The 71,323-nt window shown below is 33.3% G+C and overlaps 4 protein-coding genes, 1 long non-coding RNA gene and 4 pseudogenes across 13 annotated transcripts in view; 2 read left to right on the plus strand and 7 right to left on the minus strand.

Annotated features, from left to right (window-relative positions):
* The first annotated feature begins 8,626 nt into the window (after positions 1-8,626).
* Positions 8,627-12,098, plus strand: LOC114191089 (uncharacterized). Its single transcript, XM_028080257.2, has 2 exons — positions 8,627-11,418; positions 11,505-12,098. The coding sequence occupies exons 1-2, from the start codon at positions 8,775-8,777 to the stop codon at positions 11,909-11,911; spliced, it is 3,051 nt and encodes a 1,016-aa protein (XP_027936058.1). The 5' UTR covers positions 8,627-8,774; the 3' UTR covers positions 11,912-12,098.
* Positions 12,099-12,425: 327 nt separating this feature from the next.
* IAA11 (indole-3-acetic acid inducible 11) lies at positions 12,426-17,920 on the minus strand. Its single transcript, XM_028080258.2, has 5 exons — positions 17,417-17,920; positions 15,836-16,161; positions 14,978-15,113; positions 12,897-12,958; positions 12,426-12,821 (listed from the first exon to the last, which is right to left on the minus strand). Exons 1-5 carry the CDS (start codon positions 17,701-17,703, stop codon positions 12,775-12,777), a joined length of 858 nt encoding a protein of 285 aa, XP_027936059.2. The 5' UTR covers positions 17,704-17,920; the 3' UTR covers positions 12,426-12,774.
* An 11,012-nt stretch (positions 17,921-28,932) lies between these two features.
* On the minus strand, positions 28,933-38,109 carry LOC114191059 (ribonucleases P/MRP protein subunit POP1-like). Of its 2 annotated transcripts, XM_028080216.2 has the most exons (13): positions 37,953-38,109; positions 36,408-36,671; positions 34,925-35,118; positions 33,533-34,002; positions 33,236-33,332; positions 32,916-33,026; positions 32,555-32,839; positions 31,733-31,851; positions 31,179-31,649; positions 30,784-30,892; positions 30,110-30,693; positions 29,477-29,644; positions 28,933-29,359 (listed from the first exon to the last, which is right to left on the minus strand). In XM_028080216.2, exons 4-13 carry the CDS (start codon positions 33,991-33,993, stop codon positions 29,164-29,166), a joined length of 2,601 nt encoding a protein of 866 aa, XP_027936017.1. In that variant the 5' UTR covers positions 33,994-34,002; positions 34,925-35,118; positions 36,408-36,671; positions 37,953-38,109; the 3' UTR covers positions 28,933-29,163. The 2 variants fall into 2 exon arrangements, with proteins under 2 accessions (XP_027936017.1, XP_027936016.1); XM_028080215.2 differs by lacking the exon at positions 34,925-35,118.
* A 4,866-nt stretch (positions 38,110-42,975) lies between these two features.
* LOC114191191 (anaphase-promoting complex subunit 11 pseudogene) lies at positions 42,976-45,487 on the minus strand (annotated as a pseudogene). Its single transcript, XR_014996706.1, has 3 exons — positions 45,464-45,487; positions 44,540-44,693; positions 42,976-43,286 (listed from the first exon to the last, which is right to left on the minus strand). The product of XR_014996706.1 is annotated as an anaphase-promoting complex subunit 11 pseudogene (transcript).
* Positions 45,488-45,849: 362 nt separating this feature from the next.
* On the plus strand, positions 45,850-49,227 carry LOC114191064 (peptidyl-prolyl cis-trans isomerase CYP71-like; annotated as a pseudogene). The gene is made up of 9 exons (XR_014996793.1): positions 45,850-46,126; positions 46,258-46,343; positions 46,651-46,743; positions 46,972-47,211; positions 47,329-47,450; positions 48,078-48,153; positions 48,289-48,607; positions 48,743-48,850; positions 48,922-49,227. The product of XR_014996793.1 is annotated as a peptidyl-prolyl cis-trans isomerase CYP71-like (transcript).
* LOC114191070 (uncharacterized) lies at positions 49,148-52,195 on the minus strand. The gene is made up of 3 exons (XR_014996794.1): positions 51,810-52,195; positions 50,274-50,468; positions 49,148-49,277 (listed from the first exon to the last, which is right to left on the minus strand). It is a non-coding gene; the product is annotated as an uncharacterized LOC114191070 (long non-coding RNA).
* A 1,592-nt stretch (positions 52,196-53,787) lies between these two features.
* Positions 53,788-58,600, minus strand: LOC114191062 (SART-1 family protein DOT2-like; annotated as a pseudogene). The gene is made up of 11 exons (XR_014983917.1): positions 58,143-58,600; positions 57,157-57,284; positions 57,002-57,053; positions 56,731-56,844; positions 56,552-56,648; positions 56,381-56,447; positions 56,234-56,293; positions 55,491-56,102; positions 54,532-55,126; positions 54,194-54,278; positions 53,788-54,116 (listed from the first exon to the last, which is right to left on the minus strand). The product of XR_014983917.1 is annotated as an SART-1 family protein DOT2-like (transcript).
* Positions 58,601-61,437: 2,837 nt separating this feature from the next.
* LOC114191066 (anaphase-promoting complex subunit 11-like) lies at positions 61,438-64,320 on the minus strand. 4 transcript variants are annotated; one of them, XM_085665105.1, is made up of 5 exons: positions 64,133-64,320; positions 63,659-63,707; positions 63,478-63,499; positions 62,988-63,106; positions 61,438-61,734 (listed from the first exon to the last, which is right to left on the minus strand). In XM_085665105.1, exons 2-5 carry the CDS (start codon positions 63,675-63,677, stop codon positions 61,619-61,621), a joined length of 276 nt encoding a protein of 91 aa, XP_085521231.1. In that variant the 5' UTR covers positions 63,678-63,707; positions 64,133-64,320; the 3' UTR covers positions 61,438-61,618. The 4 variants fall into 4 exon arrangements, with proteins under 4 accessions (XP_085521231.1, XP_027936027.1, XP_085521229.1 ...); XM_028080226.2 differs by having other exon boundaries at positions 63,478-63,505; XM_085665103.1 differs by lacking the exons at positions 63,659-63,707; positions 64,133-64,320 and having other exon boundaries at positions 63,478-63,560.
* A 5,349-nt stretch (positions 64,321-69,669) lies between these two features.
* Positions 69,670-71,323, minus strand: part of LOC114189552 (SART-1 family protein DOT2-like) — a 3,521-nt pseudogene continuing 1,867 nt past the window's right edge. The window contains exons 8-10 of the transcript XR_014996752.1: positions 70,414-71,011; positions 70,076-70,160; positions 69,670-69,998 (exon numbers count right to left, since the gene is read on the minus strand). The product of XR_014996752.1 is annotated as an SART-1 family protein DOT2-like (transcript). The remainder of the gene's footprint in view (positions 69,999-70,075; positions 70,161-70,413; positions 71,012-71,323) is intronic.

Here is a 71,323-nt window from a genome sequence, read left to right on the forward strand (position 1 = left end):
GCCAAAAATTGACCGAATCCAGTCAAGTCGATCTCGATTAAATTTTTGTCGAGTTGACCCTAGCCCAAATTTGGTCACATCGTCCCCGACCAAAATTCGTTCGCATTTGGCCAAGTCAACCTAGCACAAAATTCGGCTGAGTCGACCCCAGCCAAAATTTGGCCGAATTCGACGAAGACGAGCTCCACCAAAATTCAATCGAACTCGACCAAAATTCGGCCGGCCCCGACTGAAAGTCAGTCGAGTCCATCCCATGCTGAAATTTGGCCTCGTTGGCCCCGACAAAAAATCTGCCAAATTCTATGGTGTCGGCCTATAGACACAAGTTTTAGAAAATTCAATTTAAATTTATTTTATGAAGAATGGATTTTGGATTTTGAACTTGATCCAAATATTTGAATATGAATTTAAACTTGATCCAAATATTTGTATCTGGATTTTAAAAAAATCCAATCTACTTTTTCTGAAAAAATGGATTTGGATCGAAAATCTAATTCAATTATTTGGATCACAAATATATGTGAATTAGATCATTAAAAATCCAATCCATGATCAGTTCTATTTCGGATACACCAAATGCAAAATATAAAAATGAAAGTGTTTGTTTGAACAAAATGAAATTGTTTTTGCATTGTTGCATCCCTAATGACTTTGTTGGGAGAGAATAGTCGTGGCATGTGGCATGAGGCATGTTGTTTGGGACTCATTCGTAACCTCATGCACATGTTGAAGGAGAGTTGTTGCAAAAAACATAATGAGGAAAAAGAAGAATGAAGTGTTAGGTATGATGGAAGTGCAACAATATTGGAGGGAAGAGGAGATTGGAGAAAGGGACGTAGGTGGACGGGGTGAGGGAGGAGCTGCGGCACAAGATTGGGGAGGAAAAATTAGGGTTTACTTTACTATTGACTCAAGGGTAGAATTGGTATTTTAATAAATTATGGGGTGCAGGAAGAAAAAATTGGAGTACATGAAGTAACAGCCGAATTGATGATACAAGTGTGCTACCTCACATGTCAAAGTTTCAATCAATAGTGCCCAAAAACATAAAGTAAAAGATAAACAATTTTGGATAATGATAATTTGTTCCAGCAAGAAGAGAGAACATGTGCAATTAGGAGCAACATGATCCCATTTTGGAATCTCTTTGCTGTGAGCAAATATGGGTTTTCTCTTTCTTTTCCTTTTAAAATGGTGAAAGGTTGGTTCTGGTTTTGGTTGGTACAGAGGACACACCTAAGCAATGTTTCAACATCCTCTTACCTTGGATTCCCATTTTCCACTATTAAAAAAGGTATAAGTTTCAGAAAGAACAGGCATCAAATAATTCAAAATATGACTAATTCAGTTTTATGAAATCCTCACACTCTCTCTCTCTCTCTCTCTCTCTCTCCAATAATAAGGAAAAAATGTACTTCACCAGGAAGCTGCTATTTCACGTGGCATCCATCTGTTCTAGGACATGAACAGGTGCCAAATGCGTTCCAATTTCCAAATAATAAAAAGGGCAGTGACATACATGATCCCTCTCTGAAATCCAGCACTCCACATGCATGCATGTGAATATTGAAAGAGATAAAAGTGCAAAAAAGAAAAAAAAAATGATCTGAAAGAAGTGGCAGTTGGTGGGCTCAGACATAATTGATTTAGTGCACCACTTTGCTCCCATTTTCTTCTGTTTTCTAACTTTTCTAATACTTTACTCTCTATTCTCTGTTACAGTTATGTTTGCTTCTTCTTTCTCTATGGACAAAGAAAATCCCCTTCAGAAATCAACTTAAACAATTCCCATATTCATTTCAGGAATACTGTAGAGCTAGGAAATTTTGTTACTTTGTTTGTCTGCAATTATTTCTAGTATGCCACAAGTGGTGAATTGAGTGCATGTTGTAACTGATGCTCTAGTTTTTAGAATATCCCATAATCATATTGGTGTCACTTTTCTGGAGAAAGTAGAATTTGTCTTATTTTCATCTTTCTTTCTTCATGTAACATGGAAAGATTCTCTCTTCTAATCATAAGGAATAATTAGCATTTAGGATGCTAAAACCATTAAATTAGGAAAGGATAATGGTTCTGATTTCCTTATTTATATTTTTCTTATTTCTCTTCCTTTTCTTTTCGTAATGAGATACAAAATAAGAGGGAAGGGGACACAGTTTCTTCACTCGTTTTCCTCAATATTCTCATAATCACATGGTTTTCAGGTTTTGGTTGGGATTTTGAAGAAAAAATAAATAATAATAATAAGTACACCAAGGTTCTGGTTAACTTTAGCCGTGCTAGTTGAGCCATTTATGCATCATTTCTGAATCTTTGTGATAGTTAGAAGAAGTTACTCTTCCAATTCTACACAAATTCAGCTTTAACAATCATGAAACAAACTTAAAGTAGATAGGCTAATTAGTTTTTTTATTAAATGTACAAGCATGACAAGATGCTTTCTGTTATGATATTTTTTATTAACAACCCCAAGGTCCTGAAAGCTGTTAATGTAAAAGATGAAACGAGGTTATAACGTTACCTTAACCATGTAATATTTAGGAAGTTCTACTTTAAACTGCCATACACTGCCAATGAGTAAATATGAAAACTCTACATGTTTGAAATGTAAATAAAATATGTTTATAAGCATATGAATAATTTTGTTAACTTCAAATTTTCCTTTTTTTTTTGTTTTTACAAGTATAAAATTGTTTTCTTAAATTTTAAAAAATGTGTGATAACAATGTTTATTGTTCGAACTTGTCAAAACTAATATTCTCTCATTTATAAAATTTCATTTAAAAAGTAAGATTAAACAAGTGATTTTTTTTATGTCCTATCCTAGGTTGAGTATTTTTTGTTCGGTGGCGCATTTTGACGAAAATGGTTGGGAAAGCCAAAATAATACATCAAAAGTTTATACACCAAAATAATACATCAAAAGTTAAAGTATCAAACCACGCTTAAAATCTAGCTATAAAAAATTAATATACAAGAGGCTGATTGAATAAATGATTAAACTAATATTTTACTATCAAGTGAGACAAGAGGAAATTACCTTCTTCTTTATTTCTTCGAGAATGGAAGAAAATCGCCGAGAGATGAGAGCAAAAATAATAGATCTTTTTATCTTCAGAAACAAAAGAAAATAGGTAAGAACAATTTGTGAGAAACTCAAGACATATAATAGAACCACAATTAAAATTTGATTATAAAAAAAACACACAGTTGGTTTGGACTCGATTAATTACCATCTTGGTCCCCTAATTTGTTGGTTTGGTTCATTTTGGTCCTCTTATTATTTTTTAGTTCAATTTGGTCATCTAATTCTTTAAAAATGTTCAATTTGGTTTCTGTCGTTAAGTTGACGTTAACATCGTCTCCATACATGTCACGTGTCATTTTGTGGAATTTTGTAATTTTTTAAATTTTTTTATTTTTATTAAAAAAATTAAACTGTCATGTGTCACTTTATGATTATGACACGTGTCAATTTGAGAATTTTTTTATTGTAAAAAAATATTGCCACGTGGCAGGTCACGATTGTGCCACGTGTCAAGCTAACATTAGTTGTTTTCAATTTAGTCTCTCTATTTGAATTTTCGATTCAATTTAGTCTCCCAACTTTTTAAAATGATTCAATTTTGTCTTCTCCAATTTGAGACCAAATTAATAATTAAGTATAATTACAATTTTTTATTATGTTTAATTTTATATTTTATTATTTACTAACATTAATTATTATTTTTATAAAAGAAATAAAATATTTGATTTAATATCTATAATAAAAAAATTAAAATATCTGATATCTATAATAAAAAAATTTAAAATACCTATTATAAAAGAAAATTCAAAATTTTTGGGGGCATGGCCCCACTGCCACCATTATCCTCCGTCACTGTTTTTGGTAATGACCTAGTTGGCCTTCAAAGCTTCATAAATGCCAAAATCTCGACAAAAAATCTAGAACAACACAAACGGGAAAGAAACTTTGACATGTAATGATATACTTCATCAAATACCATGAGTACTTGGATTTGTAATAAAGGAATGTTTATCTTCACATCCAATTTGAAAAAAAACTAAGTACCAAAATATTTATATAGAATTTTTTATAACACATTTGAAGCATTTTAAGAGTATATTTGATTGCTTATGCATGATTGATTGTTTTTACCTTTTTTTACATTATCATCCTTTTATACGTAACTTAGTCCATTTATTCATTTTAAGACATGACTATGCTTATAAATTAATGCTAGTTAGTTGCTTAAGTTTTACAATATTTTATATTATCATATCGAGTGCAGTTCATTTGAATTTTTTAAATGTAAATAATTACTTAAGAAGTAAAGACGTGTCAAATATGTTAAAGACAATCGAGTGGAGTTAAAATTGTTCAAAGTATGGAGTTAAACTAGAGATGTCATAGGTATAAAATTGGGTTAGATATACTCAAAACATGAAGTTCAATTAGAGATTTTAAAGGTTTAAAGTCAAGTTAAAGATGATCATGTGTGAATTCAATCTACAAATGCTCAAGGCTCGAAGTCAAGCCAAACATGCTTAGTGATTAATAAATAAAGATTAAACATCCAATAATAAAAAGGTCGACAATTAGTTAGACACAAGTCAATCTTAACAAAGTGATGTACCTATCCTACGGTATTCTCTTTTAAAGGTGTTGCATTGGAGATCTCCATTAGAGATTCACCAACAAAGGTGTGATCACATTCAAGTGGTAGTGGGAGTTGTTCTAACATAGAGAATTACATAAAAATCCATCCACAGGGACATTGTTGCACCCACATGAGTGTGGGATAGACACTTATAGAGAAAATTGCACTAAAGGTTCACTCAAAGAGGTGTGGTTATGTGTATAAAAAGTTAAGAGTGTTAAAAATATAAAATATAATAAAATTAAAAAAACATATATTTTTATTTATATACTAATTAATATATATGCACAAAAATAAATAAAAATAGGAGTCCAATGCCTCCCTCCAACATAAAGAAGCTCCACCACTAGTTACACCCACACAATTATGGATGTTATGCTAATGTAGAAAATCACATTATAAATTTTTTCATAGAGGTATGGTTGAGCTCACATGAGTGTGGGGAGATGCATTTGTAGAGAAAGTTGCACCAAGGTTTAACAACAAAGGGGTGGATGCACCCACAACGATGTGAGAAACACACTTAGAAGTTCGCCGGTAGAGGTGTGTTTGAGTCCAAGTATGCGAGATGCACTTGTATAGAACAATGCATTAAAGGTTTGACACAAGAGTGTGGTTGCATCCATATGTCCTGGGAGGCCCACTTGTAAATCTAATTACATCAAAGGTTCACTAACAAAAGTATGGTATCACTAAGGTGTGGAAGGCATACTCATTGAGAGAATGCATCAAAGGCTAATAAGAGAAGTGTGATTATGTTCATGTATATGAGAAAAATGATAGTGTAGAAAATTGTATTAAAGGTCCATGCATAGGGTTGTGGTTGTGATAAAGACCACATCGATGTGGATAGAGATGTCAATGTGAGCCAGAACCCGTGAGCCAACCCGGCTCACCACAGGTTCGAGCCGGGTCGGGTTGGGATTTTTTTTTTTTGCGATAATGGGTCAAAACGGGTTGAGCTCACTTAACCCACGGGCTATGCGGGTTCGAGCCGGGTTATGGTGAGCTGACCCACCAACCCACCTATATTTTAAAAAACCTAATTTAGTAAAATTAATTATTTAAAATTAATATTTTTCAGAATCTGAAAAAAATTTACGCAATCCCTAACTCAGTTTTCACGCAGTGACGCAACGCGCAGTTCCCTTTCTCTTTTCCTTTCCCTTTCCCTGTCGCGACGATGGTGCCATAGGTGGTGGTCGTCGGTGGTTCTTTGGCGGCGGTGGTCGACGTTGGGTGGCGGCCGTTTGGTGGTGGTCGAGCTGAGGAAAAACGGTGGTGTCCGTTTTTCAATTTCGACCCACACAACGTAGTTCCCTTCCCTCTCAGTCGTGTCCGTCACGGTGGTGCCCACAGGTGGTGGTCGTCGGTCGTTCTTTGGCAGCGGTGGTCGACGTTGGTGGCGGCCGTTCGGTGGTGGTCGCGTCGAGAGAAAACCCAATCCCTAACCTAATTCTGTTCTCATTTTCATTTTCGACCCACTCGCACTTCCCTTCCCTCTCACTCGTGTTCGTGGCGGTGGTGCCCAGAGGTGGTGGTCGTCGGTCGTTCTTTGGCGGCGGTGGTCGACGTTGGTACCAGCCGTTCGGTGGTGGTCGAGCCGACGCTTCTTTTGCTCGTGCTACTCCTGTGCCTAGCCACTTTCCCTTTCGTTCCCGATGATTTTTTTTTTAAAAAAAAAAATCTTTTTTTTAATTTTTATACGGGTTAGTGAGCCAACTCACTTAACCCACCAACCCGTGGTGGGTTGAGCCGGGTTGAAAAATTTCTGGCTCACCAGAAAGTGAGCCGGGTTAAGCTCAACAATTTCCAACCCGACCCGTGGTGAGCCAACCCGTGTGAGCCGGGTTGGCTCACTTTGACATGTCTAGATGTGGAGGACACACTTACATAGAAAACACACTTACATAGAAAATTAGACTGCATGTTCAATAAAAAAAATGTGGTTTTTACCTACATGAGTATAGGAGGCATGCTAATAGAAAATTACATCAAAGGTTATGTTGGATCAAACACTTACCACTAGGTCAAAAATTATAGTTAATAGTGAGGGTGCAATTTTTTCTACTTACAATCGTAATAGTCAATACACAATGATTCGATTATAACTTGACCCACATGACATTTGCCATGAGATAATTGATACACCTTACAACAATCTTTCCCTCAACAAATGTTCCAATAAGATTTGTACTCTTCGATCGTGACTCGACCTACCAAGTCCATGTCATAGGACAATTGTGCAACCTACAATAATCTTCCGTTCCGTTGAAACAATTATCCCATTCAGAATCAAACTTATAACTAGAATCTCATACCAATTGTTTGATCAAACATTTATAATTAGATCAAAAGTTATAACTAATAGATTGGACAAAATTTTTTCTTTTTAAAAACATAAAAATTCAAACACTATTATTTGACTGTGATTTGACCCAGAATTGGTAGAGCACAAAAATATAGTTGCTTCCACGTAAGTATGAGAGACAAGCTTGTAGTCAAAATTGTACTATAGGTATAACCACAAAGTTGTGACAATGTCTACATATACGTGGAGAGATGCATTTATATAGAAATTTGTACCAAAATTTTGATCACGATGATGTGGCTTCATCCACTTAGGTGCGCAATTATGGTTAATAAAAATTATGGTTGTCTTCATGGGTGTGTGAGGTGCGCATGTAGAGAAAATGATATTTTAGTTGATAAAAATTGAATCTTTACCTTGACAGATGATTTAGAAGAAAGGAAAGTTATCAATTTGCATGGTCATAAAATATTTAATCGGCACTCTAAAGTTCTAAAGTGTGAATTAAATGTTTTTACTGAAATTTGATTGTCTTTTCCAAATATTTAATGAGATGAAACTTTTGAACTTTGTGACTCAAGTTGTAGATTCAATTAAAGAAATAACTCTTTCAATGAGTTATAAAAGAACAATATAATGAAATTTGTCTTTACCACATATTTTAATGAGGTGAAACTTTTAAATTGTCTGGTCAAGTTGTAAATTCAATTAAAGAAATAACTTTTTTAATGAGTTATAAAAGAACAACATAATGAAATTTACTCTGAATGATACTGCAACGTACGTCCATAAGAGTATAAAGAACATAAATTAGTATTAATATAGAAAAAAACTAATATAACTTCAGATATTGTAATGGAGACATTAAGATCATGTAATGGAGACATTAATGTATAGGTATTACAAGACCTTTTAAGGATAAAAAATATGAACAATCATAAAATAGTTGTCTTGGAAGTGCTGTTATGATTGATATTATTGGAAATAAAGAAAGAAGGTAATCCAGTGAATAAATTTATCTCTTGTATATCTAACCATTTATTTATTAGTAAAACTGATTAATAAAATACCAATTTATATTATGAATATATTATATCGGAAAAGGTAGGTATTAGTTCAAAAATTACATACAGAGTGGATGATTTATGATGTATTCATTTATTTATTACCTAGCTAGATAAACGAGTCAAAAGGGTGAAACTAAACAAATAAATAACTCACCTCGATATTCCACTCAATGTAGAAGTTCAAAATTCTTTCATTCCATTATACTGAATTGTTTAATCAAGAATGTAACTGCCTTAAAAGGGATTCATGATAAAGAAATAAGAAAGAAAGAAGAGTTTTTTAATGTATAAAAAAATACAATAACTGCATCGTTAGTCCTCCATGAAGTTGACAATGATCAGATGATTACACATAAAGGAAGAATTAGAAAGAAAGTGAGTAAGAAGGGCCACATTCTATTCTCTCCCATGTTTGATGTCGGAGGAGCTTCCAATAATTCCAAAGCTTCACCGTCCTTACATGAACATTACTATCTGCCTTGGAATACCAATCCAGTAACCTCAAAAGCCCTTAAAAGAGATCACATCTAATCAATGTTTTATCATTAGCCTACACTGTGTTATATATCGAATCAACTCCTTAACCATCCTCTTTTGTCCTTTCCACACAAACTTGAGATGTCACTCTCTGTCAGTCTTTTGTCCAAACCCCACATGATCACCCTTCTCCTCCAGTAGAGTGCAAATTGTGCACAACTGAGACACTGATCAAACAAAAGAAGAAAACCAAAGATGCAGCTGAAAACTCAGTTTTTCTTCTACTTCTGTTGCATGTGCTGTTTCTCATATGGCTTTGCAGCTGCAGAAAATGATGAAGCTTCTGCTTTACTTTCTATAAAAGCAGGTCTGATTGATCCATTCAATAGCCTTCTTGATTGGAAATTGTTGGACAAAGCAAAAGGGAAGGGTGCAGCTCATTGTAACTGGACTGGTGTCCAGTGCAACTCAGGTGGAGAAGTAGAGAGCCTTGATCTCTCCCGCATGAATCTGAGTGGAATTGTGTCCAATCAGATACAAAGGCTAGAGAGTCTTACTTCTCTCAACTTGTGTTGCAACCAATTTTCCTCTTCATTATCATCCATACCCAATCTCACCACACTGAAGACTCTTGATGTGAGCCAGAATTTCTTCACTGGTCACTTTCCATTAGGCCTTGGAAAGGCATTGGGACTTATGACCTTAAATGCATCCAGCAACAATTTCTCTGGCTTTCTTCCTGAGGATCTGGGAAATGTCTCTTCCTTGGAGACTTTGGATTTCAGAGGCAGCTTCTTTGAAGGGTCAGTTCCAAAATCCTTCGGTAATTTGCACAGGCTGAAGTTCCTCGGTTTATCTGGGAATAATCTCACTGGAGAAATCCCCGGAGAGTTGGGCCAACTTTCATCACTGGAGTGCATGATCATTGGATACAATGAATTTGAAGGTGGTATTCCAGCCGAGTTTGGAAATCTGACCAAGTTAAAGTATCTTGATTTAGCAGAAGGCAATCTTGGTGGTGAAATTCCAGCCGAGTTGGGAAAGCTCAAGCTGTTGAATACAGTTTTCTTGTACAAAAACAAATTAGAAGGCAATATTCCACCGACAATTGGCACCATGACTTCATTGGTGCAGCTGGATCTCTCAGACAACATGTTATCAGGAAATATACCGGCCGAAATAAGTGAGCTGAAGAATTTACAGCTTCTGAACTTCATGCGTAACCGGCTATCTGGTCCTGTGCCTTCTGGCCTTGGAGACTTGCCTCAACTTGAGGTTCTTGAGCTATGGAACAATTCCTTGTCAGGGTCATTGCCTAGAAACCTTGGCAAGAATTCACCGTTGCAGTGGTTGGATGTATCATCTAATTTGCTCTCTGGTGAGATTCCGGAAACTCTTTGCACCAAAGGCTATCTCACCAAGCTCATACTTTTCAATAATGCCTTCGTGGGTCCAATTCCAGCAAGCCTATCAACATGTCCTTCGATTGTCCGTGTTCGAATTCAGAACAATTTTCTTTCTGGGACAATTCCTGTGGGCCTTGGTAAGCTTAGGAAGCTTCAGAGGTTAGAATTAGCAAACAATAGTCTCACCGGTGGAATTCCTAATGACATTGGTTCTTCTACATCCCTTTCTTTCATTGATTTTTCCACAAACAATCTCCACTCTTCTCTTCCTTCAACCATTATTTCCCTTCCAAATCTTCAAACTTTAATTGTCTCGAACAACAACTTGAGAGGTGAAATCCCAGACGAATTCCAGGATTGTCCCTCACTAGGTGTCCTTGATCTCTCATCGAATGGACTCTCTGGAGGCATTCCAGCAAGCCTTGCATCATGCCAGAAATTGGTAAACTTGAACCTACAGAACAACCAATTGACGGGTGAAATCCCAAAAGCATTAGCCAGCATGCCTACATTGGCCATTCTTGATCTTGCCAACAACTCTCTGAGTGGTCAAATACCTGGAAACTTTGGTAGTTCTCCAGCTCTGGAAACATTCAACGTCTCGCACAACAAGCTACAAGGTCCTGTCCCAGAAAACGGAGTGCTAAGAACAATAAACCCAAATGATCTTGCGGGGAATGCCGGGTTATGTGGTGCTGTCCTCCCCCCATGTGGCCAAATCTCTGCATATCCGTCAAGGCGTGGGAGCACATATGCAAAGCACATTATTGTAGGATGGATCATTGGAATATCATCAATACTAGCCATTGGGGTTACAACTGTGGTAGCAAGATGTTTATACATAAGGTGGTACACTGAGGGATTGTGCTTCCAGGAAAGATTTTATAAGGGTAGGAAGGGGTGGCCATGGAGATTGATGGCCTTTCAGAGGCTTGATTTTACAAGTAGTGACATTTTATCTTGCATCAAGGATACAAATATGATTGGTATGGGAGCGACTGGGATTGTCTACAAGGCTGAGATACCACAATCTAGTACAATCGTGGCTGTGAAGAAGTTGTGGAGATCAGGATCTGATATCGAAGTAGGAAGCAGTGATGAGCTTGTTGGTGAGGTGAATCTTTTAGGGAGGTTAAGGCATAGGAACATTGTAAGACTATTGGGATTTCTTTACAATGACGCTGATGTGATGATAGTTTATGAATTTATGCACAATGGAAACCTTGGAGATGCCCTGCATGGTAAACAAGCTGGGAGATTACTTGTAGACTGGGTTTCCCGATATAACATAGCTCTAGGAATTGCAGAAGGACTTGTTTATCTTCATCATGATTGTCATCCACCTGTTATCCATCGAGACATTAAGTCAAATAATATACTGCTTGATGCAAATCTTGAGGCAAGGATAGCAGATTTTGGGTTGGCCAAGATGATGCTCCGGAAGAATGAAACAGTCTCCATGATTGCTGGATCTTATGGATACATTGCCCCTGGTGAGTTACTAGTTCATTTATATTTTTTCAGGTCAAATTAAATTTACAAGGTTTATATTGCTAACATTTCCCTGATTTATTGGCAGAATATGGATACTCCTTGAAAGTGGATGAAAAGATTGACATTTACAGTTATGGAGTGGTTCTGTTGGAGCTTCTGACTGGAAAGCGGCCCTTAGATCCCGAGTTTGGTGAATCTATAGACATAGTAGGGTGGATTAGAAGGAAGATAGACAAAAAATCTCCCCATGAAGCATTAGACCCAAGTGTAGGAAACTGTAAGTATGTTCAAGAAGAGATGCTTTTAGTTCTCAAGATAGCACTTCTATGCACTGCCAAGTTCCCCAAGGACAGACCCTCCATGAGGGATGTTATAATGATGCTTGGAGAGGCAAAGCCTAGGAGAAAAAGTGGCAGAAGCAGTGAAACATTTTCGGCTAACAAGGAAATCCCAGCTACTATTAGGACACCACCTGTTAATGGCCTTCTTTAGGCTACCAGATTTTAATTGTACTTATAGCTGTAGTTTTGTTAATTTCTTGTAATTCTGTAGTCAATTCAGTGGTGTTAAAATATCTACATCAAGATGGATTAACTTTTGCAAGGAATTTTCCATGTTAAAAAGCAATTGTATCTACTGTCATTTGAATAGAACGCATATATTTTCCCTTTTTGTTTCATTTTCGTCATGCACATAAAGTACTTTTTCATTGGTTATAGTCAATGGAATTCTTATTACGAATCATTTGTGCCATGTCTAAATCAATCTCCATCTGCATCAAAATGAGTGCCAAAAATATCTAGAAATGATGACTTTAGATCAGAACTCCCGCAGTTATTCTTTGTAAACCCGAGAGATGGCTTGTGCTTCAAGTTATTGACAGTTGGGCGAGGCTTGCACTAAAAGCATTATTCTTCTCACAATTTTCAATGAGTGCCATATTAAAATTACAGTTTCTAGAACAGGTATTCATTCAACGGAAATTTGAATTACAGTAGCAAGGAAATTAAGTACAATCAAAACTTTATAGCTGAGAAAGTTAGAAAACATTCCACATTTACAACACTATGAAAAGCAGTCTGCTTTGTATGATTAGTAATGTTGCATGAAAATCTATGAAGCCAGCACCCTCCAAGTGATGATGAGGCAGAGAAAAAGACACCAAATTAAACAAACAAACAAACTGACAAACAAACTGAATTAATTAAACAAAAGTGCAAGATTTGATCATTCAAATCTCAAGAACTCCATATACTTGCAGTATCTCTTTACTTTTCACGTTCTGTTTTTCCTCTTCTATTTGTGTTACATTTAAAGTGACAGGATCCCCGTGTCCTTAACCATGGAAACAGTATCTATATGGGCTTGCATTTCTGTCTGATGTTTTCTTCCAATCTTGGGGCTGCAGACAAGTATACATTAGCAAAAAGAAAAGTATGGCGTAAGTTGAGTTTGGAATAATAATGCATTTGCTTACCAAGTCCATTAGCCTCAGATGTCCTCATTATTCTTAGCCTCCTCACCGAGCTAAGGAACATCCTGATTGCAAATTGACAAAACAAGATACATAAATATCAAACAACAGAAACACAGGATCCTTGTTTTCAGTGAGATAGAAAAAATACAAGCTAACATAAAACTAAAATTATGAAATATTTTTGCGTGTTAAAGAAAGAAAGACGGCATGAACCTATCTAATATATTAAGTTTATGACTTTATTCAAGACCTAATATGATACAGCATTGCACCAAATGGTAGGTTGAGTTTTTGAATATTTCGTTGAAGGCTGTGCAAACAGCAGTAAATTTTAAGAAACTAATGCCAGTAAATTTTGGTAATGGTCATATTCCAAAGAATCCTGGGCCTTCTAAAGGAACAAAATAGGGTAAATCGTGTGGTTACAGGATCTGTGGGATGGGTGTGCCTGCAGATTAAGAACAAGAACACATAAAACCCATCCCTATGAGTCATTAGTTCCAATTCACTAACCCAGCGATGGAGTTAAGATTATGATCAGCTAAGCAAATAGACAGAGCTTCCCTAAAAAGAAACCGCACACAAAGATGGCCTACTACAAGCCAAAATATGGTTTTAGTCCCTAAACTTTAACCCCAAATTGGATTTCTTTCCTGTTCGAAACTTTAATACAATTTGGTCCTCAAACTTTAAAAATGAATGATTTAAGCCAATTGCGTTAAATTTTTTTAACGTGTCAAGTGGTGTTTTGAGATGGCGTTTGAGTTGTTTGCTCCATTTAACACATTCTAGTTCAAATGTCAGTCTTGAAGGTCGTTTTACACGTACAAAAAAAAGTTAACACATTTGGTTAAGAGAACTATATCCATTCATTTTTAAAATTGGGGAACCAAAATGTATCAATGTTTCCAACCGTGACAAATTCCAATTTCGCATTAAATTTTATGTATTAAAAACATATTTAATCCTAAATATTATGAATAAGTGTTTTATGTTAATAATATTGAGAAGATTATTTTAAAAGTTATTAATATGGAAGCCAATTTGGTACATTGGTATGTATGTGTGTGATTATGTTATAGACATTCTATATTAAGGAAAGTTGGAGAATTACTTTAATTAAATGAAAAAACTATTTTTTCTATAGCTAACAAAATTTAATGTTAAAATTTAGTTATGGTTCAAAGTCTAATTGATCTTAACTCCGATCATTTATGTGTGCTTCGGACCATAATGAACTTCTTACTTTAGAGTAGCGGACACTTAGGATGAATAACTAATTTATAGTAGCAGACATTTAAGGAGAAAATCCTGAGATTGCTGTTAAGACATTTAAATTACTCTTAATATTATGTGAATAAAAATTTAGACAATAAATAGGAAATATTCATACGAGACTAATCCTCTGACATTAGGTTATGTCAGAGTAACAATGAAGAACAAGAGAGGACACTTAGAATACTCTAGCTTAGGGTCTACATACTTCTTGTCTACAACAAAAGGCTGATGCCGATTTTTTTCAGGAAAGCGGTTAATACTCACCTGGAAGACACATAGAGATCATCCAAAAACCTAGTTATACTAATAGTAGGTCTAAGGAAGCTTATCGGACTTTAAACAACTTTCTCTATTTATAAAGGGACAACCTCAGTAAAATATAACCATACTGTGTCTGGTTTGAGGAGAGTGGTGGCAGAGAGAAGGGAGTGGAGAAGGATTTTTTTTTTATCTTGAAGGGAAGGTGAAATTAGGAGGCAAAAATCCATCCTCTCCTATTTTTTGCTCCCATATAATATAAGTATATATGTTATGTTTACTGTTGAACTTGAATATATTTTCATGTTATATCACCAGTTTGACCTTAGTAGACCAATAAACCAGAAACATGAACAAGAACTTTCACCAGTTAAATAAACACTCCAATTATAAAACCATTGCTTCCTAGAACATGGATACAATCTGATAATTACCTGACCAAAACATTACATGTACTATTTGACAACACAATTATCTTTGTACAGCAGCATCAGTAATAACATCATGCTAAAAGAAAATTTGATATTGGTGGACCAAATACTTACCCCCAAGGAACATCTCCAACAAGCATCCAATCTCCTTCCTTGTCTTCATAAGTGAGCACAAACTTGGATGATCCATCCAACAATTTTGAATGCCTTTCTCCTCCAATAATAATTCCATGATCCTCACCATTTGCTCCTATTGAAAATTATGTCAATACCCTTAGGGGAAACAAGTAATATAAAACAATGAAAGCTTTAAATGGTATCATCTATCTCAAACAAAATATTTTATAGATGAAATCTTAGCATCAAGTTGTGGTATGTTTGTTTACACTGTCTAATGTCACTGTTTGGAAAAAGAAAAAAAAATAATTACTTCATATAAAAACTCCTAAAAATATCTTGAAACTGCAGTTGAGATAATCCTAAACAAGTTGTTGTTTGGTAGTTTCTTATCTTTTTCAAGTTTTGTATAATTTTATAGCTAATAAAGAGATATGCCCGAAGAAAAGGACTACAAAAAATAAATCTATCTTTAATACGAACAGGGGAAATGAGAAAGGAAGAATAGTATTTAAACCCTTATCATTACAATATATTCTGCAGAATGCATCCCACATAAGCTTCTCAGTTTTCTAATTTTTATTTTTCACCAAACCTCAGAATATGAAATTGAGTTATTCACAAGATATGCCTAGAACTTCGCTGAGAAAAGAGGAAGCCTCAAGTTACTAACTATTAAGCCATATGTAATGCAGACACAGAAAAGAAACAATACAAAGTCAATAAAATATTCATGATGCAGATAAAATCTCAGAGATCATAAAAACATGTCAAGATACCCTTAAAGCCTGAAGGAGACACATTCTCTTTATTATTATGAGTATGAGTATAATGACCAACAACTAGTAAACTCACCTTTGCAAGTGGTGACTGTAGTTGATTCGTTAAACATGTCCTCCAACGTTTGTGCTAAGGTTTCATAGGAACTATGAGAGCTCAAATCAACCTTCCTCCCAATAGGTATCCCATCCATATTTACCTTGACGAACAGGGAACTCCTGAGCTGTCTTTTTTCTTTGGCATTAATGTTGTTATCATTGCCATTGTCAGCACTTTTCCTTACCACAGTATTGTTGCCTTTAGTCTTCTCAGTCACTGAGTCGAATACTTCTGTTGATTTGGCATGGATGTTGTAGCTATTCACTCTATATGTCCGAAGTGGAGGCCATCCAACTACTTGACTGTTCGGTAAATTCAATCACAACAAAAATGATAACTCCATGAGTGAAAGAACTAGAAAAATATTGGTAAATATTTTATCTTTTTTTGTCGAGAAAGAGTAAATGCAAACCAGTTATTTTAGAAATAGTAAAAAGGGGTTACAATTTAAAAGCAAGCAAATCATTCTACCACTCATCTATGATGATGCTAATCAACAACTTTGTACAGTTTTACACACTAAATGGGTAAACTTCAACTTCATAAGATCCGCATCTGCTTTATTTTGATCCAACGAATAAGCTATTTAGATATCACCATGTTCCACAGATCAGACGAAACATACCATAGTTTTTTACACGAGCTGAACTAAGTACTGCAGTTATGGGCAGCACACAATCCAATTTTTCCAAATATTAAAAGTCACACATACAATTTTACCAAATACTAAAAATCACACATACAATTTTACCAAATACTCTAATAAAATATAACTTTAGCCCCCTTCATCTCCCCCTGCTGATCCTAATTCTGATCTAATTAAAACTTTCCTTGTTTTTTTTTACGTTGTTGGATCTATCTATAAGGAAACTCTTGAGCAAGCATTAGATTCAATTTATTAGATTTTATAATTGTCGATGGAATTGGGTTAAAGAAACAACCAGCATAGATGTCGATAACATTTAGTTTCACTTATGTTAAAGGAAAATCATAGCAATCTTGCTCTTCAGAGTTCACAAGAATGAAAGACACCAACGTTGAGAATTTATTGTATAAAATTTCCCACATCTGAGAATGAATCTAGATCATCATAAACCTACAAATACGCACTTCTAAAATACCACTACATTTATCATCACCTTACTATTTATCAAACCCTCCCGCGGATTGTGGCAATACAAAACGATATCTCAAACAGAAAAATTGGTCTAAAAGGAAACCTCGTACTAAGATATTAATATTAAAAAAAGTAAAATTAATGCAATCAAAAACACCAAGTACACTTCTAATCCATTAACTCCTTAAATCATCAAGTCTTCGAACTCAAACTCAGTCCAACAAATCAAATTCCGTTGGCTGAGTAACACCATGTGATCCATTAATTCACAAATTAAGGGGTGAATTTAGACTGCAGCATAAAACCCAGCATACATAGTTCCACAACAGAGAGAAATTCAACAAGATCGAACCAAAGACTTATTGAGGTAACCTATCCAATTTCAAAACAAGACAACATAGATAGGTAAAGTAACTTAAGAATAAGACATATATATTTACCTAGGACGATTATTTGCAACAAGAGATTCAGCAGCTCTCTTGGTGCCAGCAGTGATGTTGGGAGAGGAAGAGGAAGAAGAGGAAGGTGATGGTGATGGTGAAGAAGGAAAAGCCTTGGAACTGAAAATCCTAGCATAAGGAGAAGGAGCATGAGCATGGACATGGTGGTGAGACTTAGAAGGGCCTGAGATGCTCAACCCAAGACCCAATTCGATCTCAGACTCTTCTGGGCAAGAAGAGTCCTCCGAAGACAGCACCAAGTTGTCATCTCTGGACACAGTTGACATCGACCCAACACTAGCACAACCAGTCAGAACCCAAAAAATCTTCTTTTTTCTGAAATTGAGGAAGAAACGGCCAAAGGGTGGATGAATTTGAAAGGAAATTGAGTTTTTGGAGAAGATGAAGAAGAGTATAATAAACGGTTAGGTGGGAATGTTGATGGAAATGAGAGAGTGTGTCGGAAAGAGAGAGAGAAAGAGGAAAGAGCATTAGGCAGTGTGGGCCCACATGTCTGGTCTGGTTTGTGCGGTTCCTCAATCGATGTTCTGCTTTAACTTGATTGTACTTTTATTATTATTATTATATATATTTATATTTTCTCCATCTTCTTTCTAGATTCTCAATCAAGTTTTTTTCTTTGTCTACACTCTACACTCTGTCAAGAATCAAGCACATTTGCAGAATTGTAATTGGACGCAACACATTCATCACATCTCATTTTCTCACCCTTCCTTCTATCGTATCGTATCGTGACATGCACTAAACCACACACCATAGGATTCCGGAGCCACATTTTCTGGTTTGCTGAAAGTCGCAAACCACATGCTTCCTAGAACTCCATCTTTTCATTTATTAAAGTTGTGTTAAAAATAGCTTCTTCTTTTTTAGCCATATGTAATGTTTGTGCATGTTGAAGCAGTTTTTACTTTTGAGAATAAATTCAATTATTAAAGTTATACCTTTTAGTTTCCGTGATTGATTATAAGGAAATTCATCTAGTGTATAACATTAAATTACAATTATCTATTATTTCTAAAATTTCTATCTACACACGTTTTAAATAAGCCATTCTACATTAAAAGATATAATTTTTGGTTGTCACGTTTTAATATTTACTGAGTGTTTTTCAATTTATTTAGTATCAAATTAAATATATGATTACCCGATCTGGTATTAGTATACCAGACATGTTGGATTATTTGTTTGACCAAATAAATTGAAAAATAGTCACAAAATCAACCAATCTTACTTTATACGACAAAAAATCAGTCTAATAAATAAGCTTGATTCAAACACGCGAACACACATTTTTTCTCTCTGCGTTCCGTAGAATATGTTTCTTGCATTCATACAATTAAAATTTATTATAATCAAATATTCTGATTAAATAAATTATATTGTAATTAAATTCTACAGTCAATAAACACTATTGAATTTATAAATGATGTGAATACTTATGTAAAATAAGGTATACTAATATGTTATTATTTACAATTGTAAAATATTCACAATACTTGTTTCAAAATCGCAAGAAGGTGGAATTAATGTAAACTTAAGATCTAAAAATAGTTTAAGAGTAATAATAGTGATAATAAAGATCTAAAAATAGTTTAAGAGGAATAATAGTGATAATAATAATTTAAGTATAAATCAATTCGTCGTTAATCAATATTTATTTTATAAAAATTATCAATCTTTATGTAAATCTTTTTCTAAAACTTTTTCTGTTTTTCTCTAAATTTCTGAATCCGTCTTTTATTTGTTTGACAATCAAAGACAACTAGTGGTTTAATGGATTTACAAATGGAAAGTCTACACTTTTGATCAATCAAAATTTTAAATATAGTAAGTTCACTTTTTGTTCTATTTTAGAGTTAGGCACATGTCGTTCAAAGATCCATGCATGTGGCTCAAAATAATTCGAAGTGAATCTCTGTTTAGTTGTAATCGTAATGTTATATTTAGATATGTGATTTGATGTCTATGTAAGTAGTTAAAGCATCATGTGAGAACTAGATTTATAAGACTAATTTTGAGTATAGGATGTTTTCTACACCAGATAAGGAAAGCTAGTTTTAATTTATAATTGTACTAAACATATATGAATTCTAATGAATGATGATGTTTGATGAGGAAATTGGTTGTAGACTGTCATTAAGTTTGTATGATGAATAAAAAATGATTGAATGTAAAATATGGGTTGCATGTTAACTTGATCTATAGTGTGTTAAATTTGAATTGAAATTATAAAGTGGTATATTGGCCGCTAATGAGTCATTTTATATGAATTGGTATTATTTTTAACTTTTAAAGAGGATGATGACACTCATTAGAGCCAAAGATATCTTGCATTATGCAGTTTTGGTTGCTTGGGTTATGCAAACTCGTTGGACGTGTCAACCGCTTGCTGAGTGAGTGCCAAAATTAATTATATTAGAGAGGCAAAAAGGAGGTATTCTCGCTAGGTGAGCCAGATCTCATTGGATGAGTGTCAAATCTATGTTTGGCAAGGATGCATGAGAGGTTTTCATGATGGGCAAGCCAACCTCTCGTTGGGTTGAGTTTGTGTTTCCTGTTTGAGTCATCTCGAAAAATTTAAGATTCTCATTTCATTAACCATTAGATTGAGTTACAATTTTGATAATTGAACCTAGGCATATGAATCTTTACTTTGACCTTGGAATCTTTGATTAAAGGTCTATGGTTAGGGAAATGTTTTCCATTATTTTGATGTAATTATTGGAAGTATTGTATTTGAATATTATGCTAATGCAATATAAAATAAATGATGAATATTAACATGTAAATTAAAATAAATAATAGGTGATTGATGTTATGAGATGAATTTAGATTAAGGTAAAATACATATGTATGATATGGTGTGATGATTTAAGATTTATGAGAATATAATGAATGAGCTATTTGTGATAGTTTTGTATTTTCTTTGTGATTCTTCTTGTGATTATGTTTATTATCTTGGTAATGTTTATTTTAAATTTAGGTGTACATGAATGGAATGTTAAGGTAGGTATTCTGTAACATCCTTACATTTTAAATAACTATATATTTATTTGTTGGGACGTTACATATTCCTACCATGAGAATACTATAATTAGTTGGTTTTGTGTGGGAAGTATTGACACGAAGCACTAAAATGAAATCATCTTAACTCCACTAGTAATTGAATTCATAAGTATGAAAATAACTAGTTGTGAGACTTGAGGGAGGTTTATACCTAGAGTGTCGACAATAGTTGAACTCGAGAGATACTAAATTTACCCTATAATGCTCTATGGATTGTGGAGCGACACATACACGTTATAAGTATAGCTCTTGAGAGGCATGAGTGATTGAGTAATGGTTATAGCTCCTGGATCATTGGTGTATTCGTCTAGCTATAACTAATGAATTCTTTAAAAATGGTTAAGGAAAGGCCATCGGACGATCCCAATTTGAGGTGTATCATTGAGCTGCTAGATACGGATCAATCTAATGATTTCAAGTTGAGAAAAGATGGATTTTTCAGGTTCAAGAGGAGAATTTGTGTTTCGCAAGTGATAAGTTAAACAAAGATGTTGTTAAGGGATGGTTACAGGTTAGTGGGTTAGAAAGTGAAGGTGGAGTATAATAATCAATTTTCTTGTGGCAACGGTTGAAAGTTTTAGTTTGGAAATGGGATAGCATTGGTATGGACTATGTTATTCATCGGTTAAGGTCAATGAAGGGTCATGATGTTATATGGGTGATTGTGGATCAGTTGACCAAGAATGACACTCGATTATTTTATTCGTAAAAAGTTCAACTGTAAATAGATTTGACATTAATTGAGTTTCATTTTATAAAAACCACCATCTAAATATGTCTCTCATTTGTTTGATGATCATAGACCACCAAGGAGATGTACACTTCTGACTCGGCATAACCTTAAACAGAGTAAGTTCACTTTTTGCTCTATTTTTTACTTAGTTTAGTGTTTTAAGGCACACATGGTTCAAGGGTCCATGCATGTGGCTCGTAATAGCTCAAAGTGAATCTCTGTTTAGTTGTGACAATAATGATATGTTAATATATGAGATATAATCTATGTAGGTAGTTAGAGCATCCTATGAGAACTAGAGTTCTAAGAGAAACTTTAAGTATGTGATGTTTTCTATACTAGTTTAGGTTTGATATTTCTAATTTATAATTGTACTAAAAATATATGAATTCTAAGGAATGATGATGTTTGATGAGGAAATTGGTTGTGTGAAATTTGTTCACGTTATAATTGATTGAGTCTGTATGATGAATAAAAAGTGATTGAATGTGAAATATGGATTACATGTTAACTTGATATTTCATGTGAAAATTTTGAATTGAAATTGTAAAGTGGTATCTTTGGCTACTAATGAGCCATTTTATATGAATTGGTATTGTTTTTAACTTGTAAAGAGGATGAAGACACTCATTAGAGCCAAAGGTACCCTTTATTATGCATTTTTGGGTGTCTAGGTTATGTAGACTCACTAGGCGAGCTAACTTCTTAGTGAGTCCAAAAATTGATACTAGTAGAGGCAGGGGAGGTTATCTTCTCGTTGAGCGAGTGTTAAATTTGGGATTTAGCGAAGATGTAGGGGAGGTTTTCGCATTAGGCAAGCTGTTAGGTGAATTCGTGTTTCCTATTCTGAATCATCTTGGGAAAATTTGGATTTTCACTTCGTTGACTACTGGATCGAGTTGAAATTTTGACAAGTAGTCCTACACATGTGAATATTTTCTTTGACTGTTGGGATCTTTGATTAGAAATTTGTGGTTAGAGAAATAATTTTCACCGTTTTGATTTAATTATTGGAAATATAGTATTTAAATATTATGCTCATGCAATATAAAATAAATGATGAATTATTATCACATGAATTGAAATAAATAATAGGTGATTGATGTTATGATATGAGTTTGGATTGAGGTAAAATACATATGTATGATATTGTCTAATGATTTAAGATTTATTAGAATGTGATGAATGAGATATGTGTGATATTTTGTGTTTTCTTTTATTATCCTTCTTGTCATTATGTTTACTATCTTGGTAATGTTTATTTTAAATTAAGGTGTATATGAATGGAATGTTAGGGTAGTTATTCCTAGGGTGAGAATACTACAATGAGTTGGTTTTGTGTTTGGTGTATTAACGACATGCATTGAAATGAGATCATCTTTACCTACAATCTATTGTAATATATATATATATATATATATATATATATATATATATAATGATTTAAGATTTATTAGAATGTGATGAATGAGATATGTGTGATATTTTGTGTTTTCTTTTATTATCCTTCTTGTCATTATGTTTACTATCTTGGTAATGTTTATTTTAAATTAAGGTGTATATGAATGGAATGTTAGGGTAGTTATTCCTAGGGTGAGAATACTACAATGAGTTGGTTTTGTGTTTGGTGTATTAACGACATGCATTGAAATGAGATCATCTTTACCTACAATCTATTGTAATATATATATATATATATATATATATATATATATATATATATATATATATATATATATATATATATATATATATATATATATATATATTTCCTTGTTGTAACCATTTTCCACAGCATAATCGATCTGCAACCATTTACCAGTGCCCGCATCTTTTAACTGCACATGAAGTGGAAGTCGGTGTTACTATTCCGCTAGTAATGCAATACATGGCATTGGCAGTTCCAAAAATCATGGGGAACATTAGCGTGGGAGGTTAGGTTTTCTATACCATCTACACCTATAAATAGGTGTTCTCATGCTCTTTTAGAAATCATCCTTTCACACATCTCTCAGTCTCATGTTTTCTTTGTTTTCTCTTCTCTCTTTTCTTCTACTATTATATCTTGGGTTATTACTCTTAAATAGAGTTTCTTGTTAGTTCTGAGATCATTGGAGATACTTGAGAAGTTTATGTTGTATCCTATAAGACTTTCGCAACACATTGCAGATAAGTTCTAAAAGGCATTGAATATACATGTCTCAGAAAATCTATCTAGTTCGTGTTTTTGTCAGGTTTTACAATGCAATCAACCATTTAACACTTGAAAAAAAGTAGTGTTATTAGGTTACAATAATTATATCAATTCATTTTTAAATTTCGAGACTAAAATGTATTATACATGGACAAATTTCTATTTCGCATCTAAATTTTAAAAATAAAAATATATTTAACCATAGTTTAAAACGTCAAATTATATTTTTAGCCCATAAAACACTTAATATATTAATTTGCAAAATAAATTATTATATATATCCCAACAATCATATCATTTATAAATTTCCCGTCATTATTTTTATACCCTTTTCATTTATTTTTGTTTTGCTAACATAAACTTTTATTTCCATTCCATTTTGTGAGAAAAATATGAAGTATTTGGGTGGGTTGTCACAGAATTTGGAAGGTTACATTACATTTGATGAAGTTAACTCATGATAATTGAAAATATAGGTGTGTGAAAAAGGTGAAATAAATAGTTTTAGACGCAACGCGAGTGAAGAGACGAGAGGGGAGAGGATGAGAGAAGATAAGATAGAGAAGAAGAGGAAAGGCGAGAAAGAAGGGGGAGTGTGGTAGGACCCAGAAATGCCTTCCAAACGACAAGGCGACAAAGGTGGGACCAGACATCACAGGGCTCGGGAAAACGAAAATAAGTTGTCGTTTAATGGAGAGATGTGGTGGGGAATGGCGACACTTCACCACACACAACTCTCACCAACTCACCCATCCTTATTCCTATTCCTTACAAAATCAACTTTTTTTTTTTTTTGTTCAGTGGATCCATCTAGTTTTTGTTATCCAAACCCAGATTTATTGGTTCTGTTAGGAGTGTGAGTGCAACCTTACCTTCCGGTGTTCTCACTGTACACGCACTAAATCAATGTTGCAAATTCATTCTGCTCCTTTCTTTCATAACACCACCACCTTTTGCTTTTCCCTTTCAAACAATTTTCTCCTTTTTCACACTTTCTCTCCCACCTGTCACCCCCTTTAACTTTTATTATTCATAAATCTCTATTTTATATCATAATTTTATTTTTAACTTTTCTTTCCAAAAAGAAAGAAGGTGCTCTCAAATTCCTAGTTTTACAAATTTTTATTTGCCTTTTATTTTTTATTATTTAAAAATCATGTAATCACTATATTACGTTAACAAAATCTTAATAATCAAAATAAATTAGCAAACACGTTGTGTTTTTCTTCCATTTCTCCACACGTGTTTAGAAACTATGTTAAAAGTGACTACAGATTGAAGTAGTCCTATCCGATTGATATAGACTTGCTGGATATAATTTTCATTTTTAAAAAGTAGATGAGTATGTTAATAAAATAATACATATATTTTACTAAAGTGGACTTCATTTTCCAAACTAGTACAAAACAACTCTACGAGGTCCGAATTTGGTTTTTGAAAGTTGAATTCTCATCTCTGATTTGCTAGACCTCGTGAGTGAGTTTATAAAGGGCGAGAGATAATTCTATCTCTTATGCTGTATTTGGACTCAGAGTATGAATTTGAGATAGTGAATTTATAATGATTTGAGTTAACTTGAATGTAAATATCAGATTATTTGAATTAAGAGAAAAATTATATGATTCGAGTGAAAATGAGTGAAAAATTTATGAAAATTTATGTATGATGTGATTGATAAAATTTAATAAATTTCAATTTTTAATAAAGTAAGTTGTATGATTGTCATTTTATCCTTCGATGTAAATAGAAAAAATGATATTAAAATAAAATTAAAAATATTATTTAAAATTAGAAAAATATAATTTATCATTAATAACTTAAAATAATTTATAATATAAACTATTTAATTTATATCTTCATATTTATTTAAATATTTTATTTTATATAATTAATTCATTTACAAAATATATTTATTTGAATAATAATATTATATAATACTAATAATTATAATTATAATTATCATTAATATTTAAAAATAATAATTAAATATATATATATATATATATATATAATTATTATAATATATATATATATATATATATAATATGATTATTATGTATATTATCGTTATAATATACGGTATTATCATAATATACATAAAATTAATATATAATTATTATATATATTTTATTATATAATAATAGTAATTATTATAATAATTATAGTTATAGTTATCATTAATAATACGTATAATAATTAATATATATATATATATATATATATATATATATATATAAAAGAAAGTAATAAATATAAATAAATTAAATTATTAAATACATGAACAATGAAATAATTTTAATATGATGAGTTTTTCTTTTGCATTTTTCTTTATTTTAGAGAATGCTAAAATCTATAATACATGTACAAATTCGCTCTTTCAAATCAACATAAATAAGTGTAACCAAATTTGTCTGTAACTCATTTTCCATCCGCATGAACAGTACTCATGCATATCCAAGCACAACATCAATATCATAGTCACATTCATTATTTTTTAAGGTTTTTTTTTGAAGAATCATATTTGTGTTGTTAGAAATTTATGTTATTAGTAATTAAGAATGGTGTAAGAATGATGTAATTATTTCGTGGAAGATAAAGGTGATGCATCAAGAGAAATTTGTCAATTAAATAATGAATTCTAGTAGTTTTTTATCAAGCTTAAAAATTAAAATTATACTTAATTTGAGTATATTATTTTGGATTTTAAAAAATTATTAGTCATCTTTCATTTGTTAGATCAATCTCAAGCAAGCACAAAAAACCATATAAGGTGGGAAATTAGTTTTTGGGGAGTGGAATTCTCACCTTTGTTTTGTCGAACCGGTCCCAAACTAGCACAAAATACTATACAAGGTGAAAATTCGATCTTCGAGGAGTCGAATTCCAACCTTCATTTGGGTCGGCAACAAAACTCCCATAAGAATTTAGTTTTCAGGACAAATTAGTTTAAAAATAGAAACATTATACATTCACATGGAGTATGAGATTGTGTCACTCACCAATGAAGTTGGCCCGTCTCGGTTGGAACCCATTGGCCCTTTGTGACTCTTTGCCTCATTACAAAGAAGTCCTTCTTGGTTTAAAGGGGTTGACTATTAAAAAATAGCTTAATTAAGTTTCATGTCCATGATAAATTTTGGTAATTTTAATTGGATTCCTATTAAATTTTTCTGACCTATTGAGTACTAAAAAATTTTGTGTTTCAATTGAGTCCCTACCGTTTAAATTTTTTATTAATTGGATGATGTGGTTAGGGGTGGGCAAAAAATTTAATTTTCTTGATCCAATCCACTTTTGCTCCAATCCACTCCATTTATAATCCATTTTATTAAAAATCTAATCCATTTAAAATCCATTTAATGGATATGGATTCCAATCTAATTTACATTTTATATATCTTATGGATTGGATATCCATTTTATAAATCAAGATTTTTAAATATGGATAATCCAAAAAATCCAATCCAAATTTTCAATTTAAATTTTTAGTTGGGTTAGACTAAAGGTTGAGAGGAACTATACTAAATTCAGACTTGGATGGGCCTTGCTCGACGACCTATACGGATCGAACAGGCCCGACAAACCGAACGAGTCGATCAGGCCCAATGACCTGATGAGTCACGCGGACCCGAAAACCCGAACGGACCAGGCAGAACCAATGACGAAAACAGGTCAGGCAGCCCAAAGACTCGAACGAGTCAGGCAGGCCCAAAAACCTGAACAGGCCTGACAACCTGAACGGGCCCGAAGACCCGGATGGGCCGGACATCCTGGCGACCCAGACGGGCACGACGACCCGGATAGGCCTGACGACCCAAACGGCCCGATGACCCGGACGGGCCCGAAGACTCGTACGGGCCCGACGACCCGGATGGGCCTGACGACCCATATGGCCCGATGACCCGGACGGGCCCGAAGACCCGTACGGGCCCGATGACCCGGATGGGCCTGACGACCCAGACGGCCCGATGACCCGGACGAGCCCGAAGACCCGTACGGGCCCGACGACCAGGATGGGTCTAACAACCTACACGGGCCTTACGACCCGGATGGGCACGACGACATGAACGGGCCGGACGACCCGAATGGGCCCGACGATCCAGACGGACATGACAACTTGGACGACTTTGACGGGCCTGGCGACCCGGATGAGCCTGACGACCTACACGGGCCTTACGACCCGGATGACACGATGACACGAACGAGCGCTACGACCCGGACGGGTCCTACGACCTAGACGGGCTCGACGTCCCGGACGGGCCCTACGACCCGGATGGGCCCGACGACTCAGACGGGCCTGATGACCTTGACGTACCTGACGACCCAGACGGCCCTACGATTCGAACGTGCCCGACTACCCGATTGGGCCCGACTATTTGGACCTGTCCGTTCGGGTCGTCTGGCCCGTCTGGGTCGTTGGTCCCATTCGGGTCGTTCGGCCCGTTCGTGTCGTCGAGCCTGTTTGTGTTTTCGGGCCCGTTCGGATTGTCCGGCCCGTTCGGGTTGTCGAGCCCGTTCGGGTCATCGGGCCGGTCTTGATCGTCCGGGCTGTCGGGTCCGTCCGGATCGTCGATCTCATCCGAGTCATTCGGGCCTTAATGACACAAGTTTTAAGAAATTCAATTTAAATTTCTTTTATTAAAAATGGATTCTGGATTTTAAACTTGATCCAAATATTTGGATTGGATTTAAATCTTGATCCAAATATTTGGATTGGATTTAAATCTTGATCCAAATATTTGGATCTGGATTCTAAAAAAATCCAAACTACTTTTGCTAAAAAAATGGATTTGGGTCAAAAATCTAATCCAATTATTTGGATATAAAATGGATGTGGATTGGATCATTAAATATCCAATCCATGCCCACCCCTACAATTAACTTGTGGACTTCTTTTAGTATCTTGAATAAAAGAAATAAAATTAACCACACCTCAACAAGCACACACTGTTTACTGGACATGAACATTCTTCATCTTTTATCTCTTTAACAATGACGCTGGATTCAAAACGCACCTTCCGAAGCACCCAGCTGAATCAATTGATCAAAGCAAGAGTGAGAGTTTTTAATGTATACAATACCTCCAATTAATGGTTCACAGAAATTTTACTTTTACATCTATTATGTTCACATAACACATCCTTCAAGTAAATAGTAATCTTAAATAACACATTAACAATAAAAAGTGCACTTAACTGGGACTAAAATAGCAAGTATTGCAAAAAATAATAGTAACCCCGTTGAAACTATATTTCAATTTATTAGTTATCTAGAACTAGACTATGACAGTTGCAGAATCATTATCTAACAATTAATCTCTTAGATTATATAAGTATATTCCTCCTTTTACCAAAATTAAAAATATAAACATTTATCTTTATCTTCTCTATAGTTTAATAGTAGACTTTAAGTTACTTTTCAGTACAGCTATTGGTTTTCTAACAAAGCAGTCAATTCTCAATAATTATAACAATTTTTAGCATGAAACAAACCCCCGTTGATATAGGATCACAACAACATAACATTAGTATAGCATTTACTAAAATTAATGAACTAGTTCCTGGACTAAAGTGCAATAGTTACAGGAGTGGATAATTTCAAATATCTAGATGATGGAGAAGATACATAAAAGTTCAAGATATCTTCTCCGCTTTCCTCTTTTCTTGTATGGAAAATTTTGACTATTTGATTCTAGAAATGTAAGTTGCACCGTTCAATCCAGCAAAAAAACATTTTACAAAAACCCAATGTCATTTTCCTTGTATTCAAGAACGATAGAGGCAAGAGCAAGTCTATATGCTGTAGATCTCAAATTCCTGACGAGTACATATATTTCCCTCCTCTTTTTCATAGGCGTCTCCTTCCACTGTTCCTCTCTTAAATGAGATAGTAAAACAGCCTCGCAAAAGCCCTCAGCTACAAGACTCTTACTGCAATGACATTGCACTCGGTAAGATCCTCTACAATGAGACATTTAAATGTTCTTGTGGACATTTTGCACAGACTACTAAATGATTAAAGTTAAAAAGTGGATAAGATTTTACAACCTTCCTTGAACAGAACCTGTTGTGACAAAGCCAATAGGCCACCGGTGAGACTTGCTAGCAATTGAATCATCTGGTATCTGCATTTCCCATCTACCAGAGGAATGTTCTTTGAAGTATAATCGCATAGCAGACTGAGACATTTGAAGTCCCTCTTCACTTCTCTCTGAACTGCAACAATATACACGACACATATACTTATATTTAAAATATTTATATTAGTCTGCACTGAAGTTTTAGTTTTAATATCTTTTCCAAGCAACAGGAGAAGAATGAATCATTTCATCTTTATCTTGTACTTCAAGAAATCGGCAAAACCACAGAATTATACAATGATAGCAACATTTGTAAGATTCCACATGAATTGCATGAACCAAAAAATTGAATTTAAGAAAATCAATGTTGCTTTGTTAGTTGCTATTCTTTGCCGAATTCCACCCTATAATTAATTGACAAGAAAAATAACTCCTTTGAAATAACACTTGCACATCATATTCTATTACCCTGACATTGATAAAGCATAGGTGTTGACTAAATTAACAGCAAAAGTTTACTAGAATAATGGATCATATCCAACGAAATGAAAATATTATTCTCAATAATAAAATGGGAATTCATAATTTCGATATTAATTACCTTGAAGTCCATAAAAATATATCAGAAGGATTTGGTGCACAAATAACTGCACCCTCTTCGAAACATCCTTCCTTGAATGGACGAAGATGAACTCTTAGAAAACATGGCTTATGGTCATATATGTCAGAGCTTTTATACCTTGGATCAAGCTTTAGTTCTCCATTAATAAACTTGGAGATTCTAGCCTCTCCATCTGCTGCATAAGGAAACAATAACAACTGACCGACTTTGGTTTCATGGAGGAATGTGGTCAGCATAGAACCTGTCCTAACTACAGTTCCATCAAACGAACTACTCCAAGAGTCAGAGTTTGAGATTTTAAAGCTACCAGGGTAAGGGTTTGGTAATGAATTAGAGTTGGTCAAATCTTCCCTAGTTGAAAGATCAGGAGTCTTCATTGAACTAATCATTTTGTCAAAAGTAACGCGAACAATACCCCATGGAGGTTGGATGGGAACTCTCAAATGCCTTATGGATGGAGGACGAAGTTCTTCTTTTTCATTAAATGCAGTTTCTTTATCTTCCATTAAGCAAGAGTATGCCTTACAATCTGGAAAATCTGAAGGGAAAATTGGTAGCCCCATCTAGATAAAGAGAAAAAGATATATTAGTTACAGCAAAAAGGCAGAAAATTTGCATTTTTATGCAGTAGGGGATGCAATGTAAATACTCACTTCACATGTAATCCAGTGCTTCTCTTGCAAACCTATTGCATGTGCCCCATTGGAGATAAGTGGAATCCAGAAAACTTTGACCCAACTTAAGGGAAGTATAACGGACCATCTAGAAGCAAACAAATTACACAAGCATTCATTGTATAGTACGTAAAGGAAGGTTTTGACACAAATATTCAATGCATTGCAAGGAATCATGTTCAATCTCAGCAGGGCATTAAAACTTAAATGTTGATATGTTTGTCTTATTATTGTTCTTCTAGCATATATCTTACGCAGGTGATCACAAATACCTATTGTTTGTTTTCAACAATAATGCAATAGTCTAAATATATGTTCATAAACAACACCAGTAAATTCAAGAAATTAAAAGGAAAATAGATTAAAGAAGTTACCCAATGCTCAATTCCTTCACATCATTTTTTAAAAGAAGAATAGGGCAAGATCTCGAGCACTGCACCTTAGTTGAAGAGATGGCATCTCCAGAATCTGTATCACCAAGGCAGAAATTAACCATTCGTTCATGATGTTTCTCCTTGGAAATGACACTGTCTTCCACTGGGGGCCTCAACCTTCTGGTGGTAGCATACCATAGATCATCAACATTAGTCTGGCAATCTTCAAGTTTTGACCATGATAATGAAGATAAATCTTTATTCTCTTCCAAAATTCCTCCCAGTTCAGCAAGCTCTTTGCCCTGTGTTTCCGATGCATCACTTGAAGTCTTAGTTGAAATGTGCTCCACTGGAACAACATTCCTCTTCCATGGAAGTTCTCGAGGATCCTTAACATTAAGAGGCAACATAGCACAAGAAGAAAAACTATCTCCATTTTTCAGTGTGGTTGAATTTTTATTCTCTGAAATACTAAAGCCAAGAAGAAAAATAAGCCATTTTCGATCACTAATGTTAAAAAAAAGGAAATGTTTTGCCCAAATTAAACAACAAACCCTCCAACAGGATGCAGTATCTTTTGAAGAAGTTGAAATGCCCCTAATCCAATTAATTCTAATTTTGCAAGTTGACCCTCAAGGGAAAAGCAATTAATTAATATGCCCGTCTTCTCCATCTAAATAAAAAAGGAAATTGCAAGTGAGTTTATATATAGTTTACAATTTTAAATTTTTCAACTTTATGAGGAAAATTAAAATCTTGACCAAGTAACACCAACCAAATTAAAACCAAATAGAATTTTCATCTGAAACATAACATCATTTTTCCAATTTCTACATTTAAACAGATTTCTAGGACAATTAATAATATTGTGACTTCAGACAAAAAACCTTTTCATATGAAGCTACATAATTAAAGAAATATTGACAAGTTATCAAGCTGAAATGTGAATGCAAATTATGTCCAATGACCCAACCATGCCTATTCACTGGGGTAATGAAATGTAGCACTGACATGAAATGTCCAATTGAGATTATTTGTAACACACTGATAGACCAATTCGTGATGGCCAACAGAAAAAAGTAAAGGAAATCTAGGCAAAGTAATTAGTGTAGTTATAGAATTCGTTAGAATTGATTAACAGCAGTTACTTACCGAACTAGGTAGGTAGCTAGTTTAAATAGTAGAAGGGAAGTAGGATCCCTCATTCAATGTTAGCAATTCAGAAAAGAACATTAGCTTTTGTTTGGAAGGAAATACTCTTGTTTGTACTTTCATTATTGAAACAACTATATGATGTTTTCCAATCCTTTCTACAAAAAAGAAAAAATAAAAAACAACAGGAAGAACCATGTAAGAAGCAGAGAAAGAAAGTGAACCTCTTTCCGACAGGCAATTTTTAGATTATCAAATCCTTCTTCAAAGGCAGAAGCATGTATCCACACCCAAAGATGTCTAAATGAAGAACCATGCTTCATTTTGTCTAATTTTTCACATAATTCAACCCTATGTTTGTTTGAATCATTACTAATACCATTTTGTCCAAAAGAAGCATAATGATTTTGTTCATCTAGCTGTGTACTTATATTTTGTTGGGAAGTTGGTTGCCACATATAGGTCACAGGAGCAATTGGTGGACAAATGAGGTCTCCAACTTGATGCAGCTGTAAAGAAACAAAATTTAGTTTAGTTAAATTAAACCAAACTGGCAGTTACGGGAGTCAGAATTAGGATACCTACCATTGCACTTCCATAGGTTACACCGGAGATTGAAGAGTTTTCAAGATTTTCAGGATGTGTTGTTGTTGGAGAGGGTTCTAGTACCGATCTTAATACCGACGTCAATGAATCCTGTATATAATAGTCAAAATTAAATAAAACAAAAAACTAAACCATCACTATCTGGGGCTGAGAGAGACCACAACAATTGTTTGGGGCAAGCATTTCAATATGTTTCAATGAGAGAACAAGGCATTAGAAAGTCTCAGACTCAGATGCTTAAAAATGAAAAAGAAGAAATTTCCAACAAAAATACTAAAACTACAACTAAAATAAACTACCTCTGGACCCTCCAATTGGATAGCAGTGTAATAGCTTGCATCGTGTACAAGCACCCCTTCTTTGAGCCTTTTCAAGACTGCCCTCGAACCTTTCCCACTGCATAAGCACATACAAAATCCTTGTCAGTGTTTCTAAGGAAATGATAAAACACCTCTTGTTGCATCAGGTTTCCATACTAAATTCAAGCAAATCCCAACAAAATCAAAGTATCGAACAACCCTACACTATGAAATTAATTAGCTTCAAGTTCTCCCGTTGACTCTTTCATATGTTTCCTTTTAACCCAAAAAGCCTACCTTCCTTGAAGACACAAAGGAAGATGGTAACCCCAAAGCTTGGTCATAGTAAACCGCTTTGCATGCCAAACATGAGTTCTCAGCCTCTTGGTTCCATCCCCGGAAGTGCAAAACCCATTCTCTGGGTTATTCTTTAGTTCATATCTTCGACGAACACGCCGAGAAAGCTTTTTCAGTTGATCCTCCTCCAAACCTGATTCAGCAAGGGCTTTGCCCACTGTTCCCACTTTCTGCCTCTTTCTTCTACACCTTTTTCTTGCAATTTGGTTGTCAAATGCAGATGTTCTTCTTCTCTTGTTCCTTTGAGACCTATAATCATTGTTTACTCTGTTTTCTATGATAGATTGTAGACTCTGGAGCTCAAGGGCACGGGATTCAGCATATTTCTGCACGTTAATGGTCCGAGGAGTTGGTAGTACAGGTAATGAAATTTGAGGCCTTTTGGTTCCTTCAGCAACCATGGTTACGAACTAAGCAAATAAAAGAAAACGTTAGTTTACAAATTTTTAATGTATAGACACAAAATTATGTTGTGGAGCCTAAATAAAGAAACCTTTAGTAAAATTAAAGGTTCCAATCAGAATTGAAGTAAAACCGGTACAGTCCAACAAAAACTAGACAAGGCCTGTAGAAATAGTACACAAAATATACTTAAGCAACTCTCCTATCGTCTTGGTTTAATAATTAATATTGTCATCTGTCCTTGGGAAACAGAACAGGCAAACCAAAAGCAGCAAATTTGATAGTATCTTTTCTTTTATGTGTATACATCATAGAAATTTTTCAATCCCCAATTCACAGATTTCCCACATTGTCTAACTAACCATGTCACTTATCACCAACAATAACAACAATAAAAGGAATAAATGCATACCTTCCAGGTAAGTAGAACCTGATGATGCTTGTAGAGCTATAGAACTCAGTTTAACCATTTTATTCAACCAAACTTCTAAATTAAAAATTACCGCCACATGTTTACTTCTAATGCTATCAAAAGAAAGTTCTAAGACTTCTAAAACTACAAATTATAAACCTTCGCTACTATTTTAAATTGGAAACTGTAAATTGATACAACTTTTATCAATTAAAGCGACTGGATCAGCTTACAACTTGCAAGTTATCAACCACCAGCTCAAGTAAGCTAAGAATAACATAAAAAAAAAACTCCTACCAAGGAAATGAAGTGACATTATGTATCAGGAAAAAAAACTTCATAGATTAATTAATTTATGGAATTAATATTTACCCCATATTTAAGCCCACATTAGTTTTTAGAGAGATTTATTTCATCTTTTTCTTCGAATTTATTTTCCTAAAAGTGTTTCAAGTTTATCCAAATATGACAAGCAAATTTGTGGAGAAGTGAGTGGGGATAGGTGAGAGAAAATTTACTCTAAAACGTGAGTTGTGAACTATTTGCTGCAGAAGGAAAGCTTCGGATTGGAAGAGTTATTATGTGTGCGTCGTTATGGTTTCACAGATAAGACAACAAGGCAGCAGAACGAAGCCGCAAAGGTGGCGGAGCGAAGAGGCAGAGGTGGCGGGGCAAATGGACGGCGGCGAGGGATTGGGCAAGAATACAAACACTAAAAATAAGAGTCATAGTGAAGATGTTATTTTTTAGTGCATTTTTATCCTAATTTTAATAAACATAAATTAGAAATTAAACCATAATTTAAAATATATATATATATATATATATATTTGATTAATTTATATATCACATAGACCTTTAAGTTCTTCATAAATTAATGTTAATTTTAAATGTTTTATACTTTGTAACTATTATTTCAGTCATTCGATAGTTCATATATAATTAGTTGAATGTTAAAATAGAAAACATTAATTAATATAATTAATGTAAAAAATATTTCAAATTAAAATGATTAGATCTTTTAATATATAATTTAGATACATTATGTAGAAATTTATTTTCTAACTTGCGACTTTTACTAACCCATGCTGAAATCTCAGAATCACCTTTAGGTTGTTTCTTTGTTCTTGATTCTTTCATCCTATCTAAAAAAAAATATTATCACAACATAAAAGTCTCATACTTTCAAGTTTTAAGCCTAGAAATGTAATATTAAGAACACAATCATCAAAATATGACAATAAGTTGATAGCAGAAATGATAGCATAAAAAAACCTAAATTTCCTTGTTTAAGTTATGTTCGGATGGAGGTAAGGAAAAGCAGGGAAATACGTACTAAAATCTTTGTATAGAAGATCTTTAAGGGGGCAAATTGAGAGATATGTGTTCCTCTTCCTTTCACCCAAGGGAAAGGATTACTTTTACTTAAGAGACATTTGCTTAAAAAATTAATGAAAATAATGTCCATATTTTTTTAAAATAAATCAAATGTTCTGAAACAAATGCTAAACAATACAAGGGTGGGACTTCATTATTTAATTTAATTTTAACTACAACTCCTAAACAATAGAAGCAAGCAAGTCCTTTCTATGCTTATTGACAAGTTGCTTAATAGGTTGGAATATCACTTTATAGTTTTCAAAAACTCTAACGTGCTACCAATTGAAGTGAGAAACATTCTTCATGCTGCCAAATCCTAACACACACAGTGACACAGAGCCCCAATTTGAATTGAAATTAAGCATGCTGGGTGGTTATTGAAAGTCAGCATTATACAATTTCAGAATGTACCAAATCCAGTAAACATAAATCACAATGACGAAACAAGAAGGACAAAAAGCAGGGCAAATCAAGGGAGCTTAGGGCAAAATCAGGACAACCACAAAACACAAAACAATGACGAAACAAAATCAGGAAAATCAATAGAACCCAAAACCATCAGGATAACCACATAACAAAATCAAGAATTCACGGAAAAATTTAAGGGATAAATAAACGAACCTGTTCGTGGTGGCGCGCCTCCTTGCTCTGCGTGGGAACCACTGCTCTGGGAACCGCGCGCGCCTCCTCTCCTGATCTCAATCTCCCTCGCGTAGCGTGGCGTGGTGCGTGGCGTCGCGTAGCGTGGCGTGTTGCGGTGGCGTCAATGGCTGGGAGGAAACGTTCAACGGCAGCGACGCAGCGTCAAATGGCTCGGGGGAAAGGAAACAACGGCAGCGTCGCGTGAGGTCGTGAGTGGTGGTGCGGTGCGGTGGCCGTCAATGGCTGGGAGGAAAACAACGACAGTCGTGAGTGGCTTGCAGCGGCGTGAATTGGTTGGTGAGTGGTGTGCTGAGTTCACTATATAGGTTTTTTAGGTTGATATGAAATTTTCTTTCCTTTCGTCTCTCTCACTCTGTGCGGAATTGTACTCACTAACTTTAACTTAATATCATTTTTTTTAACAAAAGTTTCAACAAAAGACAACTTTAAAATGATTTTTTTCTATAATTTTAATCAATTTAACTAAATAATTACATATGTTATTTTATTTTTATTTTTTTATTATGTAATAATTAATCTTAAAAAAATTATATATTTTAATTTTATTTTTTTAATTTTATTTAAAGGTTAATTTTCTTTTAATTCTAAGTTTTTTGCTTTAGCTTTTTTTTTTTACTAATTTTTTATTTTTTAATGGTTATTTTCTTTAAATTTATATATTTTTCAATTTTCTCTCTCTTAATATATATTTGAAAAATAAAATAAAATATTAATATACACATATATACTTATATTAATTTTATTTTTAAATTAGTTGTTCAATCAAACAAATATAAAGAAACTCACATGTATATAAAAATACAAGTGTACGAGATGTTTTTAAATTATAGAAACTAAGAACAATTTGACCAAAAGGAATGAAATTCACCAAGTATAAAAAATATCATAGATATTTTTCAAATTACTGGAACTAAGATCAATTGTGACAAAAAATTGAAGGACCTAAATATTACAATAATAGGATAAAATTTGTTCAGGTCCCTCAATTTGATGTTAAATCTACCTTAACCACTGTATTCTAAAATCAGTGATTTTGGTCCCCGAAATTCTTTTAATTTGATGAAGTCCATCGTCCCGGTGCAATAAGTTCCACACAAAAAGAACGAGAGCTAAGTATAAAAACCGCGAGCACAAGAGTTATAGTTTCAAAGAATAGGAACTAAGACCAATTGAATACAAAAATTCAAGGACTTCAAACACATGCTACTCATAATACCAACTACATGTCAGAAGCAGAAAAAATTAGTGAATACATTTGGTTCTATCAGCGAATATCAACACGTTCAGTTTCCCACTTTATACATGTTTGTGAAGTGAACTATAAAAGAAAAGAATCCAAATTCCAATATTATAGAGAAAACGCAAATACAAGACAATTAATCAGAGTTTCCAGAAGGTTCGAAAACAGTTTGTACCAAACTAGACTATGGAGAAAGATATCCGTGTTTCCTGTTAAGAAACAATATCAGATATGAAGTGATCAAAAGGTCAAGTGAAGCTTACAATTTGAAGAGTATGGTGGAATAAGATCGGTGTCTCCGGCGTTGACCGGTGGTTTCCGCCGCGGCTCCTTTTATGCTACGATGCTCGCCAAGCTCTGAACTCCTAGCTTCGCAATGGCGTGTGTTTCAGCTCCGTGACCGAACCCGAACCCGAGAAAAGGAACAGCTTCTTTACAAGGGGTCTGGGTTGATAGAATACGCATAAGGGCATATTCTTCCTGCACCCCATAATTTCCTTTGCACCTCCGTAAATTTAAACATTTTAAATTTAAGTTTTATTTATAACTTTCAGATTTTTTAATTTTAAACTTAAAGTTTATATAATTTAAAATGTTAAATATTAATATTTTGGTATAATAAAATGTAAATAAAAATATAAAATTTATATTTCAAAATGTATACTTTAAAATATAAATATATGATAAAATATAAGTTTTATATTCTAAATTTTAATCCAAAATACAAACAAAATTGATGTTTAATGTTTCGAATTATATAATCTATAATATTTTTAAATTCCACTTTGAAAATTCTAAATCAGTTGAGTTTAAAATTTTTAAATTTATAAAAGTGCAGAATAAGATTATAGAGGTACAGGAAAAATTACAGGGTGTAAAATTCTAGAAAATGGCGTTTTAAAAGTGATAGTGGCTTAAAATTATTGAGACTCGAGTATTTTAATATTAAAATATTTTAGTATAAATAGAATCGTTATAAACGAGTTTCATTATTTTAAAACACACCATGTCTCTAGAAATCACTTTTCTAGAGTTCTCTGACTTCTCTCTAGAGGTTCTGTCTCTCTGGTCGTCTGATTGAAGAACTGAGACCGTAGGATTGATCCTCTCGGCTAGCTCTTCAAATTGGACCGATCAGTTTCTTCGTTCGCGTAAGTTGAGTTTTTGCTGTCTTTTTCTATTTTCTGTTGCATGCGAGCTCTCTTCCGCTTGAATGTGACGTTTTAATCATTAGTATGAGTCTTTGTTGATCAGTGATCATAATGGTAGGTCTTGATCGTTCTTATGATGTTTTTATGTGTAGATAGAGCATCGTATGGAGTTAGATGCGTTTTGGTGTTCTTTAAGCGGTTTGTGTCTGCAGAGTCGCTTTGTCAGGTAAGAGAAGCTGATAATTGAATTTAATTAGAGGATATAATGAATGTAATTGTGTGTAATTAGAATTGATTGTTTGAAGTGTGATGGAATGTGAATTGTTTGATGTTTGGTATAAGTGAAATTGTGATTGCATTGTGTGGATTGAGGTTGAATTGGAAAATGAACACTTGAATCATGGCTCTAATTGGTATCATCTCATTTTGCTTAAAAACCATTTTGAAAACTAGACAACACTGCCTTGGAGGTGCCAATTTGGGTCATGAAATCAACTGAAACATTTCCCAACGAAAACCATAATATGTGTTGTTTTCTAGTGTGAGGATGAGCCTCAGAATTCACGGTTGAGCCTTGAAAAATGCGAGAGGATCAACGCTGAGCGCCAGCCCAACGGTGCCTGGCGTTGAAAAATGCGAGAAGAATGAGTTTGAGCGCCAGCCCAACGGTGCAGGTCTGGAAATTTTAATGCTGAGGCTGAGCGTTGGAATCTGAGGTTGAGTGCTGGTTGCCAGATTTCATGTGTTTGTTGTTTTGATATGTTTCATTGCATTAATTGATCTGAAATGAATTATTTTGACTGTTTTGGTATACTTTGAGTGAGATTGAGTGAATATGGACCTGTTGTATGTGAATTATGGAGGAATTTTATGGAGAAATTCTAAGTGTGGATGAGGTAGGGTATGCAAAGACATAAGGACTCAGTTTTGGTTGGTATCCTGACGCTCAAATAACCATTAAGGCTCATATAGAGTATAATGAGTTATGTCGTGAGGAGTAGCAGGAGGTCTTAGCCACTGGACTCGATCAAGTCTTTGGCGCGAAGGAGACTTACCTGGTGTGATGATTGGGTGATAACCCCTTGAGGCCGAACTCTGCAGAGTTTGGGAATCATACACGGTGCAAGCCACCAAGAGGTCTGATGTTAATTGCATATATCCGGATAATTGAGTCTAAAGTTGAATGGCATGTGAGAATTGGAATGTTCCTGTGTGAATTTGTGATAATTGATTGTTATTATGCTCTTACTCTAATGTAACCTTCTTTAAATCATTATTAGCTTACCCTTGCTTTCTGTGTTTTTGTCTCGTGTTGTATGTTTCCTTTTGCGATGATCACCTTAATGGTGGGAGCAGATGTGGTTGCAATGTCAGAGGCACTTCTGGAGGATGAGGAGCCATCGTTTTAGGTGGGAGCTCTAGTGGTGGTCAGTTTAGGTATATTTTTATCAATTTAGTGTAAGTGTATAAGTGATATATTTTTATAGTCATATCTTTTGTAAGACTGTATTAATATATTGTGTACACTGAATTACCTATTTTGGAACTATGATGAAACTCCCTATTTTTATTAGTTTTAAGCTGCTAAAAATTGGGATGTTACACAAGGCAGATTATATATACCTATTTTCTCTGGTGACGTTATTTTTAATTTGTTAAAGGTAGTTTTGGTCTAGCTTCATAATTTTTTTTTTTACTTTTTATATGCAATTTTGGTATTATTTTTTTTTTTCTGATTTTAGTCTAAAATTTAAAAAATATTATGATTTTTAATTAGTTTTCAATTCTTCATATGCTTATTTTCTATTCTTTAAATTTGTATTAATTAAATTATGTTTTATCATATGTTTGTAATTCTTAAATTTAATGTGAAATTGATATATATATATATATATATATATATATATATATATATATATATATATATATATATATATAATTATATAATGTGATTTATTAGTTAATTAATTTAAAAAATTTATTTTATTATGATAAGAGATAAAATAGTTTAATAATTATTTTAAAAAGTATTTTATTAAAAAAAATTATGATAAGAGAAATAATGATTTATTAATTATTTATTTATTTAAAAGATTGTGATAGGAAATATAATGATTTATTAATTTAAAGGATTATTTTTATTTAAACTTTTTTGAGTGGTAAAATATTTTGTGAATGGTTATTCCGAAGATTAGAGAAAACTGTGTGTGTTCATTTTTTTAATTTTAAAAATAAATATAAATAAGTTTTTAAATTTTATTTAAATATATTTTTATTTCTTTTGTAGATAATTTATTTTTTATGTCTTATAAAATCATAATCTTACAATCATACTGTTGTATTATTATTATTGCTGATAAAAAAGATACTCTTGTATTATTTTTCATTTCTTTCTTAAAGCACTAACCAGGACGTGTCAGGTGATTAGAAGTATAGAAAGAGACATTATATAGATGGGAAGCAAAGGGTAAGAAGATAGCCTGACAAAGTGAAAAACTATGTGTAAACAAACCTAAGGAGCAAGGAATAACAAAACATGGAGAATGCTAAATGTGTGGTGAGTGAATTGAAGCAATGAGTCACGTCTTCTTTAGTTGTCAAGTTCCAAATTCAGTGTGGAACATAGGTAATATGTGGTTAGGGATAAGCTTAGTATAGCACAATCAAGTTGCATTTCATTTTAAACATTTTAGTACCTTGGAGCTTAGTGTCAAAGGAAATATGATCTAAAAGTGCATGGGGTAGCAATTATTTGGGATATTTGGAACATGAAAAATAAAATTGTGTTCAAAAGTGTTATAGTAAATGCTAAAGAAATATTTAGCTTGACGTAGGTAAGATAAAAACTCAAAAGGACAAACTTCTCATATTCGGAATGGTATATTAGTAGTTCAGTTGGGAAAAGGGGTGTAATTATGTTCTTTATTTAGTTTAGGAAAATTATACTTTCACAAAGTTTGGAATGACAAATTTTGATGAATAACCATTTTTGATAAAAAAAAAAAATCTAAAAGAAGTAGACTAAGGTTGGTAAGAGATATGTATTGGACGATGCTGTGTAGAATGTTGAAACTGAAGAAGTGTTTAATCCTTAGGTTTACAAGGACTTATTGGTTCTTTGTACTAAGACAATTGTATCATAGTTTGAAACAATAAGTGGTAGGATAGAAACCCAAAGGGCAAACTTTTCTTTGTTTTATAAGTAAGACTCTAGCAATGCAGCAAAATATAGATGGTTCAATCATAGTAACATGCTTCCTAATTCATTTTTTTTTTGACAAAAATAAAGAATAAAAAAACACACCACAATGAAATTTTTATAGCCTATAAAAGAGGCAAGTTGGTAATAAGTAACTATTACTTTCAGTACAAGCATTTATTTAAAGTTTTTCTTCTTTTTTTTCATTTCTGCTTAAGCTTTATATATCACATCAACCAAGAGAAATGATAAACACACCATAACTTGATTTTTTTTTTATCTAATTACTCTATTTATTCATCCCAACCTGACACAAATTTAAACTTTTCTTTTTTTAGGGAGGCACTTTCATGCTTCAAAATGTCTTAAGACTTCATTCTGAAACATGCTACATTCAAATCACAATCTACATCTACACACGTAATAAAATGTTACTAATGTCTTAACGTGACTTTTATAACAATTCTGAAGTTAGATGTTACCTCACGTAAACCAGTTTCTAATTAGAATTTTTTGTTTCCAGGCCATGACTGAGGAGCCTGTTGAATCTTCAAACGCGAACCAAACCAATTTAGGAAACAACAAAGTATTAGTGTGAATAATAAAAATATTGTGTACATATTTGAAATTTTGTTAGGAACTGTAATTATTTCAAAAATTACAATCATTCAGACAATATAAAAGGAAAATATTGTATCAGATTTTATACCAAATTAAGAGATCCCCTCTATTTGGAGACCAATAAAAGAAATACCAAATCTTCTGCAAATACAAATAAGTAACATGAGGATTCCAATAATGTAAAGATATCAGGATATAAACTTTAAGGATGAATAATCCCAAATCATTGAAGGACCCTATCTATATTGGGTAAAAAAGGTCCAATTCATAGATTAATTATAAGAGAAAAATCAGGCATGACATGAGACTCCTTAATTTTGGCATAATCATGATAAAAAGGAATAACTAAATATAAATAAGAACCCTTCAACCCATGAAGAGGCACAATACAACACTAATCACAACCCAGTACATTTATATGCATGGTAAAATTGAAGTATATTCAAATTAACAAGATCACATCTACAATGTTCAGTAGTCAGTCACCCTTAAGGGAAAAAGCCAATGTTCTTATCCTTTAAACTGCCATTCACGACGGCACATGGGGCAATGCGCTTGTGATGTTTGAGAATTAACCCATTTCAGGATACAGTGCAAATGAAACGCATGATTGCATACACCCCAAACTGCAAGAAGACAAGAGAACAAGCATTACTCATTTTCGTTATAAAGACTTACATAGCACTACAATTTGATAAGCAAATCCTGATACCAAGAAAAAGATATCATCCATACATTAAACAAACAGTTTTTCAAGGAGAGTTAAGCACGAATTTATAGCCCAAAATAAAATATTTTTATCTTACTGATGTCTTAAAAGCTTCTCGATCATGCGAAACTGCTTCGGCATAAACCAAAAAGTAACAGTAACATACTCACACTACAGTTGAGTGAATTTGTGTTGGAAAGAATGTAACATACATTGCTAGAGTATATAAATTTTGCATAAATGTCAAAGTCATCCACATGAGCAACAATTCCTTTGCAGGAGTTCAACACATTCAAACAAGAGAAGTTTGCATTTTAAATACATTTTCATTATAAATTAGAACTACAAACGATGTAATTTTAGAGATAATTAGAAAATTAACAAAATTTGGACAGAGTGATTCAGTGTACTATGTGTGGAGAGAAAACGAAACCAAATAAAAGGACCCTTTTTCCATAATCCTACAAACTTATATGCAAAGCTTGGAAGCTTCATTGATTCATTTACACAATGTTGATGATTAGTTAAACAAGGCCCAAGAAGTGATATTACAACTAAAAATTTTCTGAGACTTCCTTCAGCCCTCACAATATGACCACTGCCTACACAAATAATAACAGAACACATACGTTAGGATTTAAGCACAAGAAGATATCCCACCCAAAAGAATAGTCCATCATGTAAGAGAGCTCACAGCTTATCCTACTCACTGTGACACTCTTAACTTTGTTAACCCGTTTAATGTCTGATGTCCATAACCGTCTCACACACAATTGACACTGAGCAGATGGCATCTCTTTTTTCTTTCAAGACAACTTTACTCATTTATTAGTATTGGCTTTGCAGCTTAATCTAGCTTATAATTAGCCTTTTCCCTGTAACATAACTCTCAATAAAAGCAACAATTGTTGGGACTCAAATACAAGAGGATATTCCAACCTAAGAATTAGTCCATTAAGTAGGAGAGTCTTAAGGCTTATATTCTACTCGGTGTGAGACTCTTAACAAATAAAATCACAAACAGTTACACAATGTGTAGTTGAGTTTAAGACTATATCACTTACACAGTTACCCAAAGCACAATGATTAATCGAGAAATTTAACTAGGACAAGTTGGTCCAAATATAATAACAACACAGTCTACCACATAAAAAAATATATATAGCTTACTCAGAGGACAGTCATCCCCTGGAAGTTTACAGTCTGGACAACATCCATCAAAGGCCATTCTACAGATCCCACACGTTTCATCTTGAGCATCCCAAGTCCACGAAACAATACCGTGCCATCTAGATTTAACGAGAGAACAAAAAATTAGGAAGAGCTAAATATTTATTTACAAATGACTAGAAAAAAATGATAAAGGAGACTGACAATTCAGAACAAAAATAGGGTTAAATTAAATTTCCAGTGTTTAATAGAAATTTAAAGCAAGTGAAAAGACAATGGAATTCAATTTCACACGTACACCGCAACTTTTGTTCTCCTTGATATTATTTTCAATCCCTCCTTACTTTTCATCTTCTCTAACCTTAACTAATCAAACATGGTGATTCACTTTTAATTAAATATAAAATTCAAAGTAATTTAATATATTGTGATTTTAGTATATGAAATTGTTTTTAATAAATAATGACTATTATATTATTGACATTTTAAAACGAAAATTTGTCAAATAAAAAATATTTTCTTAATTTCTTTTGCACAATTATTTTTATTCATAATTGAAATTTTATTTCATAATCATAAAGAAATTGTATAATTTTTTAGTTAAGAACTACAAAATGTTATCATGTTTTGGTGAATATAATATATTGCTGGTATAATGTAAAATAAAGGTAAAATATGGCCTTCAATAATCTCACTTGTCAACCATGTAAGTTTGTCGGATCCAATTAATTTAAAACATATAACATTATATTTTATATATAAATAAAGTAAATGGTTTAGTTTAACAACTAATTTTAAATTCGAATCAAATTGGCTGTTTGAGAAAATAAGTGTATTAAAAATATTGAGAAAATTAATTATTTTCTAAAATCATTCGTTTTTTAACATATTAATGATAACTGTAAATAGTCTGTTTTTTTTAACATAAATACTTGTGAGCTTTGACATTCTCGTAATAAATAAAATTTTGATTTTATAATATTAATATTAAAGGAAATTTTGCGTTTCTATCTACACATATTAGTTCTATAATTCTCTTCTCAATTTCAAAGTTATACTCTGTTTAATTTATAAGTTTAATTTTCATACACCTATATGATAAAATATTTTTTATCAACCGGCTAAACATAAACTCATCTTAGAGTAATTACAATAAAATAAAATTACATTATATTGATTGGGCCAGCTACCAAGAAGTAGGTGGTGACGAAGAGTGTTTTTGGTGGTGCAGAAAGAAATAATCCCAACCCAACGTGGGTTATCCGTTAGAATTAAACGACGTACCGTTTTAGGGTTTAGATTGCTTCGGTCTTTTTTCACTCTTTCACTGGTGTTTCAACTCTTCCGAACAAGATTTTGCTCCCTCACTTTGAAATTTCTACATTTAGAGAAAGATACAAAGCTTTGTTGTTCTTCCTCATTCAATTACATCGAAGTACTGGTTTTGAAGATGGAAGAACACGAGAATGGTGCCAACGCTGGCGAAGAGGAACCGATGATAGGCCCGGGCCCGGCCCCTCGGGCCCGGCCCAAGCGACCCCTTCAGTTCGAGCAGGCCTACCTCAACGCTTTACCCTCCGCCAACATGTCAGTTTCCGCGCCAATATCGTAGTTTTTGAATTAGGGTTTCTTCAATCGAGAAATTGCGCTACTCCAAAAGTGAAAATCTCGTGAATGCTATGGATTCCTTCAGTTTCTTATTGTTGTTTTCGATGCAGGTACGAGAAAAGTTATATGCACCGTGACGTGGTTACGCATGTCGCTGTCTCAGCTGCGGATTTCTTCATCACTGGAAGTTCCGATGGTATTCCGAATTTGAATTTATGATTAATTTTTACTGTTTTTCTAGTTGTAAGTAGCATACTGAAAATTTGAAGCTACTCATTTGAATAGAGTGATCCTATTAGTTGTAACCTTACCGCTACTTTTGTCCCTGTGCTTTTCTTTTTTTTTTTTTTTTTTGTAAAATTATCGGTGCCGTGTAACTATGGAAGCATCGATACAGGGGCAACGTTATACTTATGATAGCATATAAGTCTTATTTGAATTAGCTTAATCTTTGGAATAGTTTATATGTCTGGAATGACATTGTGGGTACTTATTGTTGTCAGGGCATTTGAAGTTTTGGAAGAAAAAGCCTATTGGTATTGAGTTTGCCAAACACTTCAGATCTCATCTTGGTTCAATTAATTGAAGGTCTAGCTGTAAGTTTGTTAACCTCACGTGACATTTTTGCTATAAATTTTATATAATCTGTTAAATTAATGTATTCTGGCCTGACTTCTCTGATATATTATATTACTAAACTGTATAGTATGATTTTGCTAGGCATAGAAAGTATTATTGCGATTATTTTCTTGCTGTATTATGTATATATATTTTCAGAGTCTCGTTATGCTTGTCATCAACCATGACTTATTTCAGCTATGCAGGTTAGTCTTGATGGTCTGCTCTGCTGCACAATATCAGATGACCGCTCTGTAAAAATATATGATGTTGTCAACTATGACATGATGGTCATGATTCGTTTGCCATATACTCCTGGTGCTGTTGAATGGGTTTACAAACAAGGGGATGTCAAAGCGAGGCTTGCTATTAGTGATAGGAACTCATCTTTTGTGCACATATATGATGCACAAGCTGGTTCAAATGATCCCATTGTCTCCAAAGAGGTTCCAATTCTAAACTAACTTTAATGTAACTTATTCTTTCGAAAAGAATTACAATTCTTTTGGTGATGTTTTGCATAATTTAATTGCATATCTGTCTCATTTCCCTCCTTTGTTCAGATACATATGTGTCCTATCAAAGTTATGAAGTACAACGCAGTGTATGATTCCGTACTTTCAGCAGATGCGAAGGGGATAATTGAATACTGGAGTCCTGTAACACTTCAATTTCCAGAGGATGAGTATGTGCTTACTTTTTTCTTATTGTAATTCTGCCTGTCCATTTTTATAAATGAATATCATCATATTAAAACCTGGGAATTAAGAAGCTGCATTTTAACTTATTTTCAATGAATTATTATAAACACCAGCTGTAATAGCCAATAACATGATTAAGATTTTGTCACAAACTATTAATAGATTTAGGCATCCTTAAAAAATGCTACTGCATATTCAATAAGATCGTTTAGTTTCAAAATTTCCACCATAAGATGAAATCTTGTCGGGCAATAACATTTGCTATTCTGTTCATAGGTGGCATTTTTTCTTAACTTCTGGCTAATGGTTTATATCCTCCCCTGTTGGCACCATTGTCGACCACTTAGAGCCAATGATCTAAGGCTTTTTAATTTGTCAACCATTAAGTTGCTTACAAGCCTAACCTATACAAAATGAATCAGTATTGTAATCAGAAATCCCATGGAAGTGCCAATATTTCAAACATTTTGTGATTGTATTAGTATTTACTATTTATTATTCTACTATATAGGGAATAACAGTTCTGGAAATTCTCAATTACACAAGTTTTGATGTTGGAATTTGTTCAGTTACTTATGCTCTTTAATGGTTTGCTCGGGTTGTTGTTGTAGGGTCAATTTTAAACTGAAAAGTGACACTGACCTCTTTGAAATTGCAAAATGCAAGACTTCTGTTTCGGCTATTGAGGTACTTCAATTATATGATCATATTTCTGAACTCATAGTTGATAATTCAACATTATGTTATTTGGGTGGTTTTTGAAAGCTAGATATCTGGTGTTTAACTTTGATGGTTTTATTGAGCACATTGCATCTTTTTTAGGTAAGTCCAGATGTAGGGTCAATTTTAAACTGAAAAGTGACACTGACCTCTTTGAAATTGCAAAATGCAAGACTTCTGTTTCGGCTATTGAGGTACTTCAATTATATGATCATATTTCTGAACTCATAGTTGATAATTCAACATTATGTTATTTGGGTGGTTTTTGAAAGCTAGATATCTGGTGTTTAACTTTGATGGTTTTATTGAGCACATTGCATCTTTTTTAGGTAAGTCCAGATGTAGGGTCAATTTTAAACTGAAAAGTGACACTGACCTCTTTGAAATTGCAAAATGCAAGACTTCTGTTTCGGCTATTGAGGTACTTCAATTATATGATCATATTTCTGAACTCATAGTTGATAATTCAACATTATGTTATTTGGGTGGTTTTTGAAAGCTAGATATCTGGTGTTTAACTTTGATGGTTTTATTGAGCACATTGCATCTTTTTTAGGTAAGTCCAGATGGTAAACAATTTTCCATTACATCACCTGATAGAAGGATACGTGTGTTTTGGTTCAGAACCGGGAAATTAAGGCGAGTTTATGATGAATCTTTAGAGGTAACAGTTTTATCATAATTTCTCCCTTTCTTTTGTCATTTGTAGACATAATAATGAATTGCTTTATAAAGGTTGCTCAAGATCTCCAAAGAAGTGATGCTCCATTATATCGGTTGGAAGCTATTGATTTTGGTCGAAGAATGGCTGTTGAGAAGGAAATAGAAAAAACAGAAAGTGCACCACTTCCAAATGCAGTCTTTGATGAAAGTTCCAATTTTCTTAAATATGCAACCTTAGTCAAGAAAAACACCATTTTTTTTATTTAATTTATTTTCTGCAATGAAAATATGAAAAGTATATTGTTCCAAAACAAAGATACAAACATCAATCAAATAATAAAAGGAGAAACGACGTAAAACGGAATTTTGAAAAGGATACGCAAGATCTTCACTTTCATCTCCGATCCCGTGCCTAGCAACAATAACACCTAATAGAAAATGAGGATTGAGTTAGTTAAATGTCAACTAGAGATGGAGAAGATTTGAAATTGGTAAAGAGCTGCATTATTACTTCACCTGGGCGGACTGCGGAAGCCAATTGTTCTTAACCATCATACATTAAAAACGGTGATTTAGATTTTAGTATTTTTCATGATTGGAGAATTTAGTCCATTGCTCTAGTGGACGAAGTTTCATAAAAGGAATGAAACTCACATGTATAAAAAAATACAAGTATACGAGATATTTTTAAATTATAGAACTCTCTTATCGTCTTGGTTTAATAATTAATATTGTCATTTGTCCTTCGGAAACAGAACAGGCAAACCAAAAGTAGCAAATTTGATAGCATCTTTTCTTTTATGTGTATACATCATAGAAATTTTTCAATCCCCAATTCACAGATTTCCCACATTGTCTAACTAACCATGTCACTTATCACCAACAATAAAAGGAATAAATGCATACCTTCCAGGTAAGTAGAACCTGATGATGCTTGTAGAGCTATAGAACTCAGTTTAACCATTTTATTCAACCAAACTTCTAAATTAGAAATTACCGCCACATGTTTTCTTCTAATGCTATCAAAAGAGAGTTCTAAGACTTCTAAAACTACAAATTATAAACCTTCGCTACTTTTTTAAATTGGAACCTGTAAATTGATACAACTTTTATCAATTAAAGCGACTGGATCAGCTTACAACTTGCAAGTTATCAACCACCAGCTCTAGTAAGCTAAGAATAACATAAAAAAAAACGCTTACCAAGGCAATGGAGTGACACTATGTATCAGGAAAAAAAACTTCATAGATTAATTAATTTATGGACTTAATATTTACCCCATATTTAAGCCGACATTAGTTTTTAGAGAGATTTATTTCATCTTTTTCTTCGAATTTATTTTCCTAAAAGTGTTTACAAGTTTATCCAAATATGACAAGCAAATTTGTGGAGAAGTGAGTGGGGATAGGTGAGAGAAAATTTACTCTAAAACGTGAGTTGTGAACTATTTGCTGCAGAAGGAAAGCTTCGGATTGGAAGAGTTATTCTGTGTGCGTCGTTATGGTTTCACAGATAAGACAAGAAGGCAGCAGAACGAAGCGGCAGAGGTGTGGCGGAGCGAAGAGGCGGAGGTGGCGGAGCAAATCGACGCGGCGAGGAATTGGGCAAGAATACAAACACTGAAAATAAGAGTCATAGTGAAAATGTTATTTTTCAGTGCATTTTTATCCTAATTTTAATAAACATAAATTAGAAATTAAACCATAATTTAAAATATATATATATATATATATATATATATATATATATATATATATATATATATATATATATATATATATATATATTTGATTAATTTATATATCACATAGACCTTTAAGTTGTTCAAAAATTAATGTTAATTTTAAATGTTTTATACTTTGTAACTATTATTTTCAGTCTTTCGATAGTTCATAAATAATTAGTTGAATGTTAAAATAGAAAACATTAATTAATATAATTAATGTAAAAAATGTTTCAAATTAAAATGATTAGATTTTTTAATATATAATTTAGATACATTATGTAGAACTTTATTTTCTAACTTGCGGCTTTTACTAACCCATGCTGAAATCTCAGAATCACCTTCAGGCTGTTTCTTTGTTCTTGATTCTTTCATCCTATCTAAAAATAAAAATATTATCACAACATAAAAGTCTCATACTTTCAAGTTTTAAGCCTAGAAATGTAATATTAAGAACACAATCATCAAAATATGACAATAAGTTGACAGCAGGAATGATAGCATAAAAAAACCTAAATTTCTTTGTTTAAGTTATGTTCGGATGGAGGTAAGGAAAAGCAGGGAAATACGTACTAAAATCTTTGTATAGAAGATCTTTAAGGGGGCAAATTGAGAGATATGTGTTCCTCTTTCTTTCACCTAAGGGAAAGGATTACTTTTACTTAAGAGACATTTGCTTAAAAAATTAATGAAAATAATGTCCATATTTTTAAAAAATAAATCAAATGTTCTGAAACAAATGCTAAACAATAAAGGGTGAGACTTCATTATTTAATTTAATTTTAACTACAACTCCTAAACAATAGAAGCAAGCAAGTGCTTTCTATGCTTATTGACAAGTTGCTTAATAGGTTGGAATATCACTTTATAGTTTTCAGAAACTCTAACGTGCTACCAATTGAAGTGAGAAACATTCTTCATGCTGCCAAATCCTAACACACACAGTGACACAGAGCCCCAATTTGAAATGAAATTAAGCATGCTGGGTGGTTATAGAAAGTCAGCATTATACAATTTCAGAATGTACCAAATCCAGTAAACATAAATCACAATGGCGAAACAAGAAGGACAAAAAACAGGACAAATCAAGGGAGCTTAGGACAAAATCAGGACAACCACAAAACACAAAACAATGACGAAACAAAATCAGGGAAATTAATAGAACCCAAAACAATCAGGATAACCACATAACAAAATCAGAAATTCACGGAAAAATTTAAGGGATAAATAAACGAACCTGTTCGTGGTGGCGCGCCTCCTTGCTCTGCGTGAGAACCGCCGCTCTGGGAACCGCGCGCGCCTCCTCTTCTGATCTCAATCTCCCTCACGTAGCGTGGCGTGGTGCGTGGCGTCGCGTAGCGTGTTGTGGTGGCGTCAGTGGCTGGGAGGAAACGTTCAACGGCAGCGACGCAGCGTCAAATGGCTGGGGGAAAGGAAACAACGGCAGCGTCGCGTGAGCTCGTGAGTGGTGGCGCGGTGCGGTGGCCGTCAATGGCTGGGAGGAAAACAACGACAGCCGTGAGTGGTTGCAAGCCTGCGGCAGCGGCGGTGGCCGTCAATGGCTTGGTGAGCAGCGTGAATTAGTTGGTGAGTGGTGTGCTGAGTTCACTATATAGGTCTTTTAGGTTGATGAAAGTGAGGAAAGGAAGAGGAATGGATTTTCTTTGCTTTGGTCTCTCTCACTCTCTACAGCAGTACACTCAATTAGTATTGTAAGTTAACGTAATATCATTTTTTTTAATTACTTGGATGACAGTGACTTTGGTACAGGTGTGTCAATTTAGAATATGCTTTTAAAAAAATGTTAATTGCAATTGCATCCTAATTTTTTAAAAAGTGCTTCAATTAGGTCCTTTTCAGACAGTCAACTTGTCACGTGTCAGTCTGTTGTTTTTTTTTTTGAATTTTTTGAAAAAAAAAACGCCACGTGTCATATCCATGCGTGTGACACGTGACATTGTCAGTGCTACATGGCATTGCAATGCCACGTGTAAGTATCACCATCAGATGTCATTGTGTTGATTTCGATTTAGTTCCTATATATGTCTTTTTGTTTCAATTTGGTACCCACTTATATATATCTCATTCAATTTTGTCCCAATTTTTGTAATAAGTAAAATATTTTTGTAATTCATTTTTTTAAAATTAAAATTAATTAAGTATAAATATTATTTGTATAAAATGTTTTACTAATATTAAAAATGACTTTTTAACATATTACTTTATTAATTATTTTTTTTATTAAGTACTCATGTTTTGTTAATTATTATTTTTTTAACCCAAAATAGAACAATATTATCTCTTACTAATTTTAATCCAAAATTTCTATTTATCTGAATGTTATATTAATTTTTTTTATTAAAAATGACTTAGTAAAATGACTTTTACCACTAAATTTTAATATAAATAACAAATACTTAATTTTTGTAAAATTTGTATACTTAATTACTTTTAATTTTATAAAAAATGGATTTTAATTATTAAAAATAATTAGGTCAAGATTGAATCAGATATACATAAGTGGCAAATTGAAACAAAAAGACATATATGGGGACTAAATCGAAATCAACACATGACATCTATGCCACGTGTCACACACACATACCTAACATATGGCATTTTTATTTTTATTTTCAAAAAATTAAACAAAAATAAAAAAAATAAAAAAATCACAATCTGACACGTGACACCACTTTTTCAAAAGTTGGGATACAATTGACACTTTTTTAAAAACGGTACCAGATTAACACACTTGTACCAAAGTGGATACCATCCGAGTAATTAAACCATCATTTTTTTAACAAAAATTTCAACAAAAGACAACTTTAAAATGATTTTTTTCTATAATTTTAATAAATTTAACTAATTAATTACATATTTTATTTTATTTTTTATTTTTTTATTATGTAATAATTAATCTCAAAAAAATTATATATTTTAATTTTATTTAAAGGTTAATTTTCTTTTAATTCTAAGTTTTTTACTTTAGTTTATTTTTTTTGTTTTACTAATTTTTTATTTTTTAATGGTTATTTTCTTTAAATTTATATATTTTTCAATTTTCTCTCTCGTAATATATATTTTAAAAATAAAATAAAATATTAATATATTTTGAAATAATCAACTCCGTATGAAGTCAAGGTTACAACTTGTCCTGTGTTTGCTAAGGTAAGACCTAAAAGCAATAAAGTTCCAGTCCAAAGAGAAATCCACCATCCAAAATTTTAGTTAATACATTAAAAATAAACTCTTATATGTACAGAAGGAACACGAATTCTAGAATGGAGAAAAATTCAACTAGTTGTAAGAAAATCCAACTAGCTCCTTAAATTTCTACTAACATACATCTTTCAAGAAAATCAAGTTTTACTAACGAAATTAACACTATAAATTCAGCTGCAAATCATCAACAGTCAGCAACAGAATAGATGAACAACACTGTGGGTCCAACTTCTACGCTCACAAGGAATTACGATTTAGGCTTTTTTGGGTTATCCGAGCCAGATGTCTCAGCTTTCCTCTTAATTCCCAGAAAATGTTCTACCTGAAGCAATTAAAAAAATATGTATAAACATCTGAAAAATATAACATAAAAGCTTAAACACGCCCTGAATTATATACCTTACGATCACCAAGCATAGGTGTCAAGCCGCCAGGAAGATCTTTCTCAACAGTTGCAAAACCACTTTTTGGGTCACTAGTTTGTCTGCCAATAAAAAACCAAACAGTCACATACATTATTGGTATACTAACTAAGCAAAACAAGGAAATAATAAAAATAGGTTCCGTTATGCAACTCCTAAAACAATACACTGTTTCAACTTCCTTTTTGCAACAATAACTTTTAACACTAAATCACAAAACCAAACATGCTCCAAGTTTCTCAATTCATTTCATGCAAACAGATCTTTAAATTAAAACTTGAGGAATTATAAGTTTGCATAAAATTGAAAGCATACCCTGGTTTAACATGACCACTAAGAACAAGATAGGGGGTCTGCAAACGTGCTTGAGCTTCCCGCATTCTCTCCACAGACAGTGATGGTGTATCAGAACTCTTCATTTGCTTCATCTTCAATTCTTGATATTGCTTCATACGCTTCTCTTGCTTCATTTTTCCAGGTCCTTTACCGTGGAACTTATGAGAAATCATTCGAAAGGCTTCCTTGGGAGTTAAAATTCTCCCAAATTCATCAGTCCTTTCAATGCGAATCTCCCTTTTTTTCTGAGTTTCCTTCTCGTCATCATCTACAATTCCAACCAATTTACTTTTCTTCTTGTCCATGTTTCTGCCACCCCATTCAATGCTTTCCTTAAGTGTTCCTCGATCTTTAAGAAGTTTCAAAGCACCTGACAATCCTTTCCCTACAGCAACTTCATGGATAGTTTCATCAGGAACGATTTCCTCTTTGTCTTCCTTATTGGGTTGTTCATCTTCATTAGTTTCTTGAACTTCAGTCCATCCACCACCCTCATTAGTCTTTTCTTCATCAGGAACAATAGCCTCTTCATCATCATGCATGAAAACATCTTCACTTTCTGGTTTACGTGCTTCTGAAAAGTACAAAGTAGCATGCCTAAGTTTAATTTAATCAACTATCAGCTTCCCCATTATATAACACTTCCAACATGCTTACAAAACATTTATATGTCAGAATACCTACTGTACTGAGCATAAAAAAGAAAGATCAGATCACAAACATTCAAATTATTATTGTGTCATTGGCAAAGATGTCAACAACAAGAGCACAATGAAATAACTATTATATAGAGGATTTCCAAAACAATCAACAGAGTTCCAGCAATCCAAATGGATGAAAAAGAAAACTGATCCACTTTTAAATTTAATCAGGACAGTCATACTCATGAAGTACTATGAAATTCATTGTATTAGAAACCACAAATAAATCAGAATTACCTTCATCAATGTGGAGACCCCAGACAAATTCTTCCATCTCTGTGAAGACCACCTTGTTTTCTCGTGACTCTCCAGCCGTGGGGTTTTGACCATCAGTCTCATTATTATGATTTGAGGTAGCAAGCAACGCAATAGCTTGAGGACCAGATACCCCTTCTTTCTCATGCTTTTTAAGAGCTAATCTTCTTGCTTCTCTAAGGATTTACGAAGATCCTCATCATCATCAACAAAAGCTGGAGTTTCATCTTCATCTGTTTTAACATTCAGAGTTTGTTCCTGACGCAACAATTTGGAGGCTTCCTCTGCTTTAGCATAAGCAGACTGGTAAGCATTACTTCTCATCTTAGCCTCCAATCTTTCTTGCTCTTCTTTGATAGCTTGCCTCCTCACATTCTTCCGAGAACCAAGGTCACCAACACCCAATCCTGAAGAGACAGCTTCAGCTTCAAGGGCATTAATGTCTAGCTTATCTTTCTTCCGCAAGGACTTTTTCTTCTTGGGCTTCTTAAATTGTAGCATTTCTTCGTGAGTATAGTAATCTGATGATACCTTTCCAGATGAAGTAAGATCTTCAAAGGTATTTGTGGAAACACCTGTTAACCTTCTTCGCAACTGGAAGGTAGAAAAAAGATACCCCAGAAAAAATGAAAAAAGAAAAACAGATAAACAGAATGACCATTGCAATAGGAAAAGAAGAATAGAATGGCTATCACAATATTTCATAAAAGAAAAGCATAACTAACATCTTCAAGTTTCTTCTCAGCTTCACCTGAGAACCGTCCCTTTTCATCCAAAGTTACTCCCTGAACAAAAAAAATCTAATGAGTACATGCATTCACAAAATCTAGTTGCTCATCATCCTTTTTGGGAATGTAACAAGAGTAGCAGACCTCTTCTGCAGCTGGATCATCATACTGTGGCAACATTTTCTTCTCCAAGGAGGGATCACCATTGAACCTGAAATCGAGAGAACAACCTTCATAAAAACTCTTTCCTTTTCAATACTTCATTTTAATCTATACATACATTATAGCACATCGACAACAACTAGAATGTCTTACTTATCATCATATACACCAGTTTTATTTTTTGAAGCTTTATATGCCTCGTCTCGTCTTTTCTGTTCTCCAATTTCAATGTTTTCCAGCATGTCAACCTCTGCCATGAGAGACAAAAACTCTAATGATGTATCATCACTCACAGACTTCGAACTTACAGAATAAGTAGCAAGTTGTTGTACCTTCGTTAACATCACCATCAGCAAGAATGGGCTGATCTTTGATAGTCAGAACTACTGTACCACCTTCCATAACTTTATCAAGGCCATGGAGAACTTTCAGCCCGGCCAGGTTTTCTGTCAGATATTCAATATGCAGGTATATTTTATCAACCAAATTATCAACAATCAAATAAACATTCATAACCCTCTTACAGATAACTTAAATGCCCTAAGCTGCTGGGCTGTATCCTCATCATCACTTCCCTAGGCATTCAGAAACAGAGAAATTTACCTGTGTGTTGGGCTGTATCCTCATCGTCACTTCCCTCTACTGCAATTTTGTCCTGCGAAAGTTTTAGCATGTTGTAATGATTACATATTTGAAACTGGGAGAAACAGTATCTTAAAGATCATAAAATATAGGTACAACATAAATGGGGGAAAAACCTGCTCCTCAAAAATCTTTGAGAGCTGCAATGCTCTTTTCTTTTCTAACTTGCGGCTTTTACTAACCCATGCTGAAATCTCAGTAACACCTTCAGGCTGTTTCTTTGTTCTTGATTCTTTCATCCTATCTAAAAATAAAAAATATTATCACAACATAAAAGTCTCATACTTTCAAGTTTTAAGCCTAGAAATGTAGTATTAAGAACACAATCATCAAAATATGACAATAAGTTGACAGCAGAAATGATAGCATAAAAAAAAACCCAAATTTCCTTGTTTAAGTTATGTTCAGATGGAGGTAAGGAAAAGCAGGGAAATACGTAACTAAAATCTTCGTATAGAAGATCTTTAAGGGGGCAAATTGAGAGATATGTGTTCCTCTTCCTTTCACCCAAGGGAAAGGATTACTTTTACTTAAGAGACATTTGCATAAAAAATTAATTAAAATAATGTCCATATTTTTTTAAAATAAATCAAATGTTCTGAAACAAATGCTAAACAATACAATGGTGGGACTTCATTATTTAATTTAATTTTAACTACAACTCCTAAACAATAGAAGCAAGCAAGTGCTTTCTATGCTTATTGACAAGTTGCTTAATAGGTTGGAATATCCCTTTATAGTTTTCAGAAAGTCTAACGTGCTACCAATTGAAGTGAGAAACATTCTTCATGCTGCCAAATCCTAACACACACAGTGACACAAAGCCCCAATTTGAATTGAAATTAAGCATGCTGTGTAGTTGTACAAAGTCAGAATTATACAATTTCAGAATGTACCAAAGCCAATAAACATAAATCACAACGGCGAAACAAGAAGGACAAAAACAGGACAAATCAAGGGAGCTTAGGGCAAAATCAGGACAACCACAAAACACAAAACAATGGCGAAACAAAATCATGGAAATCAGTAGAACCAAAACAATCAGGATAACCACAAAACAAATCAGGAAATCACGGAAAAATTAAGGGATAAATAAACGAACCTGGTCGTGGTGGCGCGCCTCCTTGCTCTGCGTGGGAACCGCCGCTCTGGGAACCGTCACGCCGCGCCTTCTCTCCTTATCTAAATCTCCCTCGCGTCGCGTAGCGTGGTGCGTGGCCTGTGACTCTGAGTGCGTTGTGTGGTTTGTCTTTGCTTTTAATCACAGAGTCTCACCCACCTAGTACACCAGAGCAGCAGACATAGGTCTGTTAGAGGCGATTCCAGGGATGCGCCGCGACGACGACTCCAATGGCTATCGTGATGACAAAAAGCGGCGCTGGAGATTTTCCAACGATGATCACGAACTGGCGGCGAGTGCGATTCTGCTCCGTTTCAACGAGAACGCGAGCCCTCTCGTTGGTAGCGTCTGCTCTCCTTCGTAGTGTGTGTTCGTTCCAGTGTATGGATTGTTATTAGGATACTTCTTCCTCTACCTCCGATGATTTATTCAGCATTCTCAAAACTTTTCAAAATTTTTAAAATAATATTTTGATATTTATTCCACTAACTAATCTTGAGATAAAAGATACTAAATTTCGAAATCCAATTAAAATAATTATCTAACCGGGAATTCAAACTAAAAAGATTGTCGAATTTTGAAATCTACCTATAATGTTACCAGATTTCAATGTATATATATATATATATATATATATATATATATATATATATATATATATATATATATATATATATTCTTTTATACTAATTTTTTTATTTAAAGTTTAATTATATTTATTTATAATACATTATTTAAAAATAAAATTAATAATAAAAATATGTATGTATATATTAATATTTTATTTTATTTTTAAAATATATATTAAGAGAAAAAGAATTGAAAAATATATAAATTTAAAGAAAATATCCATTAAAAAATGAAAAAATTAGTAAAACAAAAAAAAATAAACTAAAGAAAAAAACTTAGAATTAAAAAAAACCTTTAAATAAAATAAAATAATTAAAATATATAATTTTTTAAAGATTAATTATTACATAATAAAAAAATAAAATAAAAGATATAAATATATATATATATATATATATATATAATTAATTAGTTAAATTAATTAAAATTATGGAAAAAAATCATTTTAAACTTATTTTTTGTTGAAACTTTTGTTAAAAAAATATGATATTAACTTAAGTTAAAGTTAGTAAGATAGTGTGCTGCTGTTGCAGAGAGAGACCAAAGGAAAGAAAATCCGCTCCTCCTCCTTTCCTCACTTTCATATCAACCTAAAAAACCTATATAGTGAACTCAGCACACCACTCACCAACCAATTCACGCCGCTGCAAGCCACTCACGGCTGTCGTTGTTTTCCTCCCAGCCATTGACGGCCACCGCACCGCACCACCACTCACGACCTCACGCGACGCTGCCGTTGTTTCCTTTCCCCCCACCCATTTGACGCTGCGTCACTGCCGTTGAACGTTTCCTCCCAGCCATCGACGCCACCGCAACACGCCACGCTACGCCACGCACCAGGACGCGACGCGAGGGAGATTGAGATAAGGAGAGGAGGCGTGGCGCGACGGTTCCCAGAGCGGCGGTTCCCACGCAGAGCAAGAGGTGTGCCACCACGAAAGGGTAAGAGACATTATATGGATGGGAAGCAAAGGGTAAGAAGATAGCCTGACAAAGTGAAAAACTATGTGTAAACATAAGGAGCAAGGAATAACAAAACATGGAGAATGCTAAATGTGTGGTGAGTGAATTGAAGCAATGAGTCACGTCTTCTTTAGTTGTCAAGTTCCAAATTCAGTGTGGAACATAGGTAATATGTGGTTAGGGATAAGCTTAGTATAGCACAATCAAGTTGCATTTCATTTTAAACATTTTAGTACCTTGGAGCTTAGTGTCAAAGGAAATATGATCTAAAAGTGCATGGGGTAGCAATTATTTGGGATATTTGGAACATGAAAAATAAAATTGTGTTCAAAAGTGTTATAGTAAATGCTAAAGAAATATTTAGCTTGACGTAGGTAAGATAAAAACTCAAAAGGACAAACTTCTCATATTCGGAATGGTATATTAGTAGTTCAGTTGGGAAAAGGGGTGTAATTATGTTCTTTATTTAGTTTAGGAAAATTATACTTTCACAAATTTTGGAATGACAAATTTTGATGAATAACCATTTTTGATAAAAAAAAATCTAAAAGAAGTAGACTAAGGTTGGTAAGAGATATGTATTGGACGATGCTGTGTAGAATGTTGAAACTGAAGAAGTGTTTAATCCTTAGGTTTACAAGGACTTATTGGTTCTTTGTACTAAGACAATTGTATCATAGTTTGAAACAATAAGTGGTAGGATAGAAACCCAAAGGGCAAACTTTTCTTTGTTTTATGAGTAAGACTCTAGCAATGCAGCAAAATATAGATGGTTCAATCATAGTAACATGCTTCCTAATTCATTTTTTTTTTGACAAAAATAAAGAATAAAAAAACACACCACAATGAAATTTTTATAGCCTATAAAAGAGGCAAGTTGGTAATAAGTAACTATTACTTTCAGTACAAGCATTTATTTAAAGTTTTTCTTCTTTTTTTCATTTCTGCTTAAGCTTTATATATCACATCAACCAAGAGAAATGATAAACACACCATAACTTGATTTTTTTTTATCTAATTACTCTATTTATTCATCCCAACCTGACACAAATTTAAACTTTTCTCTTTTTAGGGAGGCACTTTCATGCTTCAAAATGTCTTAAGACTTCATTCTGAAACATGCTACATTCAAATCACAATCTACATCTACACACGTAATAAAATGTTACTAATGTCTTAACGTGACTTTTATAACAATTCTGAAGTTAGATGTTACCTCACGTAAACCAGTTTCTAATTAGATTTTTTTGTTTCCAGGCCATGACTGAGGAGCCTGTTGAATCTTCAAACGCGAACCAAACCAATTTAGGAAACAACAAAGTATTAGTGTGAATAATAAAAATATTGTGTACATATTTGAAATTTTGTTAGGAACTGTAATTATTTCAAAAATTACAATCATTCAGACAATATAAAAGGAAAATATTGTATCAGATTTTATACCAAATTAAGAGATCCCCTCTATTTGGAGACCAATAAAAGAAATACCAAATCTTCTACAAATACAAATAAGTAACATGAGGATTCCAATAATGTAAAGATATCAGGATATAAACTTTAAGGATGAATAATCCCAAATCATTGAAGGACCCTATCTATATTGGGTAAAAAAGGTCCAATTCATAGATTAATTATAAGAGAAAAATCAGGCATGACATGAGACTCCTTAATTTTGGCATAATCATGATAAAAAGGAATAACTAAATATAAATAAGAACCCTTCAACCCATGAAGAGGCACAATACAACACTAATCACAACCCAGTACATTTATATGCATGGTAAAATTGAAGTATATTCAAATTAACAAGATCACATCTACAATGTTCAGTAGTCAGTCACCCTTAAGGGAAAAAGCCAATGTTCTTATCCTTTAAACTGCCATTCACGACGGCACATGGGGCAATGTGCTTGTGATGTTTGAGAATTAACCCATTTCAGGATACAGTGCAAATGAAACGCATGATTGCATACACCCCAAACTGCAAGAAGACAAGAGAACAAGCATTACTCATTTCCGTTATAAAGACTTACATAGCACTACAATTTGATAAGCAAATCCTGATACCAAGAAAAAGATATCATCCATACATTAAACAAACAGTTTTTCAAGGAGAGTTAAGCACGAATTTATAGCCCAAAATAAAATATTTTTATCTTACTGATGTCTTAAAAGCTTCTCGATCATGCGAAACTGCTTCGGCATAAACCAAAAAGTAACAGTAACATACTCACACTACAGTTGAGTGAATTTGTGTTGGAAAGAATGTAACATACATTGCTAGAGTATATAAATTTTGCATAAATGTCAAAGTCATCCACATGAGCAACAATTCCTTTGCAGGAGTTCAACACATTCAAACAAGAGAAGTTTGCATTTTAAATACATTTTCATTATAAATTAGAACTACAAACGATGTAATTTTAGAGATAATTAGAAAATTAACAAAATTTGGACAGAGTGATTCAGTGTACTATGTGTGGAGAGAAAACGAAACCAAATAAAAGGACCCTTTTTCCATAATCCTACAAACTTATATGCAAAGCTTGGAAGCTTCATTGATTCATTTACACAATGTTGATGATTAGTTAAACAAGGCCCAAGAAGTGATATTACAACTAAAAATTTTCTGAGACTTCCTTCAGCCCTCACAATATGACCACTGCCTACACAAATAATAACAGAACACATACGTTAGGATTTAAGCACAAGAAGATATCCCACCCAAAAGAATAGTCCATCATGTAAGAGAGCTCACAGCTTATCCTACTCACTGTGACACTCTTAACTTTGTTAACCCGTTTAATGTCTGATGTCCATAACCGTCTCACACACAATTGACACTGAGCAGATGGCATCTCTTTTTTCTTTCAAGACAACTTTACTCATTTATTAGTATTGGCTTTGCAGCTTAATCTAGCTTATAATTAGCCTTTTCCCTGTAACATAACTCTCAATAAAAGCAACAATTGTTGGGACTCAAATACAAGAGGATATTCCAACCTAAGAATTAGTCCATTAAGTAGGAGAGTCTTAAGGCTTATATTCTACTCGGTGTGAGACTCTTAACAAATAAAATCACAAACAGTTACACAATGTGTAGTTGAGTTTAAGACTATATCACTTACACAGTTACCCAAAGCACAATGATTAATCGAGAAATTTAACTAGGACAAGTTGGTCCAAATATAATAACAACACAATCTACCACATAAAAAAATATATATAGCTTACTCAGAGGACAGTCATCCCCTGGAAGTTTACAGTCTGGACAACATCCATCAAAGGCCATTCTACAGATCCCACACGTTTCATCTTGAGCATCCCAAGTCCACGAAACAATACCGTGCCATCTAGATTTAACGAGAGAACAAAAAATTAGGAAGAGCTAAATATTTATTTACAAATGACTAGAAAAAAAGATAAAGGAGACTGACAATTCAGAACAAAAATAGGGTTAAATTAAATTTCCAGTGTTTAATAGAAATTTGAAGCAAGTGAAAAGGCAATGGAACTCAATTTCACACGTACACCGCAACTTTTGTTCTCCTTAAAATTATTTTCAATCCCTCCTTACTTTTCATCTTCTCTAACCTTAACTAATCAAACATGGTAATATACACATACTAGAAAGCATCAGCCATGAATTATTTGACAGATAAACTAAGTAAAACAAATCCATAGTTGCATGTAAGTTATGTTGAAGATAGAAAACAGAACTTACTCTTTTCGGAAAATCAGGAGTACCCAATCAGAGACCTTAGTCAAGAAAAACACCATTTTTTTTATTTAATTTATTTTCTGCAATGAAAATATGAAAAGTATATTGTTCCAAAACAAAGATACAAACATCAATCAAATAATAAAAGGAGAAACGACGTAAAACGGAATTTTGAAAAGGATACGCAAGATCTTCACTTTCATCTCCGATCCCGTGCCTAGCAACAATAACACCTAATAGAAAATGAGGATTGAGTTAGTTAAATGTCAACTAGAGATGGAGAAGATTTGAAATTGGTAAAGAGCTGCATTCAAGATTATCGAACTCGCGGGTTGACTCGTAAACCCGTACGAGTCTGCGAGTCATGACACTGTTGACGAGTTAACTCGCATATAAACTCGTTATTTGTCAAACTCGGAGTAAACTCGGAGTTAACTCGCTGACTCGTACCAGACTCGTGAGTTTGAGAACGAGTTACCGAGTTCAAAAAACGGGATGAAATGACAGAAAAATATGTTGTTGGCATTCAGATTTTAAGCCCAAATTAAAACCCCAACGACTCAAATCGAAAATCCAATTGTAAGCAGAGATCGAGACCCAAATCCCAAACGGAAAACCCTAATCGAACGTTGACCTATTTGAGTTTGATCTTCATTACCTTCGACGCCGTAGCTCCGCTCGTCCACGTCGCAGTTCCGATCACTTCGCGTCGCAGCTCCGTCGGGTCTCTGGTTCAGCGGCGTCACTGCTCCCTTTTCTTTTCCCTCTTTCGTTGTTCCCTCATGCGTACGCATTCCCTTCTTCTCTTTCTCCTTTTACTAAACATTATATCTTGCTTTTATTTTTCCATTTCAATTTTTTTATTTTTCTGACTTTCATTTTTTTATAAAATACATATTTTATTTTATATATGTATATTGTGCGATATATTTTTTATATATAAATGATAATATGTTAATACGTGATAATAATATAATATTATTAAGTTAATATATAAAATAAATTTATATTTACTAAAAATGAAGTGAATAAATAGAGAAGAGAAATCCTAGATAAACAAAAAGAAAAAAAGATAAGCAATTTTATAAAAAATAAGTAAAAATAATTATTAATTTTAAAAAATTTAATAAATAATTATATTGGAAAGGGTAAAATCAGTATTATAAAATGTGAATATAAAAGAGGAAATGTTTTTTTATATACTGTTATATATATATATATATATATATATATATATATATATATATATTATGTAGTTTTGTTTTTTTATTTTATTTATTGTATTTCTGGTTTTTTAGAAAAGTAAATAATTTTATTTTAGTCATTGAAACTGGTTTACAATGTCTCCAGTGGGATTGGGACTGTGACGACTTCAAATTCTTGTGATCCCAATGTTAATGCATCTTCACTTGCTAGACCTTCTTGACCTATAAGTAAAAAGGCTATTGGAGTCAAAAAGTTGAAGTTATTTATGTTTTGTGTTTTGTATTAATTAATATGTTTGTTGTAATTTGAACTTATATAACAATCATGTGTGTTGAACTAAGTTATTTTACAATTATTGAACTACTGATTACTATTTACATTAATGTGTGGTGATTAAATTCTAAATTGATATGATATTATATACAATTTTTCATACGAAGTAGGGATGTAGTAGACTCTTACGAGTCTACGAGTCGGGTCTACGAATCGAGTCTATGAAGCTCTCACGAGTTTAAGTAGACTCTCGAGTTTGATAACCTTGGCTGCATTATTACTTCACCTGGGCGGACTGCGGAAGCCAATTGTTCTTAACCATCATACATTAAAAACGGTGATTTAGATTTTAGTATTTTTCATGATTGGAGAATTTAGTCCATTGCTCTAGTGGACGAAGTTTCATAAAAGGAATGAAACTCACATGTATAAAAAAATACAAGTATACGAGATATTTTTAAATTATAGAACTCTCCTATCGTCTTGGTTTAATAATTAATATTGTCATTTGTCCTTGGGAAACAGAACAGGCAAACCAAAAGTAGCAAATTTGATAGCATCTTTTCTTTTATGTGTATACATCATAGAAATTTTTCAATCCCCAATTCACAGATTTCCCACATTGTCTAACTAACCATGTCACTTATCACCAACAATAAAAGGAATAAATGCATACCTTCCAGGTAAGTAGAACCTGATGATGCTTGTAGAGCTATAGAACTCAGTTTAACCATTTTATTCAACCAAACTTCTAAATTAGAAATTACCGCCACATGTTTTCTTCTAATGCTATCAAAAGAGAGTTCTAAGACTTCTAAAACTACAAATTATAAACCTTCGCTACTTTTTTAAATTGGAACCTGTAAATTGATACAACTTTTATCAATTAAAGCGACTGGATCAGCTTACAACTTGCAAGTTATCAACCACCAGCTCTAGTAAGCTAAGAATAACATAAAAAAAAACGCTTACCAAGGCAATGGAGTGACACTATGTATCAGGAAAAAAAACTTCATAGATTAATTAATTTATGGACTTAATATTTACCCCATATTTAAGCCGACATTAGTTTTTAGAGAGATTTATTTCATCTTTTTCTTCGAATTTATTTTCCTAAAAGTGTTTACAAGTTTATCCAAATATGACAAGCAAATTTGTGGAGAAGTGAGTGGGGATAGGTGAGAGAAAATTTACTCTAAAACGTGAGTTGTGAACTATTTGCTGCAGAAGGAAAGCTTCGGATTGGAAGAGTTATTCTGTGTGCGTCGTTATGGTTTCACAGATAAGACAAGAAGGCAGCAGAACGAAGCGGCAGAGGTGTGGCGGAGCGAAGAGGCGGAGGTGGCGGAGCAAATCGACGCGGCAAGGAATTGGGCAAGAATACAAACACTGAAAATAAGAGTCATAGTGAAAATGTTATTTTTCAGTGCATTTTTATCCTAATTTTAATAAACATAAATTAGAAATTAAACCATAATTTAAAAATATATATATATATATATATATATATATATATATATATATATATATATATATATTTGATTAATTTATATATCACATAGACCTTTAAGTTCTTCAAAAATTAATGTTAATTTTAAATGTTTTATACTTTGTAACTATTATTTTCAGTCTTTCGATAGTTCATAAATAATTAGTTGAATGTTAAAATAGAAAACATTAATTAATATAATTAATGTAAAAAATGTTTCAAATTAAAATGATTAGATTTTTTAATATATAATTTAGATACATTATGTAGAACTTTATTTTCTAACTTGCGGCTTTTACTAACCCATGCTGAAATCTCAGAATCACCTTCAGGCTGTTTCTTTGTTCTTGATTCTTTCATCCTATCTAAAAATAAAAATATTATCACAACATAAAAGTCTCATACTTTCAAGTTTTAAGCCTAGAAATGTAATATTAAGAACACAATCATCAAAATATGACAATAAGTTGACAGCAGGAATGATAGCATAAAAAAACCTAAATTTCTTTGTTTAAGTTATGTTCGGATGGAGGTAAGGAAAAGCAGGGAAATACGTACTAAAATCTTTGTATAGAAGATCTTTAAGGGGGCAAATTGAGAGATATGTGTTCCTCTTTCTTTCACCTAAGGGAAAGGATTACTTTTACTTAAGAGACATTTGCTTAAAAAATTAATGAAAATAATGTCCATATTTTTAAAAAATAAATCAAATGTTCTAAAACAAATGCTAAACAATAAAGGGTGGGACTTCATTATTTAATTTAATTTTAACTACAACTCCTAAACAATAGAAGCAAGCAAGTGCTTTCTATGCTTATTGACAAGTTGCTTAATAGGTTGGAATATCACTTTATAGTTTTCAGAAACTCTAACGTGCTACCAATTGAAGTGAGAAACATTCTTCATGCTGCCAAATCCTAACACACACAGTGACACAGAGCCCCAATTTGAAATGAAATTAAGCATGCTGGGTGGTTATAGAAAGTCAGCATTATACAATTTCAGAATGTACCAAATCCAGTAAACATAAATCACAATGGCGAAACAAGAAGGACAAAAAACAGGACAAATCAAGGGAGCTTAGGACAAAATCAGGACAACCACAAAACACAAAACAATGACGAAACAAAATCAGGGAAATTAATAGAACCCAAAACAATCAGGATAACCACATAACAAAATCAGAAATTCACGGAAAAATTTAAGGGATAAATAAACGAACCTGTTCGTGGTGGCGCGCCTCCTTGCTCTGCGTGAGAACCGCCGCTCTGGGAACCACGCGCGCCTCCTCTTCTGATCTCAATCTCCCTCGCGTAGCGTGGCGTGGTGCGTGGCGTCGCGTAGCGTGTTGTGGTGGCGTCAGTGGCTGGGAGGAAACGTTCAACGGCAGCGACGCAGCGTCAAATGGCTGGGGGAAAGGAAACAACGGCAGCGTCGCGTGAGCTCGTGAGTGGTGGCGCGGTGCGGTGGCCGTCAATGGCTGGGAGGAAAACAACGACAGTCGTGAGTGGTTGCAAGCCTGCGGCAGCGGCGGTGGCCGTCAATGGCTTGGTGAGCAGCGTGAATTAGTTGGTGAGTGGTGTGCTGAGTTCACTATATAGGTCTTTTAGGTTGATGAAAGTGAGGAAAGGAAGAGGAACGGATTTTCTTTGCTTTGGTCTCTCTCACTCTCTACAGCAGTACACTCAATTAGTATTGTAAGTTAACGTAATATCATTTTTTTTAATTACTTGGATGACAGTGACTTTGGTACAGGTGTGTCAATTTAGAATCTGCTTTTAAAAAAATGTTAATTGCAATTGCATCCTAATTTTTTAAAAAGTGCTTCAATTAGGTCCTTTTCAGACAGTCAACTTGTCACGTGTCAGTCTGTTGTTTTTTTTTTTGAATTTTTTGAAAAAAAAAACGCCACGTGTCATATCCATGCGTGTGACACGTGACATTGTCAGTGCTACATGGCATTGCAATGCCACGTGTAAGTATCACCATCAGATGTCATTGTGTTGATTTCGATTTAGTTCCTATATATGTCTTTTTGTTTCAATTTGGTACCCACTTATATATATCTCATTCAATTTTGTCCCAATTTTTGTAATAAGTAAAATATTTTTGTAATTCATTTTTTTAAAATTAAAATTAATTAAGTATAAATATTATTTGTATAAAATGTTTTACTAATATTAAAAATGACTTTTTAACATATTACTTTATTAATTATTTTTTTTATTAAGTACTCATGTTTTGTTAATTATTATTTTTTTAACCCAAAATAGAACAATATTATCTCTTACTAATTTTAATCCAAAATTTCTATTTATCTGAATGTTATATTAATTTTTTTTATTAAAAATGACTTAGTAAAATGACTTTTACCACTAAATTTTAATATAAATAACAAATACTTAATTTTTGTAAAATTTGTATACTTAATTACTTTTAATTTTATAAAAAATGGATTTTAATTATTAAAAATAATTAGGTCAAGATTGAATCAGATATACATAAGTGGCAAATTGAAACAAAAAGACATATATGGAGACTAAATCGAAATCAACACATGACATCTAATAATGACACTGACACGTGGCATTGCATGCCACGTGTCACACACACATACCTAACATATGGCATTTTTATTTTTATTTTCAAAAAATTAAACAAAAATAAAAAAAATAAAAAAATCACAATCTGACACGTGACACCACTTTTTCAAAAGTTGGGATACAATTGACACTTTTTTAAAAACGGTACCAGATTAACACACTTGTACCAAAGTGGATACCATCCGAGTAATTAAACCATCATTTTTTTAACAAAAATTTCAACAAAAGACAACTTTAAAATGATTTTTTTCTATAATTTTAATAAATTTAACTAATTAATTACATATTTTATTTTATTTTTTATTTTTTTATTATGTAATAATTAATCTCAAAAAAATTATATATTTTAATTTTATTTAAAGGTTAATTTTCTTTTAATTCTAAGTTTTTTACTTTAGTTTATTTTTTTTGTTTTACTAATTTTTTATTTTTTAATGGTTATTTTCTTTAAATTTATATATTTTTCAATTTTCTCTCTCGTAATATATATTTTAAAAATAAAATAAAATATTAATATATTTTGAAATAATCAACTCCGTATGAAGTCAAGGTTACAACTTGTCCTGTGTTTGCTAAGGTAAGACCTAAAAGCAATAAAGTTCCAGTCCAAAGAGAAATCCACCATCCAAAATTTTAGTTAATACATTAAAAATAAACTCTTATATGTACAGAAGGAACACGAATTCTAGAATGGAGAAAAATTCAACTAGTTGTAAGAAAATCCAACTAGCTCCTTAAATTTCTACTAACATACATCTTTCAAGAAAATCAAGTTTTACTAACGAAATTAACACTATAAATTCAGCTGCAAATCATCAACAGTCAGCAACAGAATAGATGAACAACACTGTGGGTCCAACTTCTACGCTCACAAGGAATTACGATTTAGGCTTTTTTGGGTTATCCGAGCCAGATGTCTCAGCTTTCCTCTTAATTCCCAGAAAATGTTCTACCTGAAGCAATTAAAAAAATATGTATAAACATCTGAAAAATATAACATAAAAGCTTAAACACGCCCTGAATTATATACCTTACGATCACCAAGCATAGGTGTCAAGCCGCCAGGAAGATCTTTCTCAACAGTTGCAAAACCACTTTTTGGGTCACTAGTTTGTCTGCCAATAAAAAACCAAACAGTCACATACATTATTGGTATACTAACTAAGCAAAACAAGGAAATAATAAAAATAGGTTCCGTTATGCAACTCCTAAAACAATACACTGTTTCAACTTCCTTTTTGCAACAATAACTTTTAACACTAAATCACAAAACCAAACATGCTCCAAGTTTCTCAATTCATTTCATGCAAACAGATCTTTAAATTAAAACTTGAGGAATTATAAGTTTGCATAAAATTGAAAGCATACCCTGGTTTAACATGACCACTAAGAACAAGATAGGGGGTCTGCAAACGTGCTTGAGCTTCCCGCATTCTCTCCACAGACAGTGATGGTGTATCAGAACTCTTCATTTGCTTCATCTTCAATTCTTCTTGATATTGCTTCATACGCTTCTCTTGCTTCATTTTTCCAGGTCCTTTACCGTGGAACTTATGAGAAATCATTCGAAAGGCTTCCTTGGGAGTTAAAATTCTCCCAAATTCATCAGTCCTTTCAATGCGAATCTCCCTTTTTTTCTGAGTTTCCTTCTCGTCATCATCTACAATTCCAACCAATTTACTTTTCTTCTTGTCCATGTTTCTGCCACCCCATTCAATGCTTTCCTTAAGTGTTCCTCGATCTTTAAGAAGTTTCAAAGCACCTGACAATCCTTTCCCTACAGCAACTTCATGGATAGTTTCATCAGGAACGATTTCCTCTTTGTCTTCCTTATTGGGTTGTTCATCTTCATTAGTTTCTTGAACTTCAGTCCATCCACCACCCTCATTAGTCTTTTCTTCATCAGGAACAATAGCCTCTTCATCATCATGCATGAAAACATCTTCACTTTCTGGTTTACGTGCTTCTGAAAAGTACAAAGTAGCATGCCTAAGTTTAATTTAATCAACTATCAGCTTCCCCATTATATAACACTTCCAACATGCTTACAAAACATTTATATGTCAGAATACCTACTGTACTGAGCATAAAAAAGAAAGATCAGATCACAAACATTCAAATTATTATTGTGTCATTGGCAAAGATGTCAACAACAAGAGCACAATGAAATAACTATTATATAGAGGATTTCCAAAACAATCAACAGAGTTCCAGCAATCCAAATGGATGAAAAAGAAAACTGATCCACTTTTAAATTTAATCAGGACAGTCATACTCA

The sequence above is a fragment of the Vigna unguiculata genome, chromosome 7, assembly GCF_037176805.1.
Source record: "Vigna unguiculata cultivar grain cowpea cultivar isolate G323 ecotype 2 chromosome 7, ASM3717680v1, whole genome shotgun sequence".
NCBI classification, from domain to species: domain Eukaryota; kingdom Viridiplantae; phylum Streptophyta; class Magnoliopsida; order Fabales; family Fabaceae; genus Vigna; species Vigna unguiculata.

What these genes read in the sequence shown, in the direction of transcription:
- IAA11 (XM_028080258.2), bottom strand. Translation starts at nt 17,703, where the DNA reads ATGTCAACTGTGTCCAGAGATGACAACTTGGTGCTGTCTTCGGAGGAC. An exon ending in GTTGCAAATAATCGTCCTAG is followed by an intron (nt 16,162 to 17,416) that starts GTAAATATATAT and finishes TTTACCGAACAG; the next exon opens with TCAAGTAGTTGGATGGCCTC. An exon ending in GTTGGAGATGTTCCTTGGGG is followed by an intron (nt 12,959 to 14,977) that starts GTAAGTATTTGG and finishes ATTTGCAATCAG; the next exon opens with GATGTTCCTTAGCTCGGTGA.
- LOC114191089 (XM_028080257.2), top strand. Translation starts at nt 8,775, where the DNA reads ATGCAGCTGAAAACTCAGTTTTTCTTCTACTTCTGTTGCATGTGCTGT. An exon ending in TTATGGATACATTGCCCCTG is followed by an intron (nt 11,419 to 11,504) that starts GTGAGTTACTAG and finishes ATTTATTGGCAG; the next exon opens with AATATGGATACTCCTTGAAA.
- LOC114191059 (XM_028080215.2), bottom strand. Translation starts at nt 33,993, where the DNA reads ATGGTTGCTGAAGGAACCAAAAGGCCTCAAATTTCATTACCTGTACTA. An exon ending in CCTTTGTGTCTTCAAGGAAG is followed by an intron (nt 33,333 to 33,532) that starts GTAGGCTTTTTG and finishes GTGCTTATGCAG; the next exon opens with TGGGAAAGGTTCGAGGGCAG. An exon ending in ATATTTTTATGGACTTCAAG is followed by an intron (nt 29,645 to 30,109) that starts GTAATTAATATC and finishes ATATTGTTGCAG; the next exon opens with TTCAGAGAGAAGTGAAGAGG.
- LOC114191066 (XM_085665103.1), bottom strand. Translation starts at nt 63,533, where the DNA reads ATGGTGTTTTTCTTGACTAAGGTCTCTGATTGGGTACTCCTGATTTTC. An exon ending in CTCCTGATTTTCCGAAAAGA is followed by an intron (nt 63,107 to 63,477) that starts GTAAGTTCTGTT and finishes CGTTAAATCTAG; the next exon opens with ATGGCACGGTATTGTTTCGT. An exon ending in AGGGGATGACTGTCCTCTGA is followed by an intron (nt 61,735 to 62,987) that starts GTAAGCTATATA and finishes GTCTTCTTGCAG; the next exon opens with TTTGGGGTGTATGCAATCAT.